Raw genomic sequence first — 60,948 nt, 5'->3', positions numbered from 1 at the left:
TGCAATAGCACTAGCAGCTGACGAAACAAAAACACACGATTTTCCATTTTGATTAGCTATACTATAAACAGGAATAAGAAAACAGAACCATAGCTAGAGATATGTCCTTGTACGAAATTCACCCTCTCCTCCCTTCTTGTATGATGTGAGAATTCGAACACCATTGTGCATGTGAGGGGTCAAGAAGGTAAACCCTCTTTACGCATATCTCTAGCGCTGACTCTGCTGTTTTCTTATCCCTGTTTATAGCAAAGTATAATTGAACACGTACTATGTATTTCACACTGACCATTTCTTATGTTTTAAACACATACTATTTGCCAGCCATTAATTGGTTCCTACCATTACATGCAATCACTGGCGTACGCAGGATTTTTATTTCGGGGGAGGGGGCTGCGGTCTCGGGGGAGAGGGATGCACAATAAAATATTCCGTAATTTCCTTTTTAACATTCGGTGTGCATTTGAAAATTTGGATTTTCTTAAAATTTCGGAGGGGGCTGTAGCCTCACTCCCCCTGCGTACGCCAGTGTATTCAATAACTCTGTTAAATGTAAATAAACTTGATGTGAATCGTATAGAAACTTCAGGATTGCGAGCGAAGCTAGCGATAAAAGCCTACTATTTCTTTGCAAATGAACAACATTGCCGTAATACGGGCAATAACCTGTAATTGCAGACGTAGGCTGCGTTTTGTTGATACATTTCGACTATATATACTCACTACATTTTCATAGTAGTTCTACGTTATTCGCCTCCCCGATGGCGTATTGGTAGCGTCGTCGCCTTGTAATCAAGGGGTCACGGGCTCGATACCTGGTGGAGCCACATAGTGGTTCAGATCCAACTTTAAACTGTAGGTCCAGTTCCGATTAATCTTACTGTTCATAACATGGACTTAAAACATTAACTCAACCAATCAATTCTATGTTATTTTTATTAGCAGTTATTACAGAAAGATCTAAGTATGAGAATTTATTTCCTCAGGCGAAACTGTCACAAGCATGGGGAATGTCTGATCTAGAATGCTATCGCTTTGTGCTACTCAGTTAGTTAACTTCATTATCTTGTAACCAAGAAGCTCCGGGTTTGATTTCCGATGTCAACACAGACAAGTTCCGATTAATGTATTTGACTAAACTTTGTTTTATTCTTTTACTATTTGGGAAAGGAATGCTCGCGTATATTTTTGTCGCTGTAATATAATGCTAATAATATTTTTTTAATGATACTTATTTATCTCCTCGGCTCGCTAATTGCGCCAATGGCACAGTGTGTCTGATCCATCTGAGAATAAAGTGGACTTGCAACGAAGTTTGAATGTTACATTTAGAAAAGCCAGAACTGCAGGTATGAATTTGCTACATTTAGTCCTTTTTTCTATTTGATCCTAAATGTTAACCCTATAGAAAGCAGTTTAATTTTCACTTTGGCCTTTATCTCTATATACAGCGAAATTTTGATGTGGTTGGTACCACTGGGGTGGCATAGAATTCACCGTACACGTTATTGTATTGATATCCTCCCACAGGCTCCGCTACGTACCAAGTCCGTAAGGTTGATTTTGTAGTACAGCTGAATTCAGATTCGCCTTTACTGACATTAACCGCCGAAGTTGCTAGGCTCGCTGACAGGTATTTTGTAAGGAGGATGGCTCGTTTACGCGCTCGGAGCGAGAGTCATCATTACCCAGAATTCTGAGTACGAACGTTGACGAAGAAGAAAGGTAGCGTCTCTCTCTTCGCCATTTGGTGTTGTGCTGTTAAGACGTTATTGTGGTACTGTGAAAGTTAATCATGGCAGAAAATCAAGAATATGATGAAATGGCAAACGGAGAGTTTCAACAAGAAGGCGGTGAGGGTTACGAACAGCAACAAGATGACCAAGTGAATGGAGAAGGCAACGAAGGCGAAGGAGATGGTGGAGAAGGCGACGGCGATCAGGATGGCGATGCCGGTATTGATGCCCCAGCAGATAGTGGAAGCGCAGAAGCACCAGGCCGAGATGACGATAAGTAAGAATAATTTTTACCTTAATTTGCTCCTTTTTCACCACGTTTTTGTTTTGAACGTAGGATCGCGTTTATATCAAACGATATTAGCTTATTAGTAGTAGAAATTTTTTTCTTCGAAAATCTAGGTTTGGTTCAAAATGGCTGTCGACGCGCTATAGATGGAGTTTTTACATCTGTTTTAATCCTTTGATCATTGAAATTATTTATTGTCAAGGAATAGAATTAACGTTCTACGACGTATTATCTACATAGAGGAGTATGTATAGTATAAATTTACAAGGTGCGTAAAAAATTTTATCCATCGGAAAATAGAACAAAGGATTCACAAATTTTGCCACGAGGCAGACATTTTGCATTTCAGTTAACCTCGTCTATTGTATTAGATTTTCCAAACAGAAGTCTAAATATTTTTAAGTGTAAGTGAAAATATTCGTAGGTTTTGTTTAAATCTATTGATAGCTAACAAGCCTTAACCTTTTTTTTGTTCGTAAATTATTTTCGGGTTATGACGTGGCGGGACCTAATTATATTGATGATTGCAGAATTTCACGCTTGAATCAGTTTCTGTGTATAAACAATGTTATGAGTTGTAGGATAGATGAGGCACGTATTGAATTTGTTTGATTGTGATGTGAAGTTAGGCATGATTGCTTTCAATATTTGCCTTAAGTGCAAATTGCAAATTTAAAAAAATTATTGTTCCAGCTGATCTTTTTTCAAATGTTCTATACTTTTACCTCTTAAGCATTTGTTGATAAAGACTCAAGAAAAATAATTTTCCATCCTGAAACTTTCAGTAGGAGATAATTTGCTTTTTTACTTATTTTTTTTCGCCCGCTCATCGTAAATTGAAAGCATCCCAGCCACGTTACTAAAGTGAGGGTCATCATTTTCACGAGCCAAAAATGTTTCATTTTATGTGGTAGCATTTTGCACCCTCTTCTGCTACTCGAGGTAATTGTATGTATAGGGAATGGGGATTGCACTTGGGTAGTTGCACAGTACAGTAAAGTGGTTACCAATAGAGAAGATGATTGAGCGTACTCTCAATGTAATTTTTAACCGGAGTTAGGATTGGGAGGTTCAAGGTCAGGAGTTTTTCATAATTCTGAAATGTACTGTGGAAGTTTTGCGGGTGGTTGACCCACTGTACCTCTTTGAGTATTGATTTTTTCAATAGCCAGATTTTGATGGTTTACGTAATATAAAATTGTTCCCAGCGCACGATGGAAAGAGATTTCTCGCGTAAGTAAAAACCTCCCATTTCGGACAACTTTCGCCAATTTTTGTTAGTAAAAAAGTTTCTATGCACTTGTATGAAAAGAACATGTACATGTCTATAATGACTTAACCAGTACGAAACCTGACCTAAATACGTAAAGTTTTAACAGCTGTTTTGGAATGTCTGCTACATGGTAAGATAACGGACTTAATTCACAGTAACATTTCCTACTTCACAATAACACATTTCCGGGAGCTAGAACAACTGTGAAGATTCATAAACTAAAAATATTTAACCGGGGGGGGGGGGGGGGGTCTGATCAGCAAGACCAGGTTGTGCCATCCGAAGTCCCGATTTAATTTGTTTTGCCATCCGAAGTCCCGATTAATTTGTTTTGCCCCCTTATGCTTCACATTCCTTATTCGGTAAATGTCTTGTTATATCGGAGACACTTTTCTTCAAATTTACAGGAGAAACTGCTTACGGAAATGAGTTTCTCGTGGAGGTATTGTCACTATGGAATGCTGCAGGATCATTCCACGTCAAATCATCCAGGCCATGTCACCCACCATCTCCGATTTTGATGAAATTCGGTAGACTTAAAGAACTTTTCATGCTGATTAGAAAAATTAAAACTTTTTTGAGATTGGTCAAGGCGTTCAGAAAGTACGAGTTTTTAAAAATCTCCCTGTATGCCACATGGACACTTTGAATGACACGCATTAGGTTATAAATTATAGTATCTTCTCTTGGGTTTGCCGTAGAAACTTCAGTTTTATTTCATTTGCTCAGGATAGTGTAAGCTTTCATTTAAGTAAGGTTTCTGATCAGTGTATCAATGATCATGTATTTTATGTATAGTCATTTTTTTAGAAAAATAAATGACTAAATTCAAGAGCGAATTTCGTGCAATGCCCCCCCCTTCAATTTCACCCAAATTTTATATACAGGTACTAATGCTTGACGGAAAAATTGGGATGGGCAGTTCAGAGACAGGGTGATAAAAAAATAATTTGCATTAAAAGTTAATCTTATTAAAAATACTTATGTATTTAGCCTATAAATTTTGGATAGGGAAAATGATTCCCTTTGCCCCCACCAGGTTACGCCTATGCTTACCTTCACACACAGTGAACAGAAATTGTGAATATTATACCTCAAAACATATTGTACCTCAGACTGAAAATATGAGTTAGAAATGTGTGTCCGATATAAGACATTTACCCTTTATTCTACCTCCTGCAAGTTGCAGTTGGAAGGTAGTGTTGAAAGACTGGCAATCAAACCCAGTGATCATAGTTTACTTTGACTTAATAGTTCTGCTTCTAGCAGCGTGAGCACCATAGGACTCTCGTGACTGGTTTCTTCAAGCGAGACCCACTTTACCATGGGATTAGAACACAACCCTGTGGCATAGTACTTTGAATTGTATGTTCAGTCCTGAGCATAAAGTAGACCTAAAACAAACTTGTATTTTAAACACATTGTCCAGACAGTAAAGGGTCATACTTATGGCTTGCATTTCGCAACTTAGGTCTGTGTAATATTACTGACTTGTATACATGGTTTGGTTTTACTAACCACAAAATTTGGTAATGTCCAAAATTAATTCCTTGTTGCAGAGCAGTCCTTCAGTGAGACAAGTTTCCTTCTGTATTAATAAAGGCTATTTTCACCAGGTGGTGAGAATAGCAGACAGGTCTATTTTATTATATTCGTTGGCAGTGTTGCTGAAATTACTAAGTTATTTTACATTAATAAATTAAAAATGGGTGAGACTACTAGTCACCAGGTAGTGAGGACCGCAGAAAATTGTGGACCAGAAACTACATGATCAGGTGTTGGAAAGTATTTATCGAAGTAATTTTAATTCTAAAAACCCAACCTAATGAAAGCATTTAGGAAGGTAATCAGTCTTCGTACTTATGTCATGTAACATATTAGCCGCACCAGTCCACATTGGAACACCTTGCGGTGATTTTTCAACTCCATAATGTTTAGAAGAGACATACTTGTCTCCTCTCTTAGGCAGTTTGGGGGAAAAAATTCATATCAAAATTACACAATACCTATATAAAAAAATAATTCCTTTGTCATAAATTCCTCATTTTTTTTAACTGTCCATACATCATACTTGCACACTTACAAACTTTTCCACGGCATGTTTGAGCTAAATCACCCCAGCAATCTTTGGATCTATGCTACATCCATTTCTTGTTGATCCAGCACACATTCCTCAGCTTGCCTACTTTCAAGAATATATGTAAAGATTGCTGTTTCAAAATGATCAGAAGGGGTTTGCGTGGTGTGGATGCTAGTGGGTAACATCATAATTACCTAACTTTATGTATTAATTGTGAAAGCTCTGCTCTGCACATTTATATTCTGGATTGGCTTTCACAAAGTTTTATTAGACATTCTTGATGGCATTGCTATTCATTTTCCTAACTTTATTTTGAGATCAGCTGGAACTGTTTTTTGTTTCTTTTACACTCCCATGTTCCCGAGCAATTAGTTCGAATATACATGATGCAAATTAATTGTTCTTGGATGGGGTTAAGTTTGAATGTCACATGATCAATTTTTCATTGCATAGGCGCCTGTCAATTCAATGGTTACTACAAAAAAATGTTGCCTTACTGGAGATTTTTGTGTACTATCAATGTGTTGATTTTTAGTAATTAGCTTAGTTTTCTATAGGTATTTTTTGTTTCAGCATTGAAAGGAGATTTGCCAATGGAGTTTTGTAAATGTCTCTTCCCCTTCATTATCAAATTCTGATTTCTAACTTGAATTTTTATGAAAGACAGGTGTCATCCTTATGAAAATTTCAATGTCCTAAAAGCATGAAGTTCCAAGATGTGATGAATTAGTTTCTTTAGTGAAACTTTTATTGTGCTGTGTTTAATTGGTGGTTGTTATTTACAATTTTTTTGTAAATCTTTTTAAAGTGAGAAAAGTGTATTTTTAATTGTATTGGTCATTATTGAACTAACATTGCCTGTAATTATAAAATCTGTATCGTTACTAAGCATAAAATTGAATACCTGAGCTTTGGGGAATTACGCATCATGTATATTCTTATTGAAAATGCAACTTGCTATTGTGCCTGATTTTTACAATTGGGGTTTGTTTAATGTCCATTAATGTGCTTTTTGTGATTCTCATGTGTTCATGAGAGTGCCTCAACTGTCCTCTTGTTATAGTTGTGAATGAATTTGTAAAGCTAACAATAGAGATCTTGTCTAGTTTTGCTATTCTGTTTCAGATTCAGATGTCTTGAAGCTTAAGTTAATAATAGAAAAGAATGAAAGAACAAATTAAAGATTAAAGTTTTTGCAAGCCCTTGTAAGAAAATTCAATTTCTTTTTAATACATTTTCTAGTCTTTCATTCAGAGCAGATTTACAGATTGCTGTTTACTATTTGACTACATCCAGCAGAGGAGTATTTAATACTATTCAGCTTTAGAACTGGTTTCTAACAGGTTGCTTGTTCTGTCATTGTAAACTAACTGAACTTCTCCTCCTCCAGGTGTGACGCTCATAGGCAAGATGCAAAGATGATGACATCCAGCGGCTGACCCATGGTATTTATTCCTGGGTTCTTTCTTGTGGTGACGTCTTGAAAAAGTAATTGTTCTACACTTTGTAGAGCGTTGGTCAATTAGTGTAGTCCAGTTTTTGATGACATTTCTTGACATTGCTCTTGCCATGGTACCTCACCTGTATTCACATGAAAGTTAAAGTTTGTTCAACTTAGAGTTGAGTTGTTCATAATGATTGCTTTCCACTCTATATCCAGCATTTAAATTTACAGATTACTGTGCAAATATTTCTTGGAAGATTTTTCAGAGGCGTTTGCAAAGTTGTGGCTCAGTTTCTTGGCTGTAGTCATTGCTGAACCTGCTGTAATGAGCAAGGTATTATTCAAGATGGTAAAGTACATTACTAAAGCCATAACATTGTTAACATTCCTTGCTTTAAAAATGGTGTGGATCTTTTAATGTTTTTTATCTAATAATTAAAAATATCTTTTTCAGGAAACTCTTTGTTGGAGGACTGAGTTGGGAAACTACAGATAGTAAGTTTTTAATTTATATTAACCTTTTATCAGGATGTTAATAAGATAATTTGTTATACTGTACTTGAAGCATATCTATAGATCAGTGCTAGCAGACAGATTAGTAAATTTAATTTTTGAAAGCATTTTGAGTCTTGGGAGTTGATACAGGTGTTAAATTGTAATATTTTCAATACAGCCTTATTTCAATTTTGTACCTGGCATTCCATAAGGCTGGTGGGACAATCTGCAAATTTATATGTATAATCCCACTTCATGGGCATCAAAATACTGGGAGTGAATGATTGGTTGTATTTTTTCCTTGTATTGCATAAGTGTAAATTATCCAGTGTATTTTTAAGATGACATATGGGTTTCAGTTTTTAATATTTTATAGCTTAGTATGGTGATGGAGTGAAATGCCAAGTTGGAGTAGCTGCTTAGGTATTAATTTCAATTGAAAGATATCAGGTGGGGAAATCTTTGCAAAATTATCAGGTCACAATCCCTTATTTCAAAACCAGAAGTAGGCCTTAAGAAACACTTTCTTTGCCTAAAGAAATTTGTAAATTTTATAAAGTATAAAAACAATGACAGAGGGAATGGAATAAACTCACTTAATTTCTTAACATTGATTGTTTGTCTTGGAAGTGTAAAATAATTGCATACTTTGAAAAGTGACCTGTAGATGGTATATGGATTGTTAGTAAAGCAAGCAGCTGGTAAGGTAAGAAAGGTATAACAATATTTTTAAATTTTTCAGAGGAACTGAGGGAGCACTTCAGCAAATATGGAGATATAGAGAGTATAAATGTCAAAACAGATCCAAACACAGGCAGATCTCGTGGTTTTGCTTTCATAGTATTTTCAGCTGCAGAAGCAATAGACAAGGTGAGTTTTGGGTGTTTTGAGTCTGTAGTGTGCTTAACAAAGAAGTTTCCAAAGTGAACCTTAGTGTAGCTTGCTTGTATTTTGTAATGAATATTTGAAATTGTGATGGTTGTGACCCTTCAAATCTAGTATGTAATGTAGTATTGAAGTAGTCTGGATAAAGTTTTCAGTATTTTAATGCAATAAAATTACATAGTGATTTGGGAACTACTTTTTTTTTGTTTCAAAATAAGTTTTGGTTCCTCCTATGGTGGCTTATTATATAAATTAGAGAAGAGATTGTTTACACACAACTAATCGAAACAAGATTGGGGGGGGGGGGTTAATTAAAAGGGTTGTAAAGTTCTAGGCAGACTGATTTCATACTTTCGAGCATGATTATATTTCAAACTACATTGCCTTCAAGTTCTGCAGTCAAGCATGCATCCTTATCTTGACCAGATAGGAAAGTACTAAAATAAGATTTCTGAAACTTTAGGAATGGTTAATGTAGTCAAGTACTTATACATTAACTTAACAACCATATATATCTATCTAGTAGTTTTATTTGCACAAATTTCAATAGGTCTACAAAACAGTGAATTAACATGTAATGCCAGGAGTAAGTTCGTAGTTTTGCATACATCTTGTCATTACTTGTCTTGTTTTTCAATGATGTTATCCCAGTCCTGCTTCTGAATGCAGTTGAAGATAATTATACCAGATCTAAACTGAGAAATTGTTTTCACGCTATAGTAGATGTGAATATTTTTGCATTCTGGATGGTAATTATGCTTTTTCTTCCTCAGGTGTTGTCTGCTGGTGACCACATTATCAACAACAAAAAGGTGGATCCAAAGAAGGCTAAAGCCAGGCACGGGAAGATATTTGTTGGTGGATTAGTTCCAGAATTGTCAGATGATGACATAAAGACTTTCTTTTCACAATATGGCACCGTAAGTAGTTCTGCTTTAGTCTACATTGTAGCTGAAGAAGTTTAAAATTTAAAATTAAATTTGTTTTTCCACATAGGTGTTTGTGTGGACATGCCAGAAGAATGTGCCGTCAAATGAACTCTTGAGTACTAACCAACTGCAATATTTGGCTGTGGATATCTTCACTTGGTCTTGAATGGACCCAAACAACTAATTGTTTTTTTGGGGGGGGGGGGGGGGGCTAGGTTTAAACGAACTCTACTCCAAATTCAAAGCTTTTATTTTTAAAAAAAATCCTTCAAGAGGAGTGAAAGGGAATCAAATTTTTACTGAAATTTGTAGTGTCCCCACCCTATGGCCACCATGATGTTCCTACACCCACCATTATGGGGCGGATATATAACAATGTATAAGCAGTTGCACTTATGCCCTGTCGATGCTAGATCAATTTTGCAGGGAACTCATGATAAAAAGTGCATGTAATTCCATCCACAATTTTGGTAGAAAATCTTAAATTTAAAACAAATTGTATCGAAACTGAATTTTTTGATATTTGGGAAAATTGTAGGTTTCCTGCTGGACCTCTTGAGTGTGTAACTTGATGGCAGGGCCGGTGCTAGTGGTGCTGAATGGTGGCGGTACGTGCCTCTCCTTTTGAATGTCTGGCCCCCTCATCATTGCACAGAAACTGAAAATTGGAAATCCATATATTCCTAAGCTAAACTTCAAACTATAAAATGAGACCTGTAATGCTATTGCATGTATGTACTGGTTGCCCGCATCTGGTTTTCTGTATAAAGTGGTTTTGAATTTAAGTGCACGGCTGATGCCCAAGAAGTTGATTTTACCATGTCTGTCTTGTTCTACGGTGAAGTTGAGACGGATCCTATTTAGCTTGTTCACTAGAAGGTGGAGTTCTGTCTTTTTGTATGACTATTGTCGTCCGCGTACATTTCCATATCGGATGTATTAGTTCTGGAGTGTGGGATATCTTTTTTTTTCAGCCAGATGCATGACTATGTTGGCTAAAGGAGCTGATGGCGGAATGCCCATCGCAAGGACCTCTCATTGATTTGTAGAATTTATCCTCAAACTGAAAGTAGCCTGGTTATCTCTTGTACATCTACAGCAGGGATTCTTGTTTGTCAGCCATCTTTGAACTGAACGCAGCGCTAGGTCAATGGGGATTGAACTGTACATATGTACTATGTCAATGCTGGCTAATTTTGCACTGTCAGCTTGCACTATTGAAGTCACCAGAAGTCAGCACTGTTGCAAAACACACGTTAGTTTGTGGTTGAATTGAGATTTTGTTTTTTAGCCAGTTTGTTAGGTGGACTGTGGGTTAATTGAAGCCAGCTATTATAAGGTGCATGGGGATTCCAGGTTTGCAAGTTTTGGGAATGCCATAAGCAATGGCAGGTGAAGGGTGGGGGTTGAAAAGGAATTGCTTTATGGTCAAATTGTTTTCTTCCTAATTACATGTAAAATAATATCAGCAAAAATCATTGGAGTAATACCCCACTTGTTTTAAATTGCTTAATTTTAGTAGGAACCACCTACTCATAAGTGCATAATTTGGGTGTGCATTAATGATTGAATTAAATCTTGATTTTTGAAAAGGCAATAAATTGAAAAATAAAGAAATGAAATAAAATTATTCATGTTAAGGGGAATAAACAACTCTGTTGATACTTGATAATATAAGATGTAAGAGTTACTAAAGTTATATCCGCGAAACTTGCTTGTCAATGTTCGTAGTTTTGGTGGCCTTTGACACCATCCACTTGGGAACTCTTATGCTTTACTGTTAGGGTGACTTCCGCTAGGGGTGCTGGTGTAGCCATTTCGTGCTGCACGTGATGTGTGGGAGCCAAACATGAGCCTGGCCGCTGTCTATATTCAGCTCGTGTGGGAAGTGCATAATTGCATGCATCTCTTTGATTTTGGTGTAGATTAGGGTGTGATGTGTGCCTAACAAACTGTTGGATCCTGTGTTTATTGAACTTGAAGGTGCCTTGCTAGTCCGGTAGTGGGTTGGGATTTTTTTTGCATCTGCTAAGTGCTGTTGTATACGCTCGTTTACAATCTGATGGATCTGCCAATGTAGCGAGTTGCACTCACATTGGGCATCATATACACCTGGGTTGTTTAGTGGGGAAAGGAATGATCTCTTTGGTACTTGGGCAGGGCACTGCCTATTTTGTTCATTGGTTTATGGGAGTCACAATCAGTGGTGGTTATGTACTGATGAGGTGAAGCTCATATGTAGGAAAATGTAATGTGTAGACACTAAATTTTTTGCTTTAAAACATTATTTTTCATAGGCAAAAGTATCAAATTTTATGTAGAATACTAATTCAACTAAATAGTGGAACCTATATTTTAAGGTTTTCAAGGGACCAAACTCTAATAACTTAATATGTGGGAACATGTAAAATTGAGGAAATTTTCATGTTTTTTATGTTGGGACCATCAAGATGGAATGTATAATGCAGGCAAATGTAAAACTGGGAATGCGTAATTGGGGTTCCACTGTAGTGTTCAAAACACAGTGAAGGCACATAGTTGTTTTGATCGCTCTTTAGACTGTGGGTCTAGTTCAGATTTGCCTCTGTGCATAAATTGTCTTCAAACAAACGTCAATAATAAATTTAGGATATCAAACTTTGCATAACATGTGAATTTAACCTTTGAATGACAAGGCTGTCATATGTGACCCCCGCAATTTTTTTTTTTTTTTGCATTCATGCACACTAAAACCCATTTAGGTTCCTCAGAAGTGGTATACAGTCTACTCTCAATACGACCTTTCACAGTTCCTGGGAAAAGGGTTGTTAAACTTATCTTAAGTGGCTGAAAAATTGTCATCGCTGCCCCCCTCACTTGCTGAGAGGAAAAGCAAGAGAAGTCACTCAGCCAACGGAAAACGTTTTTGGCAAATATGAAGACATCTGCACAGTTAGGAAAAACATATGAAGTTGGAAACTCAAGGAGACCTGCTGAAATCTAGGTCAGAGCTGGACAAATCATCCAGACTTCCAGGCACCATGTATCTGTGTTTTCGAACATTCCTGTGAACTTATCCCGGTAACAGATATTTTGTGTTTCACATAGTTTGTACTTACCAATTGTGTATTGCAGAACATAGTTTTAAGGTGCCATTATGCTTTTTACATGAAAACAACTCAATTTCTGTTAGTCATTTTTATGATTCCTTTCTTCGCTTCCTTAACACAATATGGCGGCCACATCTTGACTCACGCTTTGGTTATGCAGTGTTTCCAACCCTCTTCACTGAACAATACCTACTATTGCGTTCGTCACCGGTGGAAATTGTACATTATGCACGGATAGCCCCATGAACCATTTCCGATAAGCTTAGCTTAGCTTAGGTTTGGTTCGCTTAGGTAAACATAGTGAAAAAAAAAGGGTGTTGGAAACACTGACAGGGGCTTATGTCATCAAACATATGCAGCATGCAGTTCACGTAGCGAAAGCAATGGCAAATGAGCGTTTGAGTTATTTCTCTTGAAAAATACATGATTTCCCAGTCAAATAGATTCCACCATGAAAGAAATGTTTCCGATATACGGAAATGTTACGATGAAAGAGCTTGACCTGCCATATACATAGACAAAGACTGAAAGTCCAGCACAGTAATCTCTGGCGTCTCACCCTCGCAAATCCAGTTTCATCAGCTCTTAAAGGACAAGAAAACAAAGGTCGATTCAAAATAACATCCAAGCACATTCTATCTTCTCTCCCAAGTGCAAGCAAAAATAGAGCGGCAAAACAAGCCCATCAAGTTTGGTAGTGGCAGTCTGGTGCAGGGTAACATTGGCATGCTGGGGGAGGGGAAGGTAGAGGTCAAGAGCTATTGGATATCACTCAAGCTTGGTGTGGTGTCTATTGTTAGATGAGTGCAAAAAACTTATTTTTCGGCAGATTTCCTTCCAAATTTTTCACGGTTCCCGGTAAAAGGGTAGTTATATCCGGGGTTGTAGAATTGAGTTGACTGAATTTTCCAGAGGCGTGGGATGCATGTAACCGATGTAACAACAAAATATAAAGAATTGAAGAACCTGTCTTAAAATATTATTACATACATGAACTGGTAATATTGTCGTAAAGTAAATATTGCAAACGTGACATTTTTTCTGACACCGGCAAAGCGAAGAGGACTGTTCCGGTACCTTTCTGAGGCAACATGAGGAAAGGGCCCTGAGCCACCGCAAGGAAGACTTTGCGTAGCGGCAAATTCTCTTAAGGGAGGAGGAGGAGGCAGGTTATTGCCATGCGTGTTTAGCCGCCACAGTTTCCGGTGATCCTTACTGGATACAGATTGGTCTTGCCATATTAAATTGACAGAAAGGAGCTGTCACCTAATCGGGTGTATCTTACCTTTTAAGGTGTCCACTCACACTGGCGGAAAGCAAACTACCAAGTTTTATATTGTATTTACACTGAATATCAGCAATTATGAAAGTCCTCTTTGTCCTTCATCATGGGGGAGGAGAGTATTGAGGGATGGGTATGGTCAAGGAGTCTGCTGTCCTAAAAATGTCAACCTAAAATTCTATTTCACACACAATATTTCGGCTACAGGAATTTGTGATAATTGTTGAAAGGGCCGATTGAGATTGACATACGTTGTCGCAGGAATGGGATAATTTTGGATTGAAGCAATGTTTTTGAGGTAGCAGCACTTGTTTTTGGGTGAAAACATTACTTGGAAGCATAATTTTCAGATTGTTATCTTAGCATGCTCTGAAGCGTCAGGTGTCGTAGGTTTGAATCCTCAGCAAGAGATGGTTATTTCAATGTTAATAATTTTACTTACATAATTATAAAAATTAATAATTACATACACTAAGAAATAATAATTTTATTTCAATAATTCACAATGCATCCTCATTGTCACGATTATCCTATAAAGCGAAAGCCTTAAAGTGAGCAAGGAACGTAAAATATACGAAATAGTAGTGGTGTCAGAAATGAGATTTCAGTGGATTTAGCAAAACATGGGAGTGGAGCAGTTAGGAAACAGATGAAGATTACATCTACTCTACATAATTCTTGTTTGAAACGAAAAGTTTCACCATTTGGGCAAATCTGGTTTCAAAAGAACTAAGATAGGGCTAGAGTACTAGAACTGGACTTCTTGCAGGCTCCGAAGGAAATATTGGGGAAGCGAGGTGAGGGGGCAAGGAGGGTGCTTCACATGTTACAAAAGTAAACAACTGTTTGCGGGAGGGACTATGCAGTGCGATTTTTGTGAGTGGTGTCTTAGTCGGTCATTGTCAATTAACAAGCGGTGTTAATTACTTCCGTTTTTCTGTAAGTATCAAATTACGTATTTCTTTATTAGGCTAATGTTTATTGTGTCAACAACCAATGTTTGCTTCACTTCAGTGCTTATGCCAACATTTTTTTCCTGATTAATACACTAAAATCTAGTATTGAATTGCAGTCATACCAGAATATTATACAAACTACTTGGAAGACATGGGAGGCATGAGGTGAAAAGGTGCCAAAGTCTTAAGACTGCTTCCTTAAATGTCGTACTGATAACCGGTAACACTTTTAAAAATCTCGTGGCACGCCACTGGTATTCGTAGCCTGTACATAAGTCGACGTGGAGCTAGTCTCTTATCCCATGGTTCGCGTTCCAACTGTTACTGTAGCCATGACTATGAATACGGAAGATACGAAATGGAACTGATAGTTAAGAAGGTTAGTTCATGTGACTTGGATAGTGAAACTGAGGACTGTCTATGAGATTAACAATAAGAGGATATCACTGGTGATGCATAGGTACAAGCTGCAGATGACTCAGATGTCGATTATGGAATATGGAAGTTGAAGATATGAATTTCACTTTGGGTAGAGATTTATAAACTGTGGGGCAGACACCACAGAGTAGCAGAAATTCTGGAACTCTTAGCAGAAGCAGGAATCTAGTGACCCACCTGCCTGGGCCAAAAGGAATTGACATATTTTCCTTGAACTCTTTTGCATGAGATTTTCTTTTGAAAGCTATTCAAACTATACAAGTTTGCAAAATTTGAAATGGTTATGGGTCTTAAAAACCATACATACCATGCTGATAAGTTCCTGGCTATACCCAGAAATAATTGAGATAGTGATGTTACTACAGATTTATTCACAATTTCTGTAGCCCCTGCAAATAAGTTCTTTGATTACTCCTAAAACCAGCTCTGTGGCTTCATCACGTCACTACATGATGTCCTTTGAAATGTGGGAAGAGGTGAATAGGGTGGATGTTCAACCAATTCAAAACCCAGGGAATGGAATTTGTCCATCACAATGTTGGCCTTGTGTACTGCAAAAACAAGAGGCCTTTCGTTAATTTCCCTCTGTTTAATCTTAACCTCCATTAATTGACCCAGAAGGGTCTCTTCCTACTCACCAGTTATTGTAGAACCAACCAAAACTTCTGCAGATGGGGTGACCCCTTGTGGTGCCATTCCATGGATTGAGCCTTGGTCTCGGGATCATATATATGAAGCCAATTCTCATCCAGTCACTAATCTGGCCAAAAAATCATCTTCCAGCATGAAACAAGAACCAAAATGGCCTATGGTTCGTGATCACTTGTTCAAGCATTTCAGAACCAATTTTGCAGAAAGTTTCCTCATGTCCAGTACATCATGTATGATGAAATCGTACATGTTCCCGGGAGATGGTCATCATCTCTGCAATCTTTTTGGCTGATATTTGCTGATCCATAAGAATCATGTCATGCTCAGCATCACATGTTGCTGGACCAGTCTTGTCACTGGTGAAGGGCACCCACTGCAGACCTAATCTTCAATGCTGAAATGTCCAGTCGTGAATCAAGCTCTCCAGGGTTTTATGGTGCTGTATGAAGGACACTTACATCTCACAGTGAATGTCCTTCGTAGATTTTCCTTGGAGGAACAGAAACTTGATCACACCCTGAACCTCTGGCATTGTGAAAGTGGCTTGTGCTTCTCCCATAACTACTCCAAACCTGAAAAATAGAAAGGCTATTACGGGAGGAATATTATTTTTGCACCATAACATACTCATATTACACTTGTTGAATTTGACCTATTACACAACCTTCTTATTAAAAGGTTTACTTTTGAAATAGGACATGAAATGTAAAGTTTCTAGCAGATAGTTTGCTTAGTCCTCATGTTTTTTACACAGAATTTGTTATTTTTGTCTGAAAATAGTTTCAAAAGAAACAAATTTCGTGTTTACAGTTTACAAGTAACATTTTGCTTTCATATGTACATATATTTTGTTCACATGCTTCTGCACTTTTCTTTGAAATTGACAACATTGAGTTCCTTTTATTTGAGTCTGTATGCCTTTTTTATTTAATCTTGTAGTAAATGCAGATAGATGAGATTTTAACTCTTTCTAATATTTTGAAGTTTTTTCTATTTAACATTTTTTTATATTTTTATTATCTTTGAACAATATTGACAGTAAGAATGTAGATCAGTCATAGTTCGTTCCTTAGTCCATCAAGTTGCATGGTTTAAATTAGTTTTGAAAAATACCTTACAAAATTTTGTAAACAGTGTTCCTTTTTGATCCTTCATTATATGGAAAAGTTATGGTTTTTAGAATGTTTTGGTGCATTTCCATAGCCAATAGAAATTTTCAAAATGGCAGTGTTTGCATTTATACATGAGATTTCCAATAAGTGTTGAGTGCAATTCAAAATTTATGATTCATGTAAATAACATTGGTTTTGATAGGAGGGCAGAGTGCACCAAGGGGGCATAGTAGCACAGTAGCACCATTGTGCTGCTACAAGGGTGTGGATGGCAGAGGAATAAAATCATTGCATTCTGGATGATGTAGAATTGAATAAACAGAATAGCACATTGCTAAAGTTTGAGTGCAGTGAATAATCATTTAAGTGTAGGGTATGCAAGATGTGACCCAAACTCATGTCTGTAATATTTACTGATGGGGTATATGTGTAGTCTTCTTACCACGATTTGGACATTATAAATCTAAACCCAAGAACAGGCTTGTCAACTCATATCATCGAAGAGAAGGGTTTTAAAAATATTAACGGGAAACAGTTGAATGTCTTGGAAGCTTCGTTCATTGCAGAAGAACACTGGAATAAATTAAATGATGAAAATGGTAACAGATCCAGTATGGAATTTTCTTTTTCACAAATGGAGTAAGCCACCATCTTTAAAATTTGATGTAACAGAAAACATCAAGAGACTTTGTGAAAACAATGATGAATTGGAATTACCTGATATTTGGAATTCATAATTTTTAAAGAAATCTGAAATAAAAATAAAACAGACTGCTTTTTTCAGTTAAGTTGCTATATTACAACAATGTAACATTGACTGACAACATTATATAACAGATCCTTTTTGTTTAAAAAATTAACCATTGTTATAACTATCTTTAATCTAAATGAAAAATGTTAATCTAAATGAAAAATGTCTCATGAAAGGAGCGTGAGTTCTCCTGAAACTTCACAAAGAAAATGTTTTCTTATGCTTGTAATAACCGTAAACTACAGGAATATAATTACCGCAGGTTAACAATATTTTGTGCTGAAACATTGATGTAAAGTTTACATAATGTAATCCAGTACTTACGCATGTAATATGCAAATAGGAAATGGATTTTCCAAACCATACATGTGGATGATTCACTACAATGGAAAGTCTCATTTCATAAGCGAAAACTTGTTACCAACTCCTTTCAAATTTTCCAGGCATGGTAGGGCTTTAACTCAAATAAGTTTGTGCTGCTGTAAATAGTTGGAAGTAAATTTTTAAGTGGTCAGTTATGGGTTTTGTCCGAAAGTAAAAAAATAGGTTTACCTAATTTTTGCATGTATTTTACAATGGGTTGGTTGTTGCATAGTACCCCTTGTTTTCCAGATTGTAGAGGTGGAAATGCCATTCGATAAGCAGAAGAACCAGAGGAAAGGTTTTTGCTTCATCACATTTGATTCTGAGCAAGTTGTACAGGAACTATTGAAAACGCCTAAACAGTCAATAAATGGCAAGGAGGTTAGTATAGTCTTTTTAACTTTACTCTTGATATTTCTACTGCAATTTGTACTGTCCTGTTAAATAATTCCAAAACTTCCATTCAGGAGCTACTTTTTATATTAGACTAGACTGGAATTTGTTTATGAACCTGATACCTGATTTCTATTAAACATGCATGCTGACCCAGCCAGAGGAAGGAAACTGCAAAGGATGATTTATTTATATTTGATGCATGATGGTGCAAGTGTTTGCATTCGTATGTCACGTTCACATTTGCCTTGCACTTAAATTTCATGCCATGTAAAACAAGTGCAAACTTGAGTACTTAAACCTGGGTCTCATTGTATTCATAGAAACTTCTGGATGTGATAATCTTGTTAACTTTAAACTGTGAAGAGTGCGACTGCCATTGCTGTACAGATTGAGCCACTGGTTTATCAGGGGTTCACTGCATTTATTTTATGGTTTCAACTGGAATAATCTGAACAGAGGTGTAATATATAACAACTGTTGCGCTAATGCTCGCACAGATGGGATTGTTAGTACCAAACTGAGCAAACACCTGTTGATAGCAAGAAAGTATTTACTTACAAGCATTTCTCTTCCAAACAAAGGATTTTTATGATTGAATGTTTATACAGTAGAGCTTCAATTAAAAAAGAAACTGAGGCAAGAAGTATAATAGTCATTTGTGTAGTATTTTGCTTGATTTGGACCAGGCAGGAAGTTGTGACTGGTATTATCTTTTAAATTTAAAAAGGTTTGTGCATAACCTTCGTTACCTACAGCAATGCTTGCGGCAGTGGAACCTAGATTTTATATTTTTCTTGGAAGCCAAATTGAACAATTTTAAATTCAGATAATTACATGGTCTATTGGAACTGAGGAATGTGAGTAATGAAGGGCAAATATGAAATAAGGTTCCACTGTAATATAACACACAATGGTCAATATATTTGTGGGATTACAAGTATTTATTTTTTGTCAGGTTGATGTGAAGAAGGCAACTCCTAAACCTGATGCACTGGTTAGAGGTGGGAGAGGTGGTGTGCGAGGAGCACGAGGAAGGGGCCGAGGAGGAAGAGGACGAGGAGGTGAGACAAATGGTACATATGCATGGTTCTCCCAGATTGAGGGGTTTCCTGATACTTTGTTTAATTTGTAGTAAGTACTGGCTGGAATCAAGAGTATGGGTGCATAGGCTAGGAGCACTTGTACAAGGATTTAAGATTTATAGTTCATTAATATTTGTCTAGTTGCAGAGTATGGTACATAAAGGTGGGATATCCATGCATATTGGCAGATATTCGTAACTTGCTTGTGTTGTCTGGTCGTAAAGCTTACTTCTTTTCCTCTACCTGGTGTTCTCTACTAGTTCTATTTCAGGTATGGTAAGTGGGAATTTCACATCAAAAATCTTCACTTCATGCTTCTCTGTAGTCATATTCCCAGAGATGTTTACCAGTAATAAGTTGATAGTTTCTGTAGGTCATTTTCTTGTTTGGCTTTTGGATGTTGATTCGGTATTTTTACCAGTTTTATTGTTCCACAATGGGGTAACCTTGAATTGTATTGGATTGCCATTTTAGATATCAATATTCTCAGCAGGGAGGTATGTTGCGGCTAACTAGGATTGTACGTTGCTAAATGTTGAATTTTTAATTAAATTCTTCAATCTGGTCTCAGACTAGATTGTGCAAGGATTCTTGGAGAGAACGTGTCATTGTTGTTTACAGAATTCCTTCCAATAACTTGTACTTTATCATATCTTGGCAGGGTTAAACTACCTGTAACATTGTTCTCCTTGTTTAATACCTTACATGGGTTGCTGCAGTGGAAGGGTAGAGAGTTCCCATGTAGCCCAACAATCTACACTTTGTCTTTGGTGTGAACAGTTTCAGGGTCAATTCCTAGTCGAGGTAAAATTTGGTGTTCAAATCAGCATTTTGTTATCCACCCAGCTAAAAGTGCATATTTTCAAGAATGATCCAAGCATGTGTGAACGATCTTGCATGATCTGAGCTTTGTGTGGGTAAATCACATTTGGTTAGTGTTCTGCAAGGTCAGTTTGAGAGTGGAATGTGTTGCCTCTAGGTGAGCCAAATTTTCCACAAATATGCACATTCACCTCCCAAAAAACCTGCAGTAGTCTTATGGCATTACTGTAATGCTCTTGTGTAGAGTAATACTTCCAGGAAGTCTAAATATTTCTTGACCCAGCATCGTAATGAAAGTTTTATAGCTACCTGAGAAAAAGGCTAGCATGGAAAAAGCCACCACACATGAATTGGCCAATGACTGGCCTCCCTTTTTATCATTTTCTGTAAGTAGAAAAAAACAACCCCAGCTGAGTCAATACACCATGTACCAGATACTGTGACAGGCATAATTTCACAACAGTTTTCAATTGTCCCCAATTGCAGTTTTCTGTGAATGCATTTGTTTATTTATATTTGCGAAATAAACTTGTTGCCTATTGGTAATGTTGAGTTGGGTCCTGTCAGTAGTACAATGCAGATGGACATGAATGGACTGCTTGCAGATTGTCCACACAGTGTGACTGATTTCGTGATTCCTCCCTTGTGACAGGGTTGTCTCTTATTGTCTCAGACTGGTTACATGTGTGGTCAAAATAATACGTTTATTACTATAAGTCCTGTAGATTGACAAATTGCCGTTGTCATGTCAGTTGAAATTTTTATCCTCCTATTTCCCAGAAGATGCAGAGGGTTGTGGAGTTTGACATATCAATACAGAATTGACAGTTGAACAGTGCAGAATTAATATTTGTTGTATGTTTGCACAAAGTAAATTAATAAAGTTGTAGTTGGCTTTCTTTGAAAGGCTTCACTTGGAGAACGAAAATTTACCCCAATAATTGCTTGAAATAGGTGCTTCTGCATGGAAGCTGTTGTGTATAATGCAAACTTGCCCTGAGGCTGTAAATGGTACTTCACCATAGATATGATTTTGTTGAAATCTTCACTACCATGTAACAGATCTGTGGGAATGATGCTGTTGTGCATGGAGAATCTTTTACAAGCCTCTTTTTCAAATAGTGTCTTTTGTATTATCTTCCTTTCTGTAAGTGTCTCAATTGACAAGAATGGACTGATGCAAGTGCTGAAATGAGCAATCTTTGGAGAAGTACAGTACTGAGTGGCTTATGTGTACAGCATGCCAAATTTTTCAATGGTTGGTTGTAGAATCTGTTTCTAGGGAATCTACCTTGGTGAATATAACCAAGACTGTATAGAGGTAAGGTTTATTAACTAGTGAAGCAAAAATTCCACCAGGTGCCTTTTTAATCAAGGGTCTTGTTAGTGGGTCGAGATCTCACTTTGTTGTGGAAAGCCTTAATTGGGTGAATTTGATTCCGCATTGTAAAACTCAATGGGTTAGTGCATTCTAAATGTCTGGCAGATATATAATTTCCAAATGCTACATAGACAGATAGAAACAATACCTGGTTAATGTGTCTCCCCTCTGCATTTTAAAACATTTTGCCATCACACTACCAACAACTAGATTGTGTGCACGAAGAAGTTTGTATTCTGTGATGGAAAGAAGTTGCCAGCCACATGCAGAACCAATTGTCAGGATTTTTTTTTGGCAAAGAAGTAATCCAGATGGAAGATATTGTATCCAATGGAAGATAAGTTTGGGAAATATGAAGGGTGCAGCAAGGGTCTGCAGTCTTTTTTTATTAGGTATAACCAGGTATTATGCATTGAGAGGATAGTCTGTTGACCACTTCTGAATCTCATCCCAATGAAAATTTGATAATTCCCAACAGTAGACTACAACACAATTTCAGCATCTTTTGTGTGGGAGAGTTGTTTTATTGACACCACCCTAGTCATTGATCACTACGCATTTTTGATAATGGCACATGCCATACCAATTTTAACTTTTAGTAGTTTCCTCAGACTAAGAACTACACACTTGTCCCCTTGCACTTGTACACAGGTGGTGGAGTGCCAAGCATTTGTGGTAAGCTGTCCCAGAACAAAATTCTGCATAGCACTCGTGTGCCATTACCTGCTACAAGATACATAGGAGGTTGCCAGTGTGCATTTCCACTACATGCAATCGGAACTTTGACTTGCCACCAACCCACTACATTCTCCTTATCAGTAGTTAAAATGTGTTTGATGCTATGCCTTATATATTGAAACTAGACCCACAATGTGTAAGCTGTATGGGCTTTTGTTCTGCCAGCATTACCCAGTTTGAAGCATAGTTGCTTTGGGGTTATTTTGCCTTAGGAATCTGCCTTAATGCACGAATAGTGCATGTTTTGCTTGCTTTCTTCTCTTGCCTTGAAATTTCGGAGGGATCATGGGTACTTTGTTTGCAGTCTGCATTGACATGTTTTTCTTTAGGATTGGTGCCATCCATTGGTTCTTGTATTCTAAAAAATTGGAATTGTAGGTATTCCATTTCTTCATAAGTTGCTGAGATCTTTTCTAATCTGGTAGGAGGAATACAGCATTTTGAACAGCTACATTACATACATGGGAGGGTATAGTATTGGAATGCAATTTTAACTGGTTGGGTTGTCCTGTTGAACATCTTTTGGTTAGGATGTTGGTCATTTTCATGAATGGTGACCCAGAAAGACTTCGAATAGTGCTAATTGTTGACTTGAAACCCTTAAAATAATCCCATTGCCTTAAAGACATAAGTGCACACGTGAATGGCAACATAACTAAAGCTTAACCAAAAGTATTAAGGGGGTTCGATATTGCTCTGCTATGGCCTGTAGGTTTTCTAGTATTTAAGTACCATGTCTTGCTGTTGGCAATTTAGGATTCTAGCTTATATTTAAAATTTGCATTCTTTCGTAGGTTGGGGCAGCCAAGGATGGGGTAATCAAGGATACGGCAACTACGGTGGTTACAACCAGGGATATGGAGGAGGCTATGGCAATTACGGTTAGTAATTTGCCTTTGTGCTACTTGTTATGCTAAATACATTAATACCTTCAGTGGTTACCTTGAGCGTGAGGGGGTGGTTGTTCCTTCGAATTATAACATTGGGAATGCTGCATTAGACGCGGCAGTGATAACAGAACCTAAGGATGAAAATGCAGAATTCACATCCTTTGCCTACCCCAGAGCTAACTTTGTGAGAGCATCTGTGATAACCTCTATTCCTAAATCATGGCCTGCTGCTTGTTAACGATTACATGAACCTGAAATTAAAAATGTCTGCATATATCTGTTCCTCACCCTAGTTTCAAAAGGGCCAGAATGTTGACTAGCTGTTTTTCTGATATGAATTTCCTGTGGATTCTCCTTCATGGTGGCTTGACGTGTCCTGAAACAGAGCACCCTACTTGCATTCTGTGAATATCATCTTGTTAATGCATTACCCAAGTTTCGGAATTATTTCCTTTTCTGTCCTATGATATGCAGTGTCCTGTGATATTGTCATTGTAGCATGAGTATAGTCAGAATTGTGCAGGCTTTTGCTGCAGGCTGTAAGGCATGTGTAATTTGAAACCGCATGCTACTGGCAACATTTGGGAAGAAACAATAGTCAGTTGGGCTGTAGCTTTTTGTGCCTGTAGTTTTGTAAGTAGCATGTACCATAGTTTTGAACTATAATTTGCACTGCTATTTCGGTATGGTATTGAACCTTGGCTGGCTTTCTTATCCAGTCCAAATATGTGTAGCCTTAGGAATATCTTAAATCCTTGGTTCTGTAGTCATGTTGGTGATAGTACACTGCTTATTCTTGGATCTAAATGTGGTGCTTCTATTTCAGTGCTGTATGCATGTCAAAATATTGCTTTAAATATCTCCAAAAGTTCTCTGTGGAGTATGTATGTTTTGGGTAGTTATGTTGCACATGCTTATCAAAATACTTAATGTGAATTCCTTTATTGAAAATGTTTGGTTTCCAAGAAAAGTCTGTGCTATTCTACTAATCATTGCAGTAAGAAAAGTGATTCCCAGACTAGATCCAGTCCAATTGTAAAATAGGTCTAGTCTATATCAGCCGCTGCATAGAATTAACGTAAGAAAATTTCTGTAAGTAAACGTGAATGTGTGGTATTGGGAATAATAAGATAATTGATGACAGCTGTAACATGGAAAGCAGTGTTCAATTGTTCTTTTTATGTCCCATCTACTTCTGGGTTGTAGGGATCTGCATGAAATTTGACTACTTCGACTGGTAACATGGTCCTGTTTTAGATGTTAGAGGTAAAATGTGTTGAGTAGGTTATGGTACATGCACCCTCTTTTTATAGGAAGTCCTCAATGCTGGAGAACCATGTGGTGTTACATTTGAAGAATCTCCTTTTATCAATGATTTTTGTTTCAGACTTCTTCAAAACTATGTAGAAAATTACAGGAACACATTTTTCTGGTGCCAATAAAACTTAAAAATTCCTTAGCCTTCAACCTTGAATTTCAGGAGAACATATTATCAAAGTTCGAAGTGTTTGCCCATATTTGTAAAATTTTAAATGTTCTTTTTATGGTAGTTTGTCTATATTTATGCTATCTTTAGTAAAGCTAAGTGCAATGCACAAAGTACTTGTCTTGTTCCGGCACTAAAATTTGTTAAATCTTCCAGGTTATGGAGGCTATGATTACTATGGAACTGGATATGGTAACTACGGTGGATATGGTGGCTATGATTACACTGGATACAACTATGGGAATTACGGTACAGTAACTCTCTTTATTCATCAGTGTTTGTAGTTTGTGCATGACACTAGTTTGTGTGTTGCATTTCTGTGATCACTGCATGATAGTAGTGTGCAAAACATCAGATATAACAGGCTTATTCCTGAAGAGAAAATGGGAGTTTTCCTAATATCATTGATAGATGCTTCATTGCACAAAATTTTAATATCGATTTCAATTGGATGTGATGTACTCTATTGTCATAAAAGATTTTGGAACACTAAATGTGTATATATTTACAGTGCAATGTCTTGTCATTATTTGTAAGGTCAGTGCATGCCTTGTTTGGGAGTAATTGCATATTTAGTTGAACGTAGAAAGGGCTTGCTTAGAATTAAATGGTGTAGATGAGTGGAAATTTTATAATTGTGCCAAAAATTTTGATGGCTTCTCTCAAGGGGTTTTGTCGCTTTTCCGTATGCATAAAATTGAATATATTTGCTGATGTGGAGAAAGGTAGTTCAAAATTGAAAGTTAAATGTATTCAAAGCAGAATGTAATTGAAATTGCATGACATTGATAAAATTTTCACATTTGCTTTTTTTTTTTTTTTAAAAAAAAAGGAAGTATTGAATTTGCCTTTTCCCATATCACCACAAATGTTCTAAAATGTGGATTTTAAATTGTGATTCAAGTTATATAGAAATTACTTTTGTATGTAACTTGTAAAATCCTAGCTTCATTGAAATATTGTGAAATAATATGGTCATTGTAATTGCAATGTCTCATTATTTGCATTAAACTATTACATTTAATGAATGGTAGGGAAAGTCTGTATGGGGTGGGTCACTAGGTTAATGTGTTGAGGGAGACATGTTGAATTTCCGTAGAGGGTGTCTTAAGTTCTAGCACATGGGAACTACTGCCACAAGGATTACTGTTTTTTCCAATTTTTAATCAATTAGCAACATGCATGAATTGTTCGTGAATTTTATTTTCCGGCATTGAGTCTTCAAAGGTATCGATACAGCAAAAGTCTGCATTTTGCTGAATTTTAAATTTTCTTCTCACCCCATGAAAGGAAAAAATGAGATTTCCATGGTGGGTCTTGGATGAATAAACTTTAGTCGCATGAACTGCTGGACCAATTGAATTTGTCTAGCTGCCGTGGTGATGAGAAATTCTCATGGTATTCTTCATTGCCAAATTTGTAATTTTTTGAGTTTTCGAAACACACTGCACCTTGAACAACACCAGGGACTGCGACACTAATGGTTGCTGCTGTGTAGCAAACAAATGAGTGCAATTCCCTGCTCTGAAATGTGAGCAAAAGATGTGTTGACTGACAGCAGATGGTTTCATGTATGAGTAGACAAAAATCAGACATGTAGCAGCACCATATCCTCCTCCCCCCTGCAAAACTTCTGCAACTGGATCTGAAAAGTTGGGATTTCATGTTTTTTCTTTGGCCAGTCAATGCTCTTTTAAATAAAGAGGTGTATTAGCATTGAACATAGACAGAACAGCTGCAGTTTGAACCTCGCCCTTCAATAAAGAATTGAATAATTAAAATTTGGTTGAATAATCCATTGTGGTAGCTGTTACTCTGCAAGAGCTTTGTACTCTGGAAAATCTGTTTTAGGAGAACATGTGGCAAATTTAATTTTGCTGCATGTTCTATTCCTACTATAGATTACTGACCATGTTCCCTTCAGCATATTAATGCTGTTTGTAGTGGTTCATTGTTGGAGGTGTATGGATAGGTGCTTTGCAAGATGGTGTACTGATGGGTTTTTGTTTCCACTACAGACTACGGATATGGAAATAATTATGATGGAGGATACGGACGAGGTGGCCGTGGGAAAGGTATAATATTCTTGTCATGTAACTTTGTTTTAGCTAGCCTTTTCTCTGCTTGCATTTTAAGTTTCTCTTGCAGCCTCTTACCTGTTTTTTTTCCCCTAAAAATCTGTATAGTGCATGACTATTTATACTATACCCAGCAGTAGTTGTTCTGTCTTTTTTTGTGTAGTTTGCTTTACTAAAAGTAGCTAATTTTAGTTGTGTAACCTTACTAATGACAAGACTATCTGTACTGTTAGTGCTCCTCTTGAAGGAAAAATTCTATGTTTTCGGCAAAAATTTATTTATTGAGGGGAAAGGGGGAGAATCCCCTTCAAGAGGATAATCTTTTCTTGTAGGTGTTTCAGGAATTTTTTCTTAGCTAGAGCATTCGAGGTTTAATTTTTTCATTCTAGGTTTTGTTTTAATACTCTCAAAAAATTTTTTCTCCATCAGGAGGCCAGTGTGAGCTAACATAAAAAATTTAATTTTCCAGGTAATCAGGGCTATGGTGGTGGAAAGCAGAGAGGCGGTGGTCGACAAGTTCAGAGACACCAGCCATATTAAAGTCTCACTGTACCAGATTGTGGTGTGTGTTGTGTTTTGTCTTGGTAAGTAGTTTGTGACAATTTTTGATAGTTTTTAGAAGTTCAGGTTTATTTTTACTCCCCCTTTCTCGTTCACGTGTAGTTTGTAGTAGAAATTTTTGGCTTGTTGAAGCAGTTTAGATAACAATTTTTTAATGCTTGGGTTTTTAGTTTTTTTGAATGTACAAACTGTGAGGTGGTAAAACATGCACTAATTTTGGACTCTTCTTTTATTTTACAGATTAGTCTCATGTTGCACATCGTCTCCCTTCACCCACTCATATGTGTGAAGTCATCATTCCATTCATAAACTGGTCATCATGGTAATCATTTAAAAAAACGTGATCTTCTTGAAGACTTTTGTGGGTGTTGTGCAAGATTTTGGAACAGTGTAAGCTTGGACAATGAAAGTGCAGTCTCTATAATAGTGACTTCAGTGGTAAAAGTTTAGGGGGGTTGCTCATCAGTGTTTGGTCCATTTTAAAAAGGAGCCAATACCAAAAGGGCTTGAAACAATGATTGGGCAACAGTGTTACAGAATGCTTCCATTTATCACAGTGAGTAAGTACTGTGTGATGAATGTGGATCGGAATAGTAGAAAAAAAATCGTAACATTTTAATCTGTACATTTTAATTTTTTTTAACAGTACAAAAAATGAAAAGGTGACTGGATGAAGTCCTAAATTCATATGGAAGCAAGATTGCTTCAAAAATAAAAATCATTTTGTGTAAACGCTGGTATTGTTTATTGCCACATAACCTGTTGAAAAATTGTTGGAAGGTTTTGCATTTTTCTAATTTCAAATTCTAGTAGGCATACAGCTTCAACTTTTTTTTCATAAATTATATAAAGAGGGTGTTTTGAAATTCTCAAGCAGAACCAATAAAATTTGCCTTGTATTCTTTTGTAAATGTTGGTCTACATGATTAATATCCAAAGCTCCTAATTCCTTTGTATGTGTTCCTTTGGTAGATTAATGTACTAGCTAGTGAAACCCAGCTTTCATGAAGTATTTAATTTCTGTTAAACAGGTCTAGTGGTTGATTTCACATTTATAACTCAGTTTTTGCTGTATCATTGCAAATGGTAGTGGGGTTAGATTGATAATCTGCCTCTCTTGGTAAAATTGCCAATAATTTTAAGTAAATAGTGCAATTTTTGGATTTAGCAAATTTCATGGTTTTTGACATTGGTGCAACTATATATAAATGCAGAAGTGCATAAATCTGTACCAATCAGTTGGGGATGAATGCCATGCTTGTCTACTGCCTACTGCAATCTTAGGACAAGGTACATCAAATTTGTAATTACATAATTTTTCTTCAAACTATGCTATGAATTTGCTGAAAAATTACTTCAAGCATTTTAAAGTGTGCATGTGTTAATTTTGCCTACACTTGTGGATTGTAAAATTGAGGACATGTCCATGAGAACATGCTGTCATTATACTGCATAAATGAATTTTGGTGAATATAGAATATTGGATTCCTTTGCTAGCAAGTGTTTAGTTAAATGAGTTGGATTTGCAGGAATATTGGATTCCGTTGCTAGCAAGTGTTTAGTTAAATGTGAGTTGGATTTGCTGCCTACTGCACCCAAGTTGTTTCCCATGTTTTACATTTATAATTTTTATACTTTTAAGCCCATTATGAGTGTCTGTATCATTTGTATCTGAACAGTAATATTCTGGACCAAGGTTTTAGAAGGGGAGGAATTTTGAAAACTGTTGCTTGTATGGACCAGCATGGAATAATTGTTCATCTATTTCTGGTTTTTGTTATATGATTTGGTCAAACGCAAGGATATTTCAAAGAATATTACATCTGACAATTGTATGTCTAGAAACTAGGGATAGGCCGTTATAAAAGTTTGGCGGATACCGATAAAGCACAGATATAAAATTTACTGATACAGATTAACAGATATTCTACCGATCCAATATAAAATTAGAAATGGTCCATGAAGAACCTGAAATGTTAATTGATCTCCTTAATGTGTTTCGAGGTGACTGCAGTGCAAGAGAAGTTGAATATTTAGACAATTACTTCTTAAAGTAGGGCATCGAGATTATCCATAAAATTTACAACAAAATGTCAGAATTTGGCACTAAAATATAAGATATTTATCAATATATCGGATCGGTAAAATAATTTGTAATTTTACTGATTAACCAATAAATCGATATGCCTATATCGGCCGATGCCGATAGAGTACAGATTAATCTGTCCCATCTGTTCTAGAAACAGTTTCAGGTAAACAACAGAACACTAGATCTAGTTACATATTATAAATGTTTGAATATTGGACTAAAAATTTCCCGGATGGTAGAAATTCCTCCTTGGAGATGGAGGTACTGTAGCCCAGAGGGATTATTGAGAACTGTTTGCAATAGTAAATACTGTATTTCTACCAAAACTGCCTTATGTACAGTGGGATCCACTAGTATTAGTGCAAATTGTCCATGTTTATGCACTTGATTTGACCCAATAAGAGCCTCAACAATCAAAATAAACTGTTGACAAGTTCTGTACCTGCATACATAGACATCCAGTCCTTAAAGAAACAGGATGAGAGAACTAAAAATAATCATGGACAAATTGCACGGTAATTCTCTTGGCTCCCACTATACAATCCTTCGTTGGCAATCCTTTAAGTCTCAGCTGAACCCTTGGTCAATGTCAGTTCAGTTTTTCTAAAAGTTTTTCTCCTTTGAAAAACCCACATATTCCAGTCTGAAAAATTACTTTTTTCAGAATTTCTTTTGCAACTTTCATGTGAATAGTGATAATTTGCTTTCACTGTGCTCTTAGATATTACCAATAAACTTAACATAGCCAAGAAACTATTAAAAATAGGCAAGAAAAGCAAACCACATGAAGGGTCTAGGCATATATAATGTTTGGAACCAGAATGTTAGGTTTCTGTAAGTAAGCAAAATATTTGGATATTGAGTTCAGATTAGAAAGGAAACCTTTGATTACAGTAAATACATTTTTGCTGATTTAAATTTTCCAATTAGTATGCATATTAAAAGGCACTATGGTGAAATGACAAGTGTTGAAAAGTTTACTGGAAAATAACTTGTGTGCAAAGTTATCCCGAGAATGTTATGTAGTAACCCAGGTGTTGGTTTGGGATTGCCTCCTGATAAGCCCATTTAAATGGTCGAGTGAGAGTGCAGGTCAGATTGGTTTGCACCAAACGTGATTCCACTGGGTGGCCTTTTTTTTGAAGGCCTAGAACCAAAGTAGTTTCATGTAGGCAATGGTGATGTGAGAAAACCCTGTGTGAAGTGTACTTGCCTCAATTAACACTCCTGCAGTTTTTCTCTACAGGATATTTGGGCATAACAAAGTTGCAGGTTATCAATATATCCTGTATAAAACACCTTATTACTGACTTAGTTGACTGTGTACAACTAACTGCAAGGATGATAGGCAAAAATGTCAATCTCTATTTCCAGTCTTATCGTCCATTCTATGCTGGTTTTTGCAGATACAAAACTACTGATGTCCTCTACTTATATACAAAACTACTGATGTCCTCTACTTATATACAAAACTACTGATGTCCTCTACTTATATACAAAACTACTGATGTCCTCTACTTATATACAAAACTACTGATGTCCTCTACTTATATACAAAACTACTGATGTCCTCTACTTATATACAAAACTACTGATGTCCTCTACTTATATACAAAACTACTGATGTCCTCCAATTATATACAAAACTACTGATGTCCTCTACTTATTGACATTTTTGTTTCAACTAGTTACCATTTAAAAAAATATAAAAATGAGCGTTTTCCACCATAACTCTTAAAACCTGGAGCAATTTCCACCGAACTTAGTATATGTACATATCACTTTGTATCTTGAAATACTGTTGGGGCAAAACACCCCTAGGGGTGGGGCTGGGAAGGGGTAGACTTAAAAATCGAAAAGACTGATATTAGTGTGGAATCCATAGTTGTCGGGGTTGCCAAGATGAATAGTGACACTCCCAATTTCATTTTATACTATAGTTAGAATTCATTAATTCCTGTGTAATAGCAAATTGTGATAAATAAATACCCAGGCAATCAGTCAATTATTGAAACACAATGAAAATGGTCATGGACAATTTGCCTCCCATTTCTTTTGCTGATTGGTGTACAAGCAGGCCTTACACAACAAATCCCACCCATGACATTGCAAGGTACTGTCATTCTCCAGACCTAGGACAGTGATGTAATATTTTTGTCATCCTTGTGATTGGTGCAAGTATATTAAACTACAAGGGGCAGGGAGATGTTAAATTAGAATTGTGTACCTTATTTCAATAGACTAGTGTCGCTTCACTTTCCAGATATTTTTTTTTTTTTTTTGACCAGCTTACAGATTTGTATACTAGAAGTTGCTGCGGTCACTTACAGTAATTCTACAAGCGCTGCATGTTACAATGCCAGAGGTCCCAGGCATCAGTGTTCATATCACTTTCTCATAGAACTAGCGAAAAGGAGCTCAAAAGTGACCATCAAAATAACCTTTTCATTTTGTATATATTCAAATCCCAAAGAATTATGGTTTCCAAATTGTAAATCAGCTCCTGAATTACTATGATTAGAAATTAGATACCTTTGAATCCAATTAAAAATTAACCAGCAGACACACACAAAGTAGTTACTTCAACATTTGGCTTAAATATCTCTTAACTATGGTAACAATTTCTTTAGTGTGTACCTTCTATAAAAGCAAATTTTTTAAATTTTAGGAATATAAAAGCAAATTTTTTAAATATGTAGGAACAGGTCTGTCTGCTCCCCCTGGGAATTCAGTTTTTTAAAGTTTTATTAACAGCTAATCTAGTTAGTACTGGTATTTGAAAAAAAAAAGTTTGAAAATTCAGGATCCAGTTTAAAATTTGACCTTTTAAACCAAAGGATGTCTGTTGGTATTTTTGTGATGTCTAAGATTAAAATATGAACCGATCAAAACAACGACCCACCACTGTGGCTCCTATGAAACTAAATTGTTTGGTACACCCAAGGACAAAAGAAACAGGTGAATTGTCATCACCAATTTTATTCATTCTCCATTGCACAATATGATGATGAATTGAAATAGACTTCAATAAGCAGAGGGCAATGCCTGTTTCGCACCAACAGAATTTCATTCCTTAAAAAACAGGAAGGTGAATAAAAAGTAATGAAATTAAGGATGGACAGTTTGCTTACCATTATCTTTGCCGTTGGCGATCATTGGCATTTCTAGCAGAAACCCTGAAGCCGTAGCCAGGCTGTGCATAAGATATGCAGGAATGCACAAATTCAACACTACACAAATCAGCACCCCTCTTGCAAATCTAGTTTCTTCTAGAAAAAAATGTGAAATGTACGAAGTTTTGGTATGCATATGTATGGAGTATTTTTGTTGGGCATTAGTTGATAGGTACACCTTGGAATGCAACACAATATGTGTCTGCTAGACATCCTTGTGTTATGTGCCACAGTGCCTATCACCTACTATTTCGTAATATTTCAATTTTTTATTGGACTGTATAAAGGTGATAGTAGTAATACAGTGGGATCTATGAGTATTACCATTCAAATTGCCCATTACTATTTTCATTTTTCTCTTGCATCCTGTGTTTTTAAGCGATGGATTTGTATGTATGCTGGTGCAGAAGGGGTCAACAGTTTTTTTAGGTTTCTTGTAATTGTTGGAGCTCTTATAGGGTCAAATAAAGTGCACAAACAGTGATTGACAATTTGCATGGTAATACTCATGGATCCAACTGTACGAAGTTTGGAACCATTCTGGTGACCAGAACAGGCTTTGTGCTTGTGTTTATTAGTCTAATATATTGCTATTATATCAAAGTTGAGTATCTATAGATTCTTATTGCAATTACTTGTATATTTGAATTTAATGATATTTTATTGGTTGTTATCCATTTATTGATAGATATTTTGGGGTGCAGAACAGTTTTTGAGACTTAATGACATAGTTACAAGTCGCTTGACTGAACTCCCAACCTCAATAGTGAAATTTTTTTGATTCAAATATTGCCAAAGAAAACCAACTAGAACAAAGACTGAAGCCATTTTCAAAGTTATGGTGAGACTTCTCTTGAATGCCTGTGTTGAATTTCTTGCTGGGGGTCTTATACAGATGGAATTTTTGGAATCATTTCCAATTATTTATTTTTTGAGTTTTAAGTTGTATATCACAGATAGGCTCATTGGAACTGGACCTACAGTTTAAAGTGGGACCCAAACTTACGGTTACCAGATCGCTGTAAGGAAAATGTAGGTAATGATGTCCCAAAATGTAGGACACAACATTCTCAATAAAGGACACACAAGTTAGAAAGAAGTTGAAAAATGACGCTTTTCAGTTTAAAAAAAAATAATTCCTAATGAATTTTTAAATTCAAAATTTCAAAACTTGCAATCATACTAATCAATGCACCTCTTTACTACATGATTTAAGTGGTACTTCTCAGGGGAGCCAATTATTCTGAAAATTTCAGGTTTAGTCGAACTATATTTGTTAGTGGACAGTCAAACTCTTTGAAATTATAGGGACCAGTACCAAACAAACATTTTACAGACTTTATGAGAAACTAATTTCTCTCGGGAGTTTGTTGTGCTGATGGTAATTAATGTACTCTCTCAACCTTTGAATTATGACCTGTAATGGTAAACAAATATTCAGCAATTACTGTAATTTAAAATTGTTCGAGAAGTTTAATCTTGGATAGTTTTTAGTTCAATAACAAGCTGTCTACCAATATAACACATCTAGAAATCTGAACTTTTCAGTTTTTCTTAAAATTGAGAAAATAAATATTTATTTAATGAAAACACATACCAAAGGGCCACTTAAGATGAAAACTGAAGCTGAATTTAAAAAGGGACTTAGATCTGTTTTCTCATATTAATGCATCCTGAACTGTGTTCGGCAGACAAGCGAGGCTTTGGTGTCTGGACACCCAGCCAGTATAATCTTATGTGGGACTTGTGTCGGTTGTCCCTATATGTTCGTTACTGTCCCTTCATCCATCCTATCATACCACAATTCATCCTCATCTTCGCGATTAGCCAAAGGGACAGAAAAAAAAGTGATGTAAAATAATCTAAATCAACCAATCAGTTATTATGATAGCAAAAAATTCTTGACAGAATAATAATATTCCTTTTTATTGACTTGTTGATTTGTTTACTTTTTCTTGACTACCATGACTTTCTTGACTGGCAGACACCCTGAATAACTTTGTTCTCTATATCCCTCCTTTACAATCAAATTATATTGAATCAGAATGGGCAACACCTTGTTCCATCAGTATGAACCCTAAGGCAAGAAATTCTGCTCAGGCATTGAACAGTGACGTTATCAGAAAGTGGTCCCAAAACTTGGTTCATTAAATTCTCCTGGTTTCCAGTTTATTTAATAGCAGGAGAAACTTATTTTCTTTTTGGGCAATGACTGAATCAAAATAAATTTCACTTGAGTTTTTAAGCGCAGTCCATAGACTTGTAACTTGAATAATATTTTATGTCACCTATTTTCCTAATTAATATGTGACGCTCACAATGTAGGACATTTATGATACTTTTCAAATTCCTCCCGGATGCCGGACACAAGGCTAAAATGTAGGACATGTCCGGGAAAACCCCGATGTTTGGTAACCCTACCCAAACTGCAATGTGCCTCCACTGGGTATCAAACTGGGACTCTTACCACTATATCATTGGAGAGACCCCATTTCAAGTTATATGAACGATATTGTTTCATATTATTTCAAGTTACGTTAACTGCTGAATATTTGCCCCTCTGGTTATAATGCAAATGTGAGAGTATTTTCATTACCATCAGCACTGGATGAGGGAAATAAATTTGTCATACAATGTGTAAAAGCTTTGGTACTGGCTCAGTATAAGTTTGACTGTTTACATATGTTTGACCCCTAAGAACTGCAACTGAAAACACATGGCTTAGGAAGTGTATAGTACTGTTTACATTACAAGTTCAGCAATTTGGTATTTTAAGAAAGCATGAAAATACTACTTTTAAAATAAAAATGTGAAATGTATCTCAAGGTTACATAAGAAATACAGGGTGAACACAAAAACAGTCCCAAACTACCAAAAGTAGTATTCTGCGGAAATGTTCACACTAGTTGCATAAATTGGAATTACATTGGAACACTCAATGTGCACGCCACATGTTACGTGGAAATCCAGCTCCAATCACACCTCAAGCATATCCAGTAAGATGAAGTTGACAGCTGCACTGATGCGTTCCTGAAGACCATCCAGGGTATAGTGGAACCACAAGCAAAGAAACCTGCGCAGACCCATGCCTCCTGTGCACCATACTCCCGCGTGGAGGGTAGGGGCAGAGTAAAGAATGCTTTCTTATGGCCTGAGCTGAACTGAAAAAGGGAAAGCTGCACTTTTTCGGCGAAGGTTTTTTTCCCTTCGGTCACTCTATAGTGGAGATACATAGACCTGGTCCTTCACGAACCCCCAATGGAAAAAGTCACAAACTGTCATGTCCGGTGATCGTGGGAGCCACTTGCATAGATTTTGATCTTCGGGTCCAGCTCCTCCTTTCCATCGGTGTGAGAGGGTGTTGAGAAAGCTGTGTACAGATTGATGCCAGTGTGGAGGCACCTATGCATTTTGTAGAATGTAGTCACCTCTCATAGAAGGTCGCCTCATCACTAAAATTTATCTTTGTCAGAAAGGTGTCCTCGTCCTTCATTAAAGTGTGGATAGTCCTCGTCCTTCATTAAAGTGTGGATAGTCTCACAAAATGCACGTCGCTTGACCTTGTCTTGTGGATATTACGTTTGAACCAATTGCAGCAGGTACAGGTGAAACTGCAAACGCTTCTGTAAAATCTTGCTTACGGTTGTTTGTGGCACTTAGGAATTACTGCTTTATTTTTCTTCAGTGTCCCAACTGTTGTCAATTGACAATCACGCATCAAACTCATAGCCAGTGGATAACTTGTGTACCAGTTATCAGTTGTTACATTTCTTCTTGTGCCAGATATTGGTTGCACCAAACGCGTGACAATATCCTGTGCTGAATTGCTGACATAATGTGGACCTTTGTTGTTGTGTACCAACATAAAGCTCCATTTTTATGTTGTAGATTGTACATGCATCCACCATTGAAAATATATGAATACCATATTTGTGCAGCTTTTTGGGAAGGTATTGGCGGAAGCTGCATCGACCTCGAAAGGGAACAAGTTGCTCATCAATTGTCACTAATTCACTGGGGACGAATAAGTATGAGCATTTTTTTGTTGTTTGTAAAGTGATCAAACAAATGCTGAATAGCAGCTACAGTACGGACGCGATAAGAAGCGGCGTGCAATCAGAACGCAGAACGGCAGAACGTGACCAAATTCTGTCTCCTCGTTGGCTGCCATGTGGCTGGGGGGTTTCTACGTTGCCACGTTCGCACAAACACACGGACAGGCTAGTCAGCTGTTGGCAAGCTCGGGAAAAAAGCGTCACGCGAAATTAAGCACGTACGTATCAGTATGCTAATATATGTTATTTCCGTCGTAAAGTGATAAATTAACGAATCTAGAAGTTTGAATCTGAAGTTTCTTGTAAGTTGACGTTAACTACACAGCAACCGAAAACCTTCACTGAAAGATCATTTGTGTTTTTATTATGGTACATTGCAAGCATCAGCTACCGGCATCTTTTTACTTATGTTGTATCGTATCACAATTACCAACAAAAGAAAATGCGTCTTGTGTTATGAACAACACTGTGGCAAATCGTTCTCCTTTGATTTCATGCCGCCTCTATTTGCCTTCTTTGTCACGCCGCGATTGTTGAAGCTTCAGAACGTACAAATGAAATGTATTTCTTGAAAATTATGGCAAATTACGTAGAAACAAATTACGTACAACTTCGTTTCGTTAACACGTTTTTAAATTATATTTTGGAGAACCTACAAAAAATCACCTCCAAAACAGAATTTTACAGAACTGAGTTACTGTATTACGGAGAAGAATTTATCAAGAACAAATCAATTGTGTGTGAATTGATTGATTGAGTTGGTGTTTTAAAGTCCACTTTATGCACACTACGGCTAATCTGGAATGGACCTACAGTTGGAAGTGGGATCCGAACCACTATGTGCCTCGACAGGGTATCAAACCCAGGACTACTTGATTACAAGGCTACAACACTTACCCTACCACTGTGCCATCGGGGAGCCACTAGTGGGTGTGTGAAGTGAGATAATTTGGGAGCTATATGAGAATGCAGGCTCTGGCAATACAGAGTTCAATAAATTACAACGAAACGCGTGGCAATTGCTCGATTTCCTTAACATTAATGATACATTTGGTACATGTGTTATTAATGCTTTGAGCTACCTGTACGTAAAAACATAAAAAATGAATGAAAGAACAGAAGTAGTAGTTAAAGAATCAGTTGTTTTTGCTTACCGGCTACCATTACAGTGGCGCTATCCCAAGATCATCTTCATTGTTGGTTGGTAAAGGAACATCTTCATCTGAGCTACTACTGTCACTGCTGTCTTCCCGCCCAAGTGAAATTACAAAATCCTCCATTTGCTGCTCTTCAACTCCCTACTTTTCCCATGCTTCGGAAATAATCTTCCTTGTGTGTTCTATAGCCGAACGCCACCTATCTGCTGTCACATCCCCGATAGCCTGGTCTGTCAATTGCAAAATTTTAGACGGTGTAAAGGGTGGCAAAGTGTTTCTCTGTGCTACCAGCCCTTTGACCTGTGCCCAAATAAGTTTGATTGCATTGTACATACAATGATAAGGCGCGAGACGGACCACCGTATGTCCCGCTTCTTCTGCAAGCTTGTCTATTCGATATATGGGGAACTGGGGTTTGTGTAACATAAGGAGCTGCAGTAGTTCAGCCTTCCTCATGTTTCTGTGGGCTCGCGAAAATCCTGAAGTAGGTCAATCCGGCAACAGCGCGTCGCTACCAGAGTGGGTGGTCCCACGGCGCTTGCTAGCGCGTCCCGACTGTAGTTTATCGAACTGACTCCTTTGTTCCCTATCATTCACATTATCAAAACGTATGCACCTCAGTAGGAAAAGAAACCTTTTGCTTGACATTGTGAGGTTGAAAACAGATGAACCCAGAGAGCTCTTGGAAAACAAGTCCATGTATTTCAATTTCAATTTCAATTTTCCTTTATTAAAGGGCGAGGTTCAGCCTGTGGCTGTTCTACCACCTAATGTGATGTGATGAACGTAGCAAACCAGAAATAATCCGTAAACCTATAAACGCTTTCATTTCAATGATATCCACTGGCCTAGCATCATGGTCTCTTGAAAATCCAGTTTGTATCTTTTCTATGTACGAGGGTCACTATTTATATTTTGAGCCTTGGCAACACTAATTGAAGTTAGGCGCGATTTGACGTTTGCACGGAATCGTCTGGCATTATTCACCATAACGTACTTCAAATGTTTTGTCAATAGCTTCATTTGTGTTGTTTATGTTGCCTTGGAGATTGCGCGACAACAATAAAATGGAATTAACTCGTAAACATTTTCGTGCGATGATTTTTTACGATTTTCGACGTGGATTATCAAGACGAGTGCATCGATCAACTTACTTCCACATTTGGCGATGAAGCCCCATCCTTTGCCACTGTGAAACGCTGGTATAACGAATTTAATCGTGGCCGCCATTCGCTCACCGACGAGAGTCGCGAAGGTCGTCCAAAATCAGTTGTTGTTCAAGAAAACATTGATGCTGTGCAAAACCTAATACTGCAAGATCGTCATGTGACATACTGTGAGATTGAGGCAACCATAGGCATATATAAACTATTACATGATCATTTAGCTGTGAGAAAGGTATGTTCTTGTTGGATCCCACACAATTTGAAAAAAACTCAAAAAGACGCTCGCGTCAATTGGTGCAAACAAATGCTCAATAAATACAATCGTGGTGCTTCAAAAGACGTATATAAGATTGTAACAGGTAACGAATCATGGATATAAGCATATGAGCCGGAACGTAAGCAGCAGTCGACTGTATGGGTGTTTCAAGATGAACCGAATCCGACAAAAGTTGTTCGCGCTCGAAGCACATCGAATCAAATGGTCGTCTGTTTTTTCGGGAAAACTGGTCATGTGGCAACAGTGCCTTTAGAGGAACGTACAACCTTAGTGACAATGAAGTTCGACCAGTCACAAATATAGGAGTGCGTTGTGAAAGAAGGAGAACACATGCATATGCTGAACATATTTTATTCAGCAGGCTACATGGAACAAAGGAAAACATAAATTTCCGCTGCAACGCAGCAATGTATGGTGTCCACACAAAATAAAACATTTTCGTCCATCTACACGTGACATTGAAGTTCGACCACTGTTAGAAGGGATCCTGTTTACCATGGTGTGACGCCGCCCCGTCGGCGAATAACTGTGGCAATGCGTCGGGGCATGCTGCGGGCGAGTCGTTCAAGGTATTCCACATCGATGCGGCGCCATTCCTCCTGCAGGCAGGCGATAAGAGCAACCACTGTCGTGGGTCCCCTCTGTTGCACACGTCACTTAAGAATACGCCACACATTCTCAATGGGCGAGAGGTCGGGACTCGATGGTGGCCATGGCAGAGTTCGCACGTGATGGCGAGTCAACCATTCTCTTGTCAGCCGCGCTGTATGAGGCCTGGCATTGTCCTGTTGAATGATGAGACGCCGCCTGTGGAACAGGTGCCTTCGCACTGTGGGAAGATGCCGCTCCAGTATGCGTGTATAGGCGTGTGCATTCACAATGCCCTCACAGACGTGCAGTGGGCCAACCCCAGATGCCGTCATGCATCCCCATACCATCACTGACGCAGGTTTCTGTACCCGACGTGCATAACATTTTGCTTCATTCTGTTCCTCCTTCCGACAAATGACTGTTTTCCGTATTTTCCGGTACACAACATTGAAAATGGATTCGTCCGTCCACAAAACCCTGTTCCACTGCCGAAATGTCCATCCTCGGTACATTCGTGCCCACCGTAGTCGATTGCCTTTGTTCAACATGGAAAGGAAGGGTTTACGTTTCGCCTTGTACACTCGGTAACCGCATCGCTGTAGGTAACGGCGAATGGTTCTGGTTGACACTTCAATGTGAAAGCGTTCTCGAGTCTACAGTCGTAATTCGGCCACAGAAACATGATTGTTGGTCTGGATATAGCGCTTAAATATCCGTAGGTCACGCACGCTCAGCAGGCGTTTTCGACCGGGGGCCTTACCTGGCTCTGTAGTACCCGTATTTTGGTGGTGTTTGATGATGCAGTGGACGGTTGACTTGGGTAAGTTCAGTTGGCGCACTATTTCCCGTTCACTGAGTCCATCCCGTTGCAACTCCACCACTCTTCTCCTCACGGTGTTGTCAATAGGTTTGCCCCTGGCCATGGTGATGATGCACTGCGGTTCCTCGGTGAACAGCACGCGCTTATATACGGCGGACTCCCTTATCGTGTCTGTGACGTCATGCTTCCGTGGAATGCGCCACTATCTGTAATTTTCCGTATGGGTCTGGTGCCAGGTAGAAGTTCAATGTCACTCGTATAGTTCCCCGTTTTCGTTCTTTACGTGACCTTGGGTGCAACATGCTAGGATCACGATTCTTGCCTGCTCACACGCCTCCTCTTACACACATGCGTCACTTCTGCGGGTCACCCATTCCACCGCCCATGCCTCTGTGCATTTAATCACGTATTCCTTTCTGGTCGAACTTCATTGTCACCAAGGTTGTAGAACGGTCAACTCTGAATGGTACACAACAATTTATTTGCCAGAGATCTTCGGTCAAATACGGAAAACAAACAAACGCCGTCGGATCATTCTTCATCAAGACAATGCCAGCTGTCACACATCTCGTCTAACAACCGACTTTATGAACAGTCAAAAAATCGAATTGATGGGCCATCCGCCGTACAGTCCTGATTTGGCACCCAATGACTTCTTCTTGTTCCCGAATGTCAAGAATAAATTGCGTGGACAACGATTTTCGTCGGCGGAAGACGCCGTTGATGCGTTCAAAAACCACATTATGGAGGTGCCTCAAGAAGATTGGAAAAACTGCTTTGACAAATGGTTCGAATGAATGCAAAAGTGTATTGACCATAAAGGAGAATACTTCGAAAAACAATAAAGCAGTTTTCAATGCCAAATTCCTGTTTTTTCATTGTTAGGCTCAAAATATAAATAGTGACCCTCGTATAGCGTGAGCACAAAAACACTCCCTGGTTTTGAAAGGGTATAACTTTAATACCAAAAGTAGTATTCTACAGAAATGTTCACAGTAGTTGTAAAAACTCATAAAGTTTTCGTGGTGTTCATTGGAATTACAAATGCTCAATGTGCGCGCCGCCTGTTACGGGGGAAACATCGAAACGATAATCCAGCTCCAACCACACCTTCTGAAGCGTATCCGGTGTGAGGAAGTTGACAGCTGTACTGATGCGTTCCTGAAGATGATTCAAGGTTGTGGGTAGTGGAGGTACATAGACCTGGTCCTTCACGAACCCCCAAAGGAAGAAGTCACAAACTGACATGTCCGGTGATCGTGGGGGCCACTTGCATAGATTTTGATCATTGGGTCCAGCTCGTCCTATCCAATGATGTGGGAGGTTGTCATTCAGAAAGCTGCGTACAGATTGGTGCCAGTGTGGGGGCTCTCCATCTTGTTGTAGAATGTAGTCACCTCTCTCTGCAGCAAGTTGAGGAATTAACCAGTCATGTAGCATTGTTAAGTAGCTTTCACCTGTGATTGTTGGCCCCTCAAAGAAGAACGGACCGTACACTCGACGCTCTGACACTGCACAAAAAAAAACATTCACCTTGGGTGAGTCACGTTCCACATCAAGAGTGGCATGCGGATGCTCGCTTCCCCAGATCCTAACATTATGCCTGTTCACTTTTCGACTCAAGTGGAAGGTCGCCTCAGCACTAAAAATGATCTTTGTCAGAAAGGTTTCATCGTCCTCCATTAAAGTGTGGATAGTCTCGCAAAACTCACGTAGCTTTACCTTGTCTTGTGGATATAACTATTGAACCAATTGCAGCCGGTACGGGTGAAAACGCAAACCCTTCCGTAAAATCTTCCTTACGGTAGTTTGTGGCACCTGCAACTGCCTGCTGGCTTGACGTGTTGATTTTCTGGGACTGCGTACAAAGGCTTCTCGCACACGCTCCACAATTTCCTCAGTGATGGACGGTCGGCCAGAATGTTCTTTTCTTTGATCACAAATGCATCCTCTCTCAACAAATGTTTTATGCCATTGCAGAATGGATTTGTGTGTAGGTGGATCAACATTAAACTTGCGTGTATTTCTCACAACACTGCTTGTTGTGGCAAATTCTAACACGTACCAGCTTCTTTGCTGCGGAGTGAACGCCATTTTCGATGTTACTGCCCTCTAGCTACCGAATTCACAACTAGCGATTCTGAAAAGAAAGATATTGAAATATCTGAGCTTTGGATATCAATTTTATCAAAATATTCAAGTAACTATTAATTTTATGACATCTTGAAACCAGGGAGTGTTTTTGTGCTCACGCTGTATATATATTAGTGTTCACGACCAGGATGTTGAATAACTCATCAAAAAATAACATGAATGCCTCCTCAGGCGATGTGACAGTTTTAGTAGCACCCTTACATCCTGGAAGGTTCATTACAATGTTACGTCTTGGGGTCCTGACTTTTGATGGAGGATCTTTCAGCCACTTTACTTTTCCATCTGTTGCAACGTAATAAGGTAGATACTTTTAACTTTTCATCTACATTTGATTGAACACTGTTACCTTATGAGCTAAGGTCAGATATCTCACTACTTGATTTATTGGGAGTATCAGAATAGCACTGTCTTCTTCGATGGTATCATGTCCTTCAATTTCACTATATGTGTCATCTTTACTCACAGACAAGTGATCGCTGGCATTGTCATCACTTTGTATGTTCACATCATCACTATCACTTTCATCTAACAGAGCTCCAATTTCAGCATCCGTCTTTGCAGCCATTATTGAAGCTAATGAAGTTGCAAAGTCTAAATTACAAATCAGTTTGTACCTCAGACACGTCTTTTGTCTTCTCAAAGCAGCACTATATGACTCCAATGCAGCAAAACTCCACTAGATGTCTGACACACCAGCAAACATCTTTTAAAAAATATGCAGTTTTAAAATAAAGTTACTCAAATATATGCGTGGTGAACTGTGTTCACCACTACATATTCAAAGAAATGCAGTATACATATAAAGATGTTAAATAACTATTTTATCATTTATATTTGATTTCAAACGTGTTGAAAATTAGAAAAATTAAGACTTTAAAAAAAAAAAAAAATTGGCGACATTATGCTTAGATGAGCTGTGGTGAACTACGTAACCTGGCCTGGTTCTTGTATGTACACTCAACGTTCTTTATCTAAAGCAGAGTTTCTTTGGTTATTCTGTTTGAATACCAACGAAGGGAACTTTATTTCCATTATTAACAATAAAATAAAAATAAACTTTCTTCTATTATGTAACTTGTAATAAACGATGCCAATTCCAAGGGGGATGGGGGGGGTCTATCGACCAGTTGGATCCCCCTCACGACACTCATAATAATTTGTTCCTATACTTACCACCAAACAGCATTACACATATACAGTCGCTATGCACTACACACAGTGGCGTGCCCAAGGGAGGGTTGGTGGGGGTTATAACCCCCCCCTTTAGCCCAGCATTCCTAAAGAAAAGAAAACATCAAAGGCAGGAAAGATGGCAAAATGAGAGCCGACTACCAAAAAAAGTGTACATAACCCCTCCCTTTCAAAAATCCTGGGCACGCCACTGACTACACAAGTATGTTTTATGATACTGTAGGTTAAAAGTATATACTACGTCAAATGCTAGTGAAACTAATGCACTACGAAGCTCGAGGTATTAGGTTTAAACTCCTGTCAAGGGGAATTAAAAACCTTATTAGATAATGAATGTAAAAGAAATTTTGGGACTAGAACATGGACGTCCGCAAGATTTTTTCCAGGGTGGCAAACAAGGCACATTTCTCCCATAATAGCGATGTCCCCTCAAAAAACATTGCTTCAAATTTAATTTATCATGTTCATGCAATAATTAACGTTATTGTGGCTGAAATGAAATTATGTGTGAAATGTATAATTTTGGTTGTCTCTAATTTTCCAGGAGGGAGCTATGTCCCCCCCCCCCTTTCCGGACGTCCATGGACTATCATAAGGAAATTTTCAGTCTGAACCAGGAAGAACACTGCAAAGAGGACAGTAGAGGTGAAAATAAGAGGGACTACGATAAAATCTGTTCCGCTGAACTTGCAGGAATACAATTGTATGAAAAGTCTAGCTCCATAATTTCAACACTGTCTCCCTGTTGTATTTTTGAGAAGCTTCGAATGCATTTTTGAAAATGATTTAGAGAATTGGGTTACTGAGTTCCATTAATCCAAAATGCCAGACGTTTCGGGGAGGGGAAAGTTGAACCCTAAAACACAACTTTTATTACGGGCATGCGAATACTGTATATACCCGGGAGTAACGTGCTACCTTTGTCTTGGGGGTGGGTGGTCATCTGGTGAATCAAGCACTCTACGCACTTGCTACCGAAGTATCAGTCTCTCAAATAGCAAATATACAGAAGTTGCTAAATGTGTGGAACATTATGGGGAAGATAGGTGTCAGCTTGCACTACCACTCTCTGAAGCTGAATGTTCGCAAATTCGCCACAGCTCCTCATGAGTTGGTCTAATCACTGTATCCATGGACGTCCGAAGGAATTTTTCCAGGGAGGGGCAAGCAAGGTATTTTTTCTATGTGGGGGGGGGCAAATGAGGCATATTTCCCCCATAATAGTGATGCCCCCCTAAAAAAAACACTGCTTCAGTCTGAAATTATGTTCCTTCAACATTCTTATAATAATAACATAAATTACTGACTAAAATGAAATTATGGGGCCTCCCCGCTGACGCAGTGGTAGCGTCATCGCCTTGTAATCAAGGGGTCCCGAGTTCGATTCCCGGTGGAGGCACATAGTGGTTCGCAGTGTTTCTTTCAGGCACCTGCACCCCCGGAGGGAATTACCGCACCCCCGGGCAAAATTGTACAACAAAACCAAAGTATAAAACTTTTCTGCTACCATTGTTTCCCTCGCATCAGACCGCATTACTTTGTGTGGCGAATATTTTTGCCTTTATATTTCCCTCTGTAAATAACAACGCCCATACTTGTCCAATCTTACAGAAGAAGCAGAATAAAACTGGCAACCGCACTAGCCTTATCTCCTCTCTCCCATCTCGAATGAAAGTTTCATTATTACTTGCAATGTGATGAATGAAATCCTCAGTGCTTTACAAAAGAAGCATTTGAGTCTGGCCAAAGTCATCCCTCTAATTACTTCAACCAAATTGCATTTGCAGGATATTGAAAATCAGTGTGAAAACATCAACAGTGATCTGCAAAAATTATTCGGAGCGAACTGAAGAATATCGGATCTGAAGCGCACCTGGTTGCTGATGAAGATGCTAGGAAAGTTTTATGTGGGATGAAATAATAAGCGGAAAGTGTAATTGAAGAAATGGAAAACAGGTTCAATGATCAATCTATTGGTACCATGAGATTTGCAAGTCAATTTCAAACCTTTCAGTCAGTTGTAGACTTGCAAGACACCGAAGTCAAAAGGTTTTGTGCTAATTGTCCCATGCTTAAGGTGCAAGGCGTTCTTGCTGACCTCAAGTCCTACAAATTTTTTGTCAAGTCGATGCTTGATGATGGAATAATATATACAGAAGCTGACAATCCATTGTTGAAAATCTTAGAAGCTGACGGGATATTGCGAGTTGAATGAAACTCTGTGAAGTCCTTCAAACCATTCCCGTAACGACAGCAGGCGTAGAAAGGTCTTTCAGTGCTATGAATAGGATACTAACTAGGACAAGAAGTAGAATGCTACCAGGAACTTTAATGCATTGCATGATAATAAGCATTGAGGGACCTAAGATTCCAACTGATCATTTTCTGGACAAAACAGTAGATTTATATGCCACGAAGAAAGTTCGCCGCAGGATAAGATTGCTGTAAATTCTTCATGCCATCTTAAGCTTTGCATGATGTGTTCTATTGAGTTTAATAATTGTAATATTTTTCCTGGTTCACCATTGTGGAATTTGTTCTGGATGATTAAATGTAAAAGTAGGTGATAATTTAATATTTATTATTGTAATGCTAATTGACAATATAATATTTGTAACTGTTAGACAACAGACTATTAAAAAGAAACAGAGACAAATAAAAATAAAAATCTATGTCTTTCCTACTTTATTTTTGTTACTGTACGTCATTTCCCACCTGTAACGCTCAGCGTCAAATTCATTGTCGAACCACGAACGACCACTGGTAATTCTCAATGTTAAACGCACATATGTTGTATTTCGCAGATGACATTCACAACGCCCTCCCGGTTCTCTGGAATGCCTCCCCGGAGCAAATTTTCTGAAAGAAACACTGGTGGTTCGGATCCCACTTAAACTGTAGGTCCAGTCCCGATTAGCCTTACTTTGCATAAAGTGGACTTAAAACAACAAATCAATCCAATGAAATAAAATTATGTGTGAAATATATACTTCTTAGGTGGACATTCATTTTCCAGGGGTGTGTGGCCCCCCTTTCGGACGTCCATGTCTCTGTCATGTTCAATAATTACGCTCCCACCATCACATAAATCAATGGGCCTGGTCAACGCAAGATATTGTAGGTGGCAGCACCCCTGTTGTATCCCCACGCAATTTAAATATATGGGGAATTTGTTGCTGAACGTGCTGCTATTATATTAAATTGCAAGCTTAATTTTAGGCCGAGTCTGCTGCCACGCACGTGTCAGCAGTAAGAATAAGCTTCAAATTTGCTCCTGCCACGTAATTCGTCTGGTAAGAAGATGTTACAAATCTTAAGAACAGATGAAGACGAAAAAAATGCATGTTTATGACTAGTGGGAATGAATGTACAGGTAATTTAGAACCTTTTTTTCCCCCCTTTCTTTTTCTTAGAAAGCATTTAGCGATATTATTTTATTGCTAACACAAACTAACCTAACTACGAGAACATTTAGGTTTATTATTAGAAGAATGCTAAGGGACCTAATCTTAAAACATTTTTGTGTAAGTAATCGCTAAAACTTCACAGTATGTGTTACAGATGTAATTGCATACATAGAATGATGAAATCACGATACAACAAAGACCGAGTCTGCTGCCAAGCGTATGTCTCTTTTGAGGTTACAGCAGAAAAAAGAAAGTGGCAGCAGACACTACCTTAATTTTATCTTAACCTCGGAATTTTTTAATATATTATATATACTGTCTTTACAGCGCTGTGACTACCAGATTACAGCCACAACCATTGTGAGAATTAACGGGGGGGATTCCCCACACAAAAAATTAATCCCCGGCAAAATATATTTTTATCCCTGCCAGGGATGTTTTTATCCCCCTCAAAGAAAACTGAATTGAAAGCATATACCTAGGTAGTATACCATGTTTTACCACAATGTTACAAACACAATTGAAAAATCATTGGTGTCCATTAATGGTACAGTCATCAGAGATTTTCCTGCCAAAAAGTATACAGCCTTGTGAATTAAAGAAGGACACCATTATGACAGCAGACTGTTTACCACGTAAGTTTTCATGGGATAGTGCTTGACACGTTGTTTCAGTTAAAAGAACATGATTATTTAACTAAAACACGATACATATGATCACATGAAGACTCGTAGCATTCACGTGATGCCTCTCAGAGTATTGGGTAATAATCTCTGTTCGTTCGTCAAATAAAAATCAGTCAATCAGAGAAAGGAAGTATATTTTACTTCTTAGCAAAAGATATACTTATGTGCATAAAATCCATTTCACTCAAAGAAATAACAGCTTCTTACAATTCCACTTGACCACGTTTTATTCATTCATTCATTCCTTCATTTGGAACCTAACAGCTTTTATGCCGTTTTATGTCCATAACAATGCATATATAAAATGTACACAATTGTTTTACATTAAAATTATCAGTCCTTTCCCCCTATTTTACAGATATTAGATTTTTTTAAAAAAAACACTTTGCCTTTTACAATTGTATGTTACACTTCCTTAAAAATGATAACAAACTATAACCAATCCGCACATCTGGATTAACAACTAAACTTAACAAATTTGTTGGAAACTGAACCTTTAGATTATTTAAAGTTTTACCCCCACACCCCCTATACGCCTTCATGGCGTGGTGCTATGCACAGGGGAAGACTTTACCTTTTTTTTTATACAAGATATTTCTCTCTCTATTATATCGTAACGAACCTTAAAGTTCGTGGGATCTTAAGAGTATCTAGCAGGTTAACCAGTTAGCTGATGGGGTGATGTAAACTACTCATCATTCATCCTCTTGATGAGATCATTAAGTTTGCTTAACGGTAATTCGTTGGTACACTCATGGTCATAAGTAATAGATTTCTTGCGTTGACATTGAAAATAACAGATTATGAAAATTATAAAAATACTAATAATAAATGTTGTTAATAATAAAATTGTAATTATATTATAAGGATAGTCAAAGGACTTGTTTAACAGATAAATAAAATTAGAAGCTTTTACGTATGGAAGAAATCCGTTTAAAATAACTAAAATCACAATGATTTTCATGTTGCTTAGGCAATCAAAACAAACAGTTCTTCAGAGCTAATACGTACTTTAAGCCTGCCTAGTCTAAATTAATAAATATTTTAACTCAACTTTTAATTATTTCTGACTCTAGGCTCAAATTATCTGCGTGATTTATTTATTTAATATAATTTATTTATTCTCTAAATTTATTAGCACTGTTTTACTTATCTTATTTTAATTTCAGGTGTTAACGTTACGTTTAAATACTTGAAATCAATCGAACCGTACTGAGGTACAAGGTAAAAAAAAATTGAGACTGATTTACTCCTGACTACCTGAAATAAAATAATAATTATTATTTATGCGATCTTTAAATGCATTAAAATACTAACATCACTAAAACTTGAAGAATCTTTAATTCTCTCTACTCATTCTAAAATATGCTTAGCATATTATTGTGGCAAAGTTAGAAACTAAAACCGTTGTGGTTTAATCATTATCATTCTGCGATGGCAGAATGGATTTCCAGGATTTTGGTCATGATCCAATATCCGAAGGAAAATACTTGTTAGTGGAGCGCAAAAAATCTTGACGTCGACGTCCACATATTCATATAAATATTCTCATAACTGGCGCTTAAAAATAAACTTTGCTAATATAATCATATACCTTCTTCTGAAGAGTAACTATAAAATTCTAGTGATGTATTCGCTGAGCGAGTATTATTACATACTGCAAAAAAAACTTTTGTGCCTAAAGCACATTATTAAATAATAAGTCTGCTTTTAATCTTTAATATTATTAGTGCTATTTTATGATAAATTATTATTATGTCACGCGAGTGGATTTAAAATATTAGACCTGTTTCACTTTGATAAATGCCGTAACTTGGAGCAAACTTGCAATATTTATATTTAAGATTTAAAACAATCTACCTTTTAAAGTTCTTAACATTCGAATCTACAACGTGCTAAGGATAAATATTCAACTGTCAAACAAAACTGTTTCGGACAGGAAAAAAAATATATAAATATAAACTAACAATAAAATCTCGTTAATATGTGAGAAACGTCCACGCCATGTAATGCTCTCCTAATTCTCTTCTAGTTATTCAAAATAAGTTGGCTGTGCCTAACTTTGCTTAAAGCATATAAGTATATGTATATCTGTGTACGGATTCATTCATTCTCGTCACTACTGCTTACCTGTGAACGGACATCTCTCGTCACTGCAGCCTAATAATACATCTATTACTTCTCAACTAGAACTTTTAATTAATCGGGCGGTTTATACCCTAAATCACGGTACGAACCTTGTACATGCGTGTCGAGGAATATAATTAGCGTTTCGTTTCTTTACATATTAACATGAATTAAAAATTTTCAGGCAATGTATGCGTAAGTTAAGGTAACGTAAGGCAAGTGACTATCTCGTATAAACTTGACTATCTCCTTAATCTAAGCTCCCTTCATGAGGTGCTAGGAGACTTCAGTCATTAAGAATATAAATGAGTGGTCCTCGGGGCCTTATTCGTTCCCAAAACTATATATGTATAAAATGTAATATCCTCGTTGCAAAAGTCTTAGCAGTTATAGTTCAAGCATTCTAAATCATTTACAAGTTACGGTCAGTTTTAAACCAAATTTAAATTAAACTTTTAAGGAATCTCAATTAATAATAATAATAACAATATATTGACTCAAACAAGCATACTCTGTGCCATAACTCGTTAAAATGCACATAGTGCTGATTGACTCTGACTCGGTGGCACTAATTTATTTTCCTCATTCATAAATAACTTTAAAATCCACTTTAAATCCACGTTGTTAATTAATTAAAATGTTAAGGGTAAAAAATCGTTTACTGCTGACTATAGCTTACTGCATCCTTACCGACGTTGTAATAATTTACGTATCCAAGATCATGTAAAAAAATTTCTAAAATCACTGTCAATGCAAGAAATCATCAAATCTAAATGCCTTTCCCTTATTCCTTATTTAAAATTCTGGATGGTAAAAATTTCCCAGGTGGGAATTTGTCGTAGCCATGGTACCGGGTTCGTGAGTGAACCACAGAGCTACCAGGAGCAGATTGATAGGGAATCGTCCACAGACGTCCCTGGCCGACCGCATTTTTGGCAAAATGTGGCTGCCTGAAACCCGACATCGAACCTTCCGCCACGCGGAATGCCGGACGCTCCTGATACAACAACGCCAGCCCGACGCGGGTAACCGCGACGGAGCTAGGGCGCAGTTCCTCCGCATTCTTACATTTCGCTGATTATCGACCCAGCTTGAAGTCGATAAATTTAATTGAATTCATCCTCATGTTAGACTAAACATCTATCATGGCATATATAAATTCTTCTCCCCCCATTAATGCAAAAAAAAACTTTAAGCCCTATGTATTTTCAAAATTAATTTTGGCAAGGCTATACCAAAAAACTAAACAAATAAGCAAAATTTTGGGGTGGGTTTGAATTTAAAACTGACTAACAAACTCTTTTCTCATCGCATTTCCGAAAAAATGGATGAGAAGCCCAAATCTCCACTACGTAACGAGATTTGGGGTGGGTAATAATTCTACACTGGTTACAAAGACTAATCTTTCAATTTTCATTTAGTTCATGGTGAAATAAATGAAAATCCCAGCACCTCGACCACGTGTCGAGCTGGAGATAGGGGGAAATTTCTAGGCTAACAATTAAGTGCAACTCTTTCCATTTCCGAAGAAAATGAAAAGACCCAAAGCAACTCCACCACGTAACGAGATTTGGGGTGGGGTTGAATTTAAACCGGTTAACAATTTCTTTTCATTTCTAAAAAAAAATGAAAAGGCCCGCTAATCTCCACCACGTAACGAACCTTAAAGTTCGTGGGATCTTAAGAGTATCTAGCAGGTTAACCAGTTAGCTGATGGGGTGATGTAAACTACTCATCATTCATCCTCTTGATGAGACCACTCGTCATTGACATGACGAGTTATTGCTTGGCATGCGAAAGGTACAAATTACACAAAGGAATTAAACTACTGAAAAGACAATGGCAACTCGTTGGATTTTGTGAACCGTTGAACCTGTATCATGGCTGGGTGTAGGATAATTACCTGTCTAACTGAAGTCTCTGAGCTGAATGAAAATAGCGAAGTCCTCTGTAAGCTTCTAACTTGTTGACCAAAGCGTGCTTCCACTATCGACCTCCTGTCTTGCTGACCTCCTCTCTCTACCAACTCAATTCCCAAAGTCCAGTCACTTCCCAGCTTGTCTCACCTCTATATTCCCTGGCCATCGAGCTCTTCCTCGATGCCGAATCGCCGAATCGTGTTTATTATAATTGCTACCATGCAAACCGCTGACACCAAACCCAGAAGTATTACCTGCTTCCTGAATACTCAGGAGGTTTGCATGGCACAACACAATGCATTGTAAACATGCCTAAGAGGCTTGAGACAGCTGAGAAAAACAAGTGAATGCCCTGGTCAACATGAAGCGTTCAGAGAGACTTAATAAAATAAACATACAATCCTAGGGATTGATACGATATTTTGAACATTCCAGTATTATAGTATGTTGTGTATCTGCACTTTCCCAGCCACATTCGCATTTCTTATTGTTCGTTATTCCAATTTTGGATAAATGTTGCCTAGTACACAAATGGCCCGTTCTCAGTCTATTAATTAATACAATTACATTTCTTGTAGCACTTACATGATGAAACCATGGTTTGTGTGTTTTGAATTCAGCAAATGGTCTGTATGATTCTCCAACTGTTGTAAGTTCATTTCGACACCAATCAAACCATTCATTCAGAATTTTCTTCTTTACTATAGGGAGAAGATCCGTATAGTATAATGATAAGTTCGTAATATTTGGAAGACACACTGCTTTCTTTGCACATTCATCTACATGAGAATTACCTGTAATATTACTATGAGCTTTAACCCAAGAAAACTAAATGGTTTTTCCAGATTTTTGTATTGTTTGAACTAATTGTATACAATTTATAATATAAGGGGATAATTTGTAAATACTCTTGTAAGAAGATTTAAGCGCCTGTAATACACTTTGCGAGTCAGTAAGTATTAAGAACTTTCGTAAATTTAATTTTTGGACATATATAAATTGCGTAAGATTCTGCTGTAAATATTGAACAGTCTTGTGGAAGCCGAAATAATAGGTCTGTTTTATGTTCTGGATCGTACACTACACATCCAACTCCTGACTCACTTTTATCCATTTGTGTATATGAAATAAAAACTTGGCCATTGAGTAAAATATTCCGATATGTGCGAATATCGAGGGTAATTAATACTATCCACAGACTGTTGAGGATAATCTAATGAAAAAACAGGCCGTGAACGCATCTGTAGAACATCCTGGTATTCTTGTCAAAACGAATTATACAATTCTATCCACATAGCAGCTTTTCTGTTTGTTATTTTTCCTGTTTCATGGAAGTGTATCACATTTGTTAGTACATTGTTGAAAGGATGCTCAAAATATGATTTCACTTTGAAGAGCATATTTGCTGCTAACATCTTCTGTCTACATGAAATGGAACATTCACCCGCTTCCATGTATACTACTACGTTTGGAGTGCTGTTCATAACGCCTAAACATCTTCTCAAGAATTTCCTTTGTATGACATCAATGGAATTCAATTTTCCTTCCGTCAAGTTACACATTGCCAATAGAGAATAATGTATCATAGGCCGAAAATAATTCTTGTAAAATAAAAGCATAACTCGAGGATGACATCCCCACTGAGTATTTGTTATTGCTTTGAACAAATTAAACACTTTTTCTGATTTGACTTGTATTGCTTTAATTTGGTCCTTCCAAGTTAGTTTCTCATCCAAGATGACACCTAAATATTTTACTGTGAATGTAATGGGAATTCTTGTTTTTTGAGATATTGAGTGAATATTGGAGGTGTTCCCTTTTTACTAAAAATTGTAATATTAGATTTTTTCATTGAAATCGAGAGTTTTTTACTTTCAAGCCACTTTTGCACTTCCAATATTTGTTTCTCTAAAACAGGAAAATCAGTATGAATTTGTGTCGTGGACATATAGATACATATATCATCTGCATATTGAAGATAATTGACTGTTGGAATTAATTTCCTTTTCATCCCGATCATATATATGTTGAATAACAAAGGACTTAAAGGACTTCCTTAAGGTAACTCTTTGCAGGCTGAATACGGTCCTCTACTTTCACTGAAAAAGTCGAAATATACAGATAATTTACTCAGTAACTTCCATAATATCAAAACGTAGTTATGAGGTATTTTGTATTGTTTGGAGGATATTAATATCTACATTATCATAAGCTGCGCTTACATCTAAGAATGCAGCTAATACAATTCTGGTTATTTTCAGTGAGTCGAAAATATACGAGGAAAGAGTGATTAATCCGTCCTGGCATCCTAATCCCTTTCGAAATCCTATTTGTTCGAACTGAAATATGTTTTGGCTTTCTAAAAACCATTCTATTCTTTTTTGTATCAGTTTCTCAAATATCTTTCCTAGAACTGACGTCAAAGCTATAGGTCTATATGATTTACCAACTTGCGGGTCCTTGCCTGTTTTTAAAATTGGAATAATCAACTGTTTGGACCAATCTTCTGGTACTTTTCCATTATTTAAGAATTTATTAAAAATTGTGCACAACGCTACATCTGGAAGGTGATTAATCATCGAATAAGTAAGTCCATCCATCCCTGGAGCAGATTCTTTACTGTTGCCGATGATTTCATAGATTTCCTCTTTTGAAATTGGAGTTGAAAAACCTTTCGCCGAACGTAGTTTTGATGTGTAACTACATAATTCATTTGGTGTTTCAATTACTCCGTCCTGCACTGTAGGTATGAGTTTCTGAATAAATTCAGTCTTCCAATGTGATTTCAAATGTGTACGAGGATTTTTGAGCGAACTAAACTTTTTCCACACCTATCCTAATTTCATGCTTGGGTGTACATTTTCACAAAATAATTTCCATGATTTTCTTTTTGCTTTTATGCATAATCTCTTTGATTTGGCCATAGAACGTCTGAATGCTATCCGGTTCTCTGGATTTGGTTGACGTGAGTATATTCTTGCTAATTCGACTCTATGTAGTTTTGATTCAGCACACTCTTCTGTCCACCAGTATATCTTTGGGAAGTGTTGCTCACTACTTTTTATCACCCTGGGACAACTCAAGTCCATTGCAGCCGAAATGATTTTTACAAGCTCCTCATATGTAATATTATCAGGTTTTAATCCATCATCCTCTAGAAATAAATATTTGAAAGGTTAGTATAATTAGACCAGTTAGCTTTGAATACTTTCCATTTACGAATAGTTCATATTCTTTCGTTTGTTTCATGGCAAGAAGCCAGATAAAAATAACATGGATATTGATCGCTTGTTCTCAAGTCCATATCGGCCTCCCATGTACAGTCTGCACAATACGTTTCTGAAATTAATGTTAAGTATATATATGACGGATTACTTCCATTTCTAGGCATATGAGTAGGTGAACCATCATTTATTATAGTTAACTGAACCGTCTCCATCCATTCAACAACAGTTCGACTCAACTTATCTGCTGCCTGTCTACCCCACAATAGGTGGTGGCAATTGAAATCTCCAGTTATGATTAATGGAGTCTTGAATGAACTAATCATAGACCTTAAATGCTTCACTGCAATTTTTTGCGATGTATAGGAAGATGGTATATAGATCGAGATGACGGTAAATATTTTATTCAAAATTTGCACTTGTATTCCCACTACTTCCACCCGATATTCTCGAAGAATCAGTAAATTGGGATTAAATGATATGGATTGGAAAGCCAGACTTTCATGTACAAATATACCCACTCCTTTTCCGCATTTTTGATTAAGTACTGCGTGATAATTTTTTATTTCAATTGAAACTCTTCCATCCCCCCAGATTTCACACACACATATAATGAATGGATGATGCTCTTCTATCAGTTTCATGAGTTCAAGTTTTCTTGAAGGAACCGAGCATTAATTCCATTGCACAAACAAAAACATATTTTGCATGTGATAACTTACTGATTATTATATTTAATGTTGAGCATCTTCATATGATTCAAGCTCTTCAATAAGTTTCAATAACTGTGAAGTAATATTTGCACAATCGACTAGAACATTTTTAATTCTCTGAAGATTATCATTCACAGTTATGTTCGACGTTAGTTTTGCCATAACTTGTAATAAACTAATCATTATTTGCTTTTGAGAGTCATATTGTGGGGTACTAGTCCGTAATTTTCGTTTTTCCGTTGTTGTCACTGACGTTGGACTGCTTTGGGAATTTAGTAAAATATAATTTGGTCTTTCTTGTTCGTTTTGGGTTTTAGGTTTGTCACACGACTTTAGATTTTGCATACCTTTATTTATCATAACTTCTTTACTTTTAAATATCTTCCCAAGTCTTCGATCAGCATAATTATTGTTCATGTTGTAAAGATGAGGTTGAGAAGATTTCCAAGAATATAAGTTTCTTGTTGTCCCTGATTCCTCATTTCTTAGAGTGGCCAGCACCTCATATCTGTTACCTGTTGTAATTGCTGAACTTGGAGCTTGTACGGAAGACTCTGCTTTAGTTGTTTTTAACACTGGGAAATCTTGTAGTATGTTTGCATAAGAATAATCGTCTCTTTCGGTCATAAATGAACTACTAGAACTAACTTTTCTCTTTGCTTCTTGATATGAACAACCCTCATGTGCTATCACCTTCTGAATTTATCTTCCCTCTTCCCACTTACTACACGACCTCTCAGTTGCAAGATGATTTCCTGAGCAATTTATGCATTTAGGTACTGCTTCACATATATCATCATGTTCATAATCACCACACCTTGGACATATCGCTTTGGACTTACATCCTTTGTATGAGAGAAACGGAAACAAATCCTGCACTGCATCACAGATTTTATTTTAGGTTGTACCTGAAATATGTTACTGAGTAGCTCTACATGCGAGGGCAACGTTTGTGATTGAAACGTTACGCTGATCAATTTGGTAGGTTTGAACACAAATTCCCCATTTTCTTGATAAATCTTCTTCTTCATTCTTTCCATTTTGATTATTGGAATATTTCTCTCAGCCTCTGCTTCATCTTGTACTTCTTCTAAATTTATATGTAACGCTAACACATATATTAGTCCCATTCTGTGTAAAAGACTCTTCGGGATTTTGACATTTACCTTATACTTCTTCTGAAACTCTTTGTTCAAGTAAAAGTCATTTGCATCATTGGATATTAAAAAGTAAGGCTAGAGTCTAGTTTACGTCCTTCTTGCCTTTTGGTGGTAACCGATGGGAGTTAACAACACTGCATGCTCGTCTTTGTGTCCGCGTTTTGAATGCGTGTTAAAGAAGAACAGGCTCCAAAAACTTCTAGATAGTGTAAAATACGTTTATCCCCAGTGATAATTCAGTGCATCGTTCAAAACCGTGCTAGCAGACAGCCGGCGCTCCGGCATCTCTTAGGGTAAGTAAGTTTTTCTTTTTACACTTTCTGTCACTAACCATTCACGGGAACGAGGTATGCCTACGAGGTTAGATTAGGCCTGTTAGGTTAGGTTCCATTAGCACTCATTTCATCCCTAAATATGTGCTTCATCATCGAGAAATCTCCTCAGTACGTTCAGTAGAGAGGCAGCACTTCATTCCTACGCGTCAGCAAAAATTCGATGCCACTGGTGTTATGTTACATCCGGTGTAGCGGGGTACGAGCGATTTTATTGTTGAGTCAGCAGAACGTGTCTGATCACGTTGAAGACATCGGAAGCGGTGGGGGGAGGGGGGTCAATGGATTTGTCACGTTGTTTCTTGATGTATGCTAACCTAACACGTGCGTATGTTTGTGTGTGTGTGTGGAGGAAATGCGCGCGCAACCATTGCGTATGATTCAAAGACATGAAGAAATGATTTAAAGATGGCGCCGAAGGTGCTTTACCCCGAAAGCTTAGCGGCTAAGGTTATTGCTCTGTAAAACAAGAGGCGTCGAGGGTTCGATTCCTGGTAGAGTCAATATTGATTGATTGATAGATTGAGTTAGTTTTTTAAGTCCGTTTTATGCACGGCAAAACTAATCAGGATTGGAGCTACAGTTGAAAAGTGGTGATTCGGACCACTATGTGCCTCCACCGAGTATCGAACCTGGGACCCCTTGATTACAAGGCGACGATGTCAATATTGAATGGTCTCGATTAGCCTGTGTGTAAATAAAGCCAACAAAATGGTTGAGTTCGAAAATCGAGTTGGGTTAGTGGTTAATGTTGTCACCTGGCAATGAAGAGGTCGCGGGTTCGATTCTCTAGGTAGTTAAATTAGGCCAATTGTTTAGTCCCGCCATTATAGGTCCCCGATTAGTCCATCTGTGCATAAATAGTGATTGAATAAAATCAATATGGCGGCCTTGGGGTAGTGGTTAATGTTGTCGCCTGGTAATGAAGAGGTCGCGGGTTCGATTCTCTAGGTAGTTAAATGAGGCCAATTGTTTTGTCCCGCCATTATAGGTCCCGATTAGTCCATCTGTGCATAAATAGTATTTGAATAAAATCAATACGGCGGCCGCGTTTTGTGTTTTGCGGCGGCGGCGGCGGCGACCGGGGCGCGGCACGGCGCGGGGCGGAGCGGGGCGGCGCGGCGCGGGCGCGCGGGGGGTGTTTTTTATTCCGCGAGATGTTTCAACCAAGTGGTTGAGGGTTCGATTCCCAATGTTGGTGAAAATTGGATATTCAATTGTATTTGTTTAAAAGTTCCGATTAGCTTTTTGTGCACAAAGAGAAAATGAACTAATTGGAAATAGGATGTTTATGCTGTAATGAAAAGGTCCCGGGTTCGATTCACAATGTCAAATTGGCTGATAATGATGTTGTTTTTTTTAAAAAAAAAAAAAAAAAGAAGTGTGTTGAGTCCCCATTAATATTTAGGCAGGAACAGATATTAAAAATCAAAACAAAATGCCTTTTGATTACAACGCAAAGACTTTACCGCTAATGTATAAAGATAAATTAGAATCTGTTGTTTTGCCGTGTGGGGCCCCAGTACCGATTAGCTTAAATGCATAAAGAGTAGGTAAAATAAGCAAGATGGCCGTCACTATTGTTTTGTGATCAAAGAGGAGTCACAGGTTCGATTCAATCAAAGGAGGCAAGATTCTATGTTTCAATTCCATGTAAAAGTCTAAAGTTATGTTTCGATTAACCTCAATGCATAAAGAGGAATTAAACAAAATCAAGCAAAATGGCGACAGATGTGATAAAAGAAAAATTGAATTAGTTTTTTATAGTGACAAGAAAAAATAGCGAATCATTGTTAGAAATAGAATGAAAATAAAGATACTTGCCTTTGCGTGTCCAGCGCTGTGCAGAAAAGCTCTCATGCTTTATCTCCGACAAGTCCACAATACACATTTTTTTATTGTATAGTTAATTATTAATGTTGTTATTAACACAGATTCTTACCAGTGTGAAGAAAAGCTCTCATGCTTTATCTCCGACAAATCCACAATACACACTTTTTCAATATATAGTTAATTATTAATGTTGTTATTAACACCGAGTTTTACCAGTGTGAAGAAAAGCTCTCATGCTTTATCTTCGACAAGTCCACAATACACACTTTTTCATTATATAGTTAATTATTAATGTTGTTATTAACGATTGTTACCAGTAAAAATATAAACCATGAGGATTTTTAAAGGGGTGATAAGTGAAAAAAAGCCAAGACATATATTTTATCCCTGTTTATTACCAATATTTACAAAATTCAAAAGAGCCGCACACACACACACACACATACATATGTAAAATGTTTATATTGTGTCACCAGTTTATCAGCATGTTATTTAACAAGTTTTTATTCTTCAAGTTTGTTCACTCACCCACATAAGGAATTGTGTCACTATCATATCCATTTTCTGCTGCAACCACTGAATTAAAATGTTTCACTATTTTTTCCACAAGCATGTTCTCGCAAAAAACAAACACTTCTTTGGAAAGTCTTTTTCCGTCGATGTTTTGTATAGACAAAGGCTCAGGTTTTGTACATCCATGTAGATGGGAAAGCACAAACTTCTCCTTATTACATGCATGGACAGGGGAAATATCTGTGCAACCGAAACATTGTTCGCGAAGGTCGAGAATGCAAGATTCCACACAGTTTCCAAAATATGATTTCAGATACGGCGACACTGTTTCACACATAACTTTCGCATGCTCGATGCACACAAATATCTTCATAAAGTTCCGCCACGAACTTTCTGCGATGAACACTATCTCCAGGGAACCGTAAGCTGGTTTCTTCCTTATAATGATCTGACGGCGATTGTACAGTGTGGTTATCAGCAATTCATGTTGCTCACTTAGTGGGTAGGAAACACGAGGCTGCTCACCTGGAATAGCGATGTAATTGTCGATTACTGGAAACAATTCCTGAAGAGCGTGCCACTCCTGCAACTGTAGTTCAACACCGGCCGCCCCGCTTCTGTGTAGCCTGACCACAGGTTGGAAATCCAGATGAGAGGAAAGTCCGATTGAGATAACTTTTGTTTTCGAAGCATTCAAATAGTAGACGTGATCAAATAATATCGACTGGCGTATAAGACTAGTTACTTGTTTTTGTTCTTCAGGTAAATGCTGATCGCTCTCTTTCTGAAGAACCCCCTTGAAATTAGTGTACGGTTGAAATCTTTTTTTCAGCGGCATCGAAATAGAGGATTCCATGACTAAGAACTGCGAGATACTGCATGTCGCAGCGTGCAGGTATACATTTGAAGAAATGCGTGGGTGTGTTTTTGAGACGCATGCGCGCGTAGCAAACCAAGCATGTGCTGGACAAAAAAGGTGGAGGGGGCGGGGCATTACAAAGATCAATGGTGAGAGAAAAATCAGCAGAATATCATAAACGTCATATTGAGGAAATATTGGATAACAAATATTAATTAATTTAATTAAAGCATCAACCGCATTGTCGATCTGAAATTAGGTTTATAGACAGGGGGCAAAGTGGAAAATATCGACG

At 37.5% G+C, this 60,948-nt stretch overlaps 1 protein-coding gene across 12 annotated transcripts; it reads left to right on the top strand.

Moving 5' to 3' along the window:
• The first annotated feature begins 1,714 nt into the window (after positions 1-1,714).
• On the top strand, positions 1,715-28,118 carry sqd (RNA-binding protein squid). 12 transcript variants are annotated; one of them, XM_083131282.1, is made up of 11 exons: positions 1,715-2,013; positions 7,277-7,317; positions 8,060-8,187; positions 8,976-9,122; positions 18,023-18,154; positions 19,125-19,230; positions 22,987-23,073; positions 24,725-24,817; positions 26,587-26,643; positions 27,116-27,230; positions 27,448-28,118. In XM_083131282.1, the coding sequence occupies exons 1-10, from the start codon at positions 1,796-1,798 to the stop codon at positions 27,184-27,186; spliced, it is 1,080 nt and encodes a 359-aa protein (XP_082987408.1). In that variant the 5' UTR covers positions 1,715-1,795; the 3' UTR covers positions 27,187-27,230; positions 27,448-28,118. The 12 variants fall into 12 exon arrangements, with proteins under 12 accessions (XP_082987408.1, XP_082987412.1, XP_082987407.1 ...); XM_083131281.1 differs by having other exon boundaries at positions 1,716-2,013; positions 19,125-19,242; XM_083131286.1 differs by lacking the exon at positions 22,987-23,073.
• Positions 28,119-60,948: the final 32,830 nt, after the last annotated feature.

Source organism: Lepisma saccharinum, chromosome 11 (assembly GCF_977018435.1).
Source record: "Lepisma saccharinum chromosome 11, izLepSacc3.1, whole genome shotgun sequence".
In the NCBI taxonomy this organism is placed as follows: Eukaryota; Metazoa; Arthropoda; class Insecta; order Zygentoma; family Lepismatidae; genus Lepisma; species Lepisma saccharinum.
This window is presented reverse-complemented; position numbering and strand designations above follow the sequence as displayed.

Coding starts and splice junctions, on each gene's coding strand:
- sqd (XM_083131281.1), top strand. CDS start 1,796: ATGGCAGAAAATCAAGAATATGATGAAATGGCAAACGGAGAGTTTCAA. Junction 9,123..18,022: donor TCTTTTCACAATATGGCACC/GTAAGTAGTTCT, acceptor CTTGTTTTCCAG/ATTGTAGAGGTGGAAATGCC. Junction 24,818..26,586: donor ATACAACTATGGGAATTACG/GTACAGTAACTC, acceptor TTTCCACTACAG/ACTACGGATATGGAAATAAT.